At 40.0% G+C, this 72,089-nt stretch overlaps 1 protein-coding gene and 2 pseudogenes across 1 annotated transcript; 2 read left to right on the forward strand and 1 right to left on the reverse strand.

The window, feature by feature from the left end:
• Positions 1–584: 584 nt before the first annotated feature.
• On the reverse strand, positions 585–49,326 carry LOC102139727 (uncharacterized). Its single transcript, XM_074026578.1, is given in 8 exon segments — positions 585–5,675; positions 5,677–7,018; positions 23,894–23,992; positions 24,800–24,926; positions 47,251–47,295; positions 47,297–47,343; positions 49,121–49,142; positions 49,144–49,326. Coding segments are annotated over 8 exon segments (2,043 nt in total). The 5' UTR covers positions 49,315–49,326; the 3' UTR covers positions 585–5,485.
• Positions 30,658–31,961, forward strand: LOC102124561 (cyclin-Y-like protein 1 pseudogene; annotated as a pseudogene).
• Positions 49,327–69,663: 20,337 nt separating the features above from the next.
• On the forward strand, positions 69,664–70,118 carry LOC102138965 (non-histone chromosomal protein HMG-17 pseudogene; annotated as a pseudogene).
• Positions 70,119–72,089: the final 1,971 nt, after the last annotated feature.

The raw sequence follows: 72,089 nt of genomic DNA on the forward strand, positions 1-72,089 counted from the left end.
AAAATTATGTAAATGAACTATACTCTCATAGATAATACTATAATCTACCCAAGATATGTAGTTTGGTAGAACTTATTTACATATAGCACATATATATTTGTGTGCAAAAATTGAATTAGGATTTAAACTGTTTTCAGTAGGAAAATAGGAATTAGAGTTTGAGTTCAACCAAGGTAGTTCTTCCTAAAAAAAAAAACAAGTCTTAAAAGAAATACAATCAAATTTCAAGTTTCTGAAAGTATCATTTACAGTTTGTTACACAATACAAAAATTTTTGAGATGTGTATGAATGATGAAAATGTAATTCATATATTTTTAGAAATGTTGCAAAAAGAAAAATTAAAAAAAAACAAAAATGTAATTCACACACAACATATAATGTAAGCAGTAGAAGCTATCCCGCAGATGTTCAAGGTATTCCTATTAGCAAATGAAGATTTAAAAGTATCTATTATAAACATACAAAGAGGGTAAAAATATATTCTCATAGTTGAAGGGGTGGCCTGCTCCTCCACACCTGTGGGTGTTTCTCGTTAGGTGGAACGAGAGACTTGAGAAAAGAAATAAGACACAGAGACAAAGTATAGAGAAAGAAAAGCAGGGGCCCAGGGGACCGGCGCTCACCTTACAGAGGACCCACGCTGGCACCGGTTCCCTTAGTATTTATTGATAATTATCTTTACCATCTTAAAGATAAGGGAGTGGCAGGACAATAGGATCATTGTAGGGAGGAAATCGGCAGTAAGACATATGAACAAAAACCTCTGTGACATGAATAAGTTTAAAGGAAAATGCTGTGCCTTGAGATGCATATGCAAACATCTCCATAAACCTTTTAGCATTATTTCAGCCTATCACATGGGGAGAAACCTTGGACAATACCTAGCTTTCCTAGGCAGAGGTCCCTGCGACCTTTGGCCGTGTACGTGTCCCTGGGTAGTTGAAATTAAGAGAATGGTGATGACTTTTAACCAGCAAGCTGCCTTCAGGCACTTGTTTAACAAAGACACATCCTGCACAGCCCAAAATCCATTAAACCTTGAGTCACCGCAGCACATGTCTCTTGCAAGGACAAGGTTGGGGGTAGGGTCACAGATTAACAGCATCTCAAATACAGAACAAAATGGAGTCTCTTATGTCTACTTCTTTCTATATAGACACAGTAACAGGCTGATCTCTGTTTCTTTTCCCCACACATAGTGAATAAACAAATGTGGAACCTCAGCAGAGAAATAAAAATTATAGAAAAGAACCAAGTAAATGATGAACTCTAAAAAAATTACTGGCCAGGCGCGGTGGCTCGCTCTTGTAATCCCAGCACTTTGGGAGGTCGAGGCGGGTGAATCACGAGGTCAGGAGATCGAGACCATCCTGGCTAACACGGTGAAACCCCGTCTCTACTAAAAAATACAAAAAATTAGCCAGGCATGGTGGCAGGTATCTGCAGTCCCAGCTACTCAGGAGGCTGAGGCAGGAGAATGGCGTGAACCCAGGAGGTGGAGCTGGCAGTGAGCCAAGATCATGCCACTGCACTCCAGCCTGGGTGACAGAGTGAGACTCCATCTCAAAAAAAAAAAAAAAAAAAAAAAAAAAAAAATTACTATTGCCAGGCGTGGTGGCTCACACCTGTAATCCCAGCACTTTGGGAGGCCGTGGTGGGTGGATCACCTGAGGTCAGGAGTTCGAGACTAGCCTGGCCAACATGATGAAACCCTGTCTCTCCTAAAATTACAAAAAATTAGCTGGGTATGGTGGTGGGTGCCTGTAATCGCAGCTACTGGGGAAGCTGAGGCACGATAATCGCTTGAACCCAGGAGGTGGAGGTTGCAGTGAGCTGAGATCACTCCACTGCACTCCAGCCTGGGCAGTAAGAGTGAAATTATGTCTCAGGGGAAAAAAAAAAATTACTATCGAGCGTATCAGCAGATTAAAAAAAAAGAAACTTGAAAATAGAGCCATAGAAATTGTCCAACATGAAGAGTAGAAAGTTTAAAGAAGCATGAAAAGTCTTAAAAACCTGCGAGATAGGCCTGGTGTGGTGGCTCAAGCCTGTTATCCCAGCACTTTGGGAGGCCAAGGCGGACAGATCACCTGAGGTCAGGAGTTCGAGACTAGCCTGGCCAACATGGCGAAACCCCATCTCTACTAAAATTACAAAAATTAGCCCGGCATGGTGGTGGGTGCCTGTAATCCCAGCTACTCAGGAGGCTGAGGCAGGATAAGTGCTTTCACCTGGAAGGCAGAGGTTGCAGTGAGCCCACGTTGCACCACTGCACTCCAGCCTGGGCAAAAGGGCGAGACTCCATCTCAAAAAAAAAAAACAAAAAAACAAAAAACGAACGTTCTCATCAAAATTTACATGGCATCATGTGAAATGAAATGGCATTAAGACAACAGTGAGAAAACTGAAGCCATAACACAGAAAAAGGAGAAGGGCTGTGCTGCATACATAGGTGGGATACACATAATACAGACAAATCTGAAGATAATTAAGAAATAAAAGATGCAGAACTTCTCTTTAAATTCAGCAGGATTCAGCATTGTGGCCTGGAAAATATGTCCTCTCCACATGAAGAATCAATTTTATTTCTTCACAACTGATATTTTTCATCTCTGAATTGAAGTTACAAACTAACTTTAGCAGGAACACTTACAGCTTATTATGGAACATCTGTTAGTAAGAACTGTTATGTACGTTTGCTACATTTAAATATAAAAACATCCTCACGACTTATCAAGCTTCCCTAGTACTTATCTGAACAAATTGACTCAATAAATTTACTTATGTGAATTATAAAAAGTGAAAAGAAAAAATAACAAAAGAGTGATAGAGTTCTCCAACTAAAAACAAAATGAAGTGTTCTAACTAAATAAAATGTAACTTAATACACTAATTGTGGAATTACATTTAAAAATTTTGTATGCATTACTAAATTTTATAACAATTATTCTTATAATCACAGACCAGCTCACATAATGAATACTTTGTAATCTGTAAAATATTTATATAAAAAGATACAAAATAATTAGGGGTCTATCATGAGTACCAGGCAAGTATAAACAGAATTTTCATGGGGAGATTCAGAACTATTAGCCATAGATTGTACAGTAATAAATTCAATACAAAGCAGAGAATACATTTGCTTTCAGCATTTTTGAGGTTTTTAGTTTTCTAGTAGTCATCTTGTTAAAATGATTTGTTTTGTTCAATATTGCTTTTGTCTTCTGAAAACAGGTATAAATTCATACACACAAACTCACTCTATAATTTTCTTACACCTAAGGTTTATCTTTAGACTAACATATATTTAACTCTACGTAAATGAAAACTAAAAGTCTGCATGTGTTTGCAGGCAGACAGGAAACATGCTCAAAAAATAAATATTAGAAAACTTTAAAAATATTTATTCAGGACCCAGAAATGCATGGATTTTATTTATACTTCTACATAATTTATTATGACCATAAAAATAACACTGTAATCAATAACAATTGTACATGTTAAAATAACTAAAAGTATAAAAGTGGATTGTTTGTAATACAAAAGAAAAACACTAGAGGTGATGGATACCTCATTTACCCTGATGTGATTATTATATACTATATTCTTCTATCAAAATATGCTATATATTGCATGAATATATTATATACCCCAAATAAGAAAAATAAAATAAACATTTGGCTGGGCACAGTGGCTCATGCCTGTAATCCCAGAACTTTGGGAAGCCGAGGTGGGGGGATCATTTGAGGTCAGAAGTTCGAGACCAGCTTGACTTACATTATGAAACCCCGTCTCTACTAAAATACAAAAATTAGCTGGGCATGGTGGTGGGCACCTGTAATCCCAGCTACTGGGAGGCTGAGGTAGAATTGCTTGAACCCAGGAGGCAGAGGTTGCAGTGAGCCAAGATCACGCCACTGCACTCCAGCCTGGACGACAGAGCAAGACTCCCTCTCAAAAAACATAAATAAATAAAATAAAAACAAAATTTTAACCTACAGAAGTAATATTCTTTAACTTATTTGCAGTCAAAGCCACTGGCAAAAGAGATTACTAGAGATGTTAATCCATTATGTTACCAAACAGTATATATATTGTTACCATGTTTTATGTGCACCCTTGAGTAAGGAGGAATAGGTTAAGGTTTGTGACATAATAACACTTCATTGAATGCACAATAGTATTTAACATGTTAAAAAGGTTGAATATATTAACATCACATATAATCTGAAATTTTAAAAAATACACTGCATTTTATATAAAAGTATAATTAGTACAATATACTAAATTTTAATTTACTTATAAATGAAATTTAAAATGTTTTCTTCTCATAATGCAGAACATTACTCTGAACACCTAACACACACATTACTCAATATGATAAGTTAACCACAAAAGTCTCTTCACTTTTGTACGATTTTCATCATACATCTTACATTTTAATGTCCTTACTTTTTCATAACAAAGTTTATAAATAATGCTCACCTAATAAGAAAGAATCTCTCATATCTTTGATGCAGCAACAATTGATCACATGCTTTCACATGTAAATAGGAATGAAGAAACAGCAGGAAATAATTTGAGAGCTGAATTACATCATTATTCACTTTTCAAAATATTTTTTCAAAAAGTTAAGCATACTTTGAATGTAATATCTGCAAAAAAACTTCTACTTTTCAAGTTATATACAAATCATTTTTTAACAAATTTTAGTTTTTCTTTACTCAGCACTCTGATTTAGTACAATATCTGAAGTGTCAGTGCCTTATATATTTCTACTGTAAATTCTGATATTTACATAGATTTAATTTTTGATTAAAAATTAAAAAAATTTTTACTGTATCTGCAAAAATATGTTTTAGTATGAACTCTCTCGTGTTTTCTAAGCTGTAGTTTTTGAAAAAGTATTTTTCCAAATGTATTACATTTGCAAGGTTTTTTTTTCAATATAAATTCCCTGATACTGAACAAAGTTTGAGCAATTGCTTCAGAGGTTTCCTCTAATACAAAATGTGTACAGTAAGATCTGTGATACAAGTAAACATATTACAATCCTACTACAATGTTCTTCTTCAAAATACTCTTCACCTTAAAGGCTTATATTTTCTTAAAGATATTTTGACAGTAGTTGGCCTTATAATGTTTTTATTAAGTAGGAACTCTCTGATGTTGAGTAAGATGTGAGCATGTATTAATGGCTTTTTCACAGTCTTTATATTTGTACAATCTTTCTCAAGTATAAATGCTTTCCTATGCAGTAAGGTGTGAGCATTGGTTAAAAGTTTTGCCACATTGTTCACACATGTAGAAGTTTTCTCCAGTATAAATTATCTTACCTACAATCAAGTGTGACAACCATTTAAAAGCTTTATCAAATTCTTCACATTTCTAGGATTTCTCACCACTGTGATTTCCTTTATGTTTAGAAAAGTTTGAGGTGTTTTCAAAGTACTATCACATCTTTCTGGTTTGTAGAATTTCTCTCTAGTATGAATTATCTCTAGTATGAATTATCTTAAGTCTGTTAGGAATTGAGAACTTATTAAAGGCTTTGCCATGTTCTTCACACTCCAGTATGAATTTTTTTATGTTTAGTAAGAGTTTAGGACTAAAGCCTTTGCCACATTCTTCACATTTGTAGGGTTTCTCTCCAGTATGAGTTATTTTGTTTAATAAGGCTCAGGGACTGGTTAAAGGCTTTACCACATTCTTCCCATCTGTAAGATCTCTCTCCAGTATGAGTTATCTTATGTTTACTAAGGTTTGAGGATCGGTTAAAAGCTTTGCCACATTCCTCACATGTGTAGGGCTTCTCTCCAGTATGAATCATCTTATGTGCAGTTAGTTGTGAGCACCGGTTAAAGGCTTTGCCACATTCTTCACATTTGTAAGGTTTCTCTCCAGTGTGAATCATCTTATGTACAGTTAGTTGTGAGGACCGGTTAAAAGCTTTGCCACATTCTTCACATTTGTAGGGTTTCTCTCCAGTATGAATCATCTTATGCGTAGTAAGGTTTGAGGACTCATTAAAGGCTTTGCCACATTCTTCACATTTATAGGGTTTCTCTCCAGTATGAATTCTCTTATGTTTAGTGAGGGCTGAGGACCAGTTAAAGCCTTTGCCACATTCTTCACATTTGTAGAATTTCTCTCCAGTATGACTTATCTTATGTGTAGTAAGGTATGAGAATCGGTAAAAAGCTTTGCCACATTCTTCACATTTGTAGGGTTTCTCTCCAGCATGAGTTATCTTATGTGTAGTTAGGGTTGAGGATTGGTTAAAAGCTTTGCCACATTCTTCACATTTGTAGGGTTTCTCTCCAGTATGAATTATCCTGTGTGTAGTAAGGTGTGAGGACCGGTTAAAAGCTTTGCCACATTCTGTACATTTGTAGGGTTTCACTCCAGTATGAATTCTTTTATGTGTAGTGAGGTGTGAAGACCGGTTAAAGGCTTTGCCACATTCTTCACATCTGTATGGTTTCTCTCCAGTATGAATTATCTTATGTGTAGTAAGGTGTGAGGACCGGTTAAATGCTTTCCCACATTCTTCACATTTGTAGGGTTTCTCTCCGGTATGAATTCTCCTGTGTGTAGTAAGGGTTGAGAACCAGTTGAAGGCTTTGCCACAATCTTTACATTGGTAGGAATTCTCTGTAATATGAAATCTTTTATGTTGACTTAGGTGTAAGAGCATGCAAAATGATTTCTCACATTTTTTACATTTGAAAGGTTTCTTTCCAGGTTGTCTTGTCTTATGTCTGTTTGAATTTGAAAATGTATGAAAGACTTCTGCATATGGGTCACATTGAAATATGTTTCTCTGGGTAGTTATCAAACACTGGTTTAATTTGTTATCTTCTTTGTGCACCTCACACTCATCCACACTTTTACAGCCTTTTTGTAACTGTAAATTGTCATGTTCATAATTTCTATATTTTTTCAGTATCGATTCTTGAAAAGAATCTTTAATGTCCCGCTCTGGCCAAAGGTCTTGGGCAAAATGAGAACATATAACTGAAAGAGATAAAAATAACAAATTACCTACTAGACACAGATAAATACAGTTTACAAGTCTAACCTATAATACTATACAAACTATATAAATAAGATGGCATAGGAAAATACCAAAGGCCCTCATTCCTTTATAGACATATAAATGTAAAAAAAAAAAAAAAACCCAACAAAAAAACATACCAACCAAATTACATCTGAAAAAAATTTATAAATGAGTTAAGTGTGTGAAGTGCCCTGGTGAGAACAATGCAAAGAGCCACTTAGAAGTCAAAATCTGTTACATTTACCCAACACAGCTCTTCCTGCTCCCCAATATAACATAGTGTCTTTAGAAGCAAATTGCCAACTTTTTAATGACAAGTAAAACACTGGCACATTTATCTTTATTACTTGCTTCTAGGAGCCTTTCCGGACACTGGTGTGTATCTCTCACGAAATATAGTGCTGAAAGAAATGGTGGTATGCTTTGGAGTGACAGTTTAAGTTTGCTGAGACCAAAGGTAAATGTTTCAGCAACAGAGAGACTGCTGTACCACAGAGAGAAAACAGGCATAGCACGTGATTACTATTAAGAAGAAACATGAATAAACTCCTTTAACTAAAAAATAAGACAAAATTTCAGACAAGACACATTCTAAGAACATGTTTGAGAGACTCCCAGAATCTCTAACCAAGACAATTGTTCAGACCATGCCAGGACAAAGCTACATTATGAAGATTGTAACAGGTAGCCTTTTTTAATTTCCAAATTTCAATCAAAGATTACAATGTATACAAAATAAGGCAATATGGTTCCATAAAAATATAATTTTCAAAAAGAAACCATAAAAAAAGTATATGCATTGATTTTAAAAATTGAAAATAAATTGAATAATACTCAATAAGTGAAATAGGAAGACAGAGAACTATAGAAAATCAGAAAAATGAAGAACATAAATATTTAGAATATCAAAAAAACAGAAATTGTGGAGGTAATAAATATAAAAAAGAATAGCTGAAAAATCTCAAAAGAAACAATGATGTACAAATGAAGAAGCTCAACAAACAAACTAGGAAACACACAAAGATATTTATAACAAACACACATATAAGCACAATTTCAAAAGTCACAGACCAGAAGAGAACCTTGGGAGCTGCAAGACAAAAGTGATGCATCATTTGCAAGCAGTCTTATGAGACAGCCAGTGAATTGTCAACAAAAATTTTGCAGGCCAGAAGGGAAGTGTGTGATAAAGTCAAACTCTTGAAAAATACAGTGATCAAGTAAGCATAATACCATCAGCAAATCTGTCCTGCCAAATAAAAAGAAAAAACTTTCAAAAATAACAAAATTCTGAAAAGTATATTGGAACTCCATAAACCTTACATATAAAAAGTATTGAAAGCAGTTGCTTCTATTGAAAATAACATGATTCAACAAAAACAACACATAGTCAAATAAAAATACATTACTTTTGGGAGTGGGGAGGGATAGCATTAGTAGAAATACCTAATATAAATGATGAGTTAATGGGTGCAGCACACTAACAAGGCACATGTATACATATGTAACAAACCTGCACATTGTGCATATGTACCTTAGAACTTAAAAATATAATAATAAAAGAAAAAATGAAATAAAAACAAAACAAACACAAAAAACCCCACAATAACAAAAAATTACATTATTTTCTGGAAAGATTATATGCACATATATACTTTTACTTCTAAGTATATGCACATACACCAAAATGGAATTTCTTAGCATTATCATAATGGTGCAGAAAACATTTTTAATTATTCCCTAAAATTTGAAAGAGAAAATCACAGAAATCATTATAAACATCTGTTAATAAATACACCACATAAAAAGATACAATTAGCAAAATCAATGACAAATTTGAGGGGAGATGTAATGAGAAAAAAATTGTGCATGCAACTGAAGTTCCTTTTTACCAGATTGAAATATACTGTTGTATCTTTTGGAGGTTTATATAATCCCCAAGGTCCCAAGAAGAACATATGCGTATAGATAAATGAAACAAAATAAGAAAGAAGTAAAAGTATATCAATATAAAAATAAAAAGACACAAAGACAGAGAGAAAATGAGTGACCAAGATATAAGAATCAAATAAAGCAATGAATAAAATAATATTACTATGTCTTTCTGCTTCAGAAGATTATTTAAATATATATCTTTAACTTTTCAATCAACAGACATACTCTCAATAGAGATTTATTTAAATATTTTAAAAACCGATATCCAACTTGCCTTTCTATGAGAGTAAGCTGAGATCTATTGATTAAAAAAAAAAACAAAGTGGCAAGATGGATATAGATATTGCATAAAAATATTAACCAAATGAGAGAAGAGGTTAAAATAATATTACATAAGGTACATCTTAAGTGAAAAACTTTCATATTTATAAAATGTACTACAAATCAAAACTGCAAAGAGACAAAGAAGGACATTAAACAATAATAGATTCATTTACTGATAACGTAACTCAAGTGTGTGTGTGTGTGTGTGTGTGTATCTCACATTAAGGTTCCAAATACATAAAGCAAATATTGACAGAATGGAAGAATCACCTAGAAAGCAATATTATAGTAGAACATTTCAATAACTTACTTTCCATAATAAAAATAAAACAAAACAGAATATTTGTAAGTGAAGAGAGGACTTGAAGGCAGTATAAAACTATTATTTCTAACAGAGGTATAGAGAAGTCTCCTCAACAATATCGGGATACACATGCTTCTTAATTGCTCATAGAACATTCTGCTTAATAGACCACATGGTAGGCCAAAAAAGAAGTCTTAACACATTTGTTAAGACTGAAATTGTGTGGATTATATTATATGAACAAAATGGAATGAGAGTATAAAACAATAATAGAAAAAGATTAAAAATTTACAAATACATGGAAATTAAACGACACACTCTTGAGCATGCTCCTGTTCAAAGGTAGAAATCATTGATATTTTGAAAACGTCCATACTTCTCAAAGTAATCTACAGATTTAATGCAATGTTGTTAAAAAATTCTCATTGCGGCCGGGCGCGGTGGCTCAAGCCTGTAATCCTAGCACTTTTGGGAGGCCGAGACGGGCGGATCACGAGGTCAGGAGATCGAGACCATCCCAACATGGGCTAACATGGTGAAACCCCGTCTCCACTAAAAAATACAAAAAACTAGCCGGGCGAGGTGGCGGGCGCCTGTAGTCCCAGCTACTCGGGAGGCTGAGGCAGGAGAATGTGAACCCGGGAGGCGGAGCTTGCAGTGAGCTGAGATCCGGCCACTGCACTCCAGCCTGGGCGACAGAGCGAGACTCAGTCTCAAAAAAAAAACAAAAAACAAAAAACAAAACCAAAAATTCTCTTTGCATTTTTGAGGAAACAGAAACAACAACCCCAAAAGTATATAAAATGTCAAGAGACAATAAAGTACCCAAGAGTCTTCAAAAAAAGAAAATGTTGAAGGCATTATAGTTCCTGATTTCAAAACACATTACAAAGCTACAGAATTAAAGTAATTTGGTATAAGTATAAAAGTAGACTAATAAAATAGAATGCTGCAGCTATAGAAACTTTCACATATATGGTTATATGAAGAGTTATTTTCATATCCATAATTATTGCAGCATTTTTACTGAAAGGCAATAGGTAAAAGCAATGCAAATTTCTTTTTTTTTTTTTTTTTAAAGATGGAGTCTTGCACTGTTGCCCAGACTGGAGCGCAGTGGCACGATCTCAGCTTACTGCAACCTCAGCCTCCTGAGTAGCTGGGACTACGGGTGTGTGCCACCATGCCCGGCTATTTTTTGTATTTTTAGTAGAGACAGGATTTCACCATGTTGGCCAGGATGGTCTTGATCTCTTGACCTTGTTATCTGCCTGCCTCAGCCTCTCAAAGTACTGGGATTACAGCAATGAGCCACTGCACCCGGCAGAAATGGAAATTTCTGTCACCAAATTATCCAATAGATATAATTTGCAATATAAAAATACTGGAATATCACCCAGGATTTAAAAAGCAGGAAATATTCTAACAACTCTAAAAATAAAGCTTGATGATATTATGTAAAATAAAATGAGCTAGCCACAATAAGACAGAGATTGTATGAGACATATGGGGCAGTCACATTCTTAGAAATAGAAAACAAAGTGGTTTTTGCAAAGTGCCAGAAAATCAGAAAAACTGGTTGTTGTTGTACATTGAGATTGAGCTTTGCAAGATAAAACATTCTAGGGGTATGCTGCATGACATTATAAATATAATTAATAGGACTAAACAGAATATTAAAAAATATTTGATAATGAGCCAGGTGCAGTAATTCACATCTGTAATCTCAGGACTTTGGGAGGCCAAGGTGGGCGGATCACGAGGTCAGGACTTTGAGACCAGCCTGGCCAACACAGTGAGGCAAAAGAATCGGTTGAAGCCAGGAGGCGGAGGTTGCAGTGAGCCAAGATCCCACCACTTCACCTCAGCCTGGGCGACAGAGTGAGACTCTGTCTCAACAACAACAACAAAAAAATTGATAATATTTTGTGTGTTTCTGACAAGTAAAAATGAACAATACCTAAAAAGATCCAATTATAATAGTTTCAATATTATCTTCAAACTCCAAAGTGTTTCTCCCACACAGAAGTGATGTAGATTCACAACAGATATTGGAATTAGGAGAATTTTTATAACTGGTCACCTAGCCAAGACTGAACCACCATTTACAACAAACCTACACAACAAATATACAAGTCATAAAATAAACAGATATTTATAGAGGCAAACAAACACAGAGGTAATTATATTGGCAGTAGACATATGGCTGATTCATATTTGATTTTGCTAGACACTGCCTTAAATTGTACAGAGTTAAACACTGTCATACACAATTATAATATAAAATAAAACACCAAAACACAAGCAACTGGTGTTACGTGTCATACTTTAAAATACATAACACAATATAAAATATAAAATAAATATAAAAACATATATATAACATAAAATATATAACACAAAATTAAAATATGGAATGTAAAACATATTGGACACCATCAAGTAGATCAATATTTTCATGAAATGAATCTTGGGAGAATATAGGGCAAAAGTAATACAGAGGTTACTTAAAGAAAAAAAGGCTGAGAACTTCCCAAATTTTGATGTAATAAATTTCTAACCAATACTTAATTCAAAATTATTTTACTTTGAAAACAAGATAAAAACAAAGACTTTCCAAAATAAAAGTTCAGGGCATTTATTACAATTACCACAGTCCTACATAAAATGTTAAATGGTGGCCAGGCACAGTGGCTAGGCCTATAATTTTACAGCGTTAGGAAGTCAAGGCAGATAGATCACTTGAGACTAGTAGTTCAAGATCAGCCAGAGAAACATAGTGAGACTCTGCATATAAACAAAAAGAAATCCTAAAATGAGTCCATTATGTTGAAAAACAAAATGATGCTAGAAGTATCAAAAAACTGTATATAAATACAAAGCTCTCCATTAAATGTAAATAACAGACGCATACAGAATTTTTTACTATCATAATGATGGGCATAAAACCCTTACAGTTCTTGTTTAGATATAACAAACAAGATACAAATCTGCATAAATCTGTTAGTAGATACACAATGTAAGATAATATGGCTTTTAATATTAATAACAAATTGGAAAATATAACAGTATAACTTTAAGATGTTTTATGTAATCTGTTTTTCAATATGGCTACATTATATTTCAAGATGATTACATTATACTTATGGAAAGTATGCAAAACAAAATAAAAAATAATCAAAGTACATGTCACAACAAAATTAAAACAAACAAAAATTAAGGGAGTAACACAGGAAATGAGAAAAGACATATCTACAAGAAACACGTAAAATAGTAACAATGAGGTGGTTTCTGCAGATCAGCAGACTTAGTCTTTCCCCCTGCTGGCTCTGAGGAATCTGGACAGTCCAGAAGTATGGAATTTCCCCCACTGAAGCACACCCCCTTCACCAAGCAGCAGCCAGAGTGCTTTGTTAAGTGGTTCCTGAATCTTGTGCATCCTGACTGGGTGAGACCCCCCAACAGGCATTGTAAGACAACTTATAAAGAAGTATTCCCACTGTCATCAGTTCAGTGCCCATCTGGGATAAAGCTTACAGATGAAGGAGCAGGCAGTTCTCTCTGCTGTTCTACAGACTCCACTGGTGACACCTCCAGGTGTGGGAGAAACCCAGGCAAATAGGATCTGAAGTAGATCCCAAGCAAATCACAGCGGCCCTACTGAAGAGGGGCCTGACTGTTAAAGGAAAAACAGAAAGCAACAACAGCAGCACCAACAAAGATGTCGCCACAAAAACCCCATCCAAAGGTCAGCAGCCTCAAAGACCAAAGCTAGATAAACTCATGACAATGAGAAGAATCAATAAAAAAATGCTGTAAACTCAAAAAGCCAGAGTGTCTCTACCCCTCCAAATAATCACAACATATCTCCAACAAGAGCACAGAACTGGAGAAGGCTGAGATGGATAAATTGAGAGAAGTAGGCTACAGAAGGTGGGCAATAATGAACTTCAGTGAGCTAATGAAGCATGTTCTAATCCAATGCAAAGAAGCTAAGAGCCATGAAAAACATTACAGGAGCTGTTAACCCAAATAATCAGTTCAGAGATGAACATGACCGACCTGATGCAACTGAAAAACACAACATGAGAACTTCACAATGCAACCACAAGTATCAATAACTGAGTAGACCAAGCAGGGAAAAGAATTTCAGAGCTTGAAGAGTATATTGCTGAAATAAGGCAGATAAGATTGAAAAAATAAAAATAAAAAGGAATGAAAAAAATCTTCGAGAACTATTGGATTATGTAAAAAGACCAAACTTACAAGTGATTGCAGTACCCTGAAGAGATGGAAAGAATGGAACCAAGTTGGAAAACATACTTCAGGATATCATCCAGAAGAACTTTTCCAAGACAGGCCATCAATCAAATTCAGAAAATCCAGAGAACTCCAGTAAGATATTCCATGAAAAGATCAACCTCAAGACACATAATTATCAGATTCTTCAATGTTAAACTTCAGGAAAAAATGATAAGAGCAGCCAAAGGGAAGGCCAGGTAGCCTACTAAAAATTGGACCTCTAAAAAGACACCCTACAAGCCAGAAGACATTGGGGGCCAATATTCAGCATTCTTAAAAAAATGAATTTCTAACCCAGAATATCCAGCAAAACTAAGCTTCGTAAGTGAAGGAGAAATGAAATTGTTTTCAGACAAACAAATGCTAAGGGAATTCATCACCACTAGGCCTGCCTTGCAAGAGCTCCTGAAAGAAGCACTAAATATGAAAAGAAGAAACCACTACCAGCAAATGAAAAACACACTGAAGTACAAAGACCAGTGACACTATGAAACAACTACATCAACAGGTCTGCAAAATAACCAGCTAGCACCACAAGAACAGGATCAAATTCACATATAACAATATTAACCTTAAATTTAAATGGACTAAATGCCCCAATTAATCCCAGCACTTTTGGAGGCCGAGGCGGGTGGATCATGAGGTCAAGAGATCAAGACCATACTAGCTAACACAGTGAAACCTCGTCTCTACTAAAAATACAAAAAATTAGCCGGGCATGGCGGCAGGTGCCTGTAATCCCACCTATTCGGGAGGCTGAGGCAGGAGAATGGTGTGAACCTGGGAGGCTGAGCTGGCAGTGAGCTGAGATCATGCCACTGCACTCAAGACTCCAGCCTGGGCGACAGTGTGAGACTCTGTCTAAAAAAAAAAAAAAAAAGAAAAGAAAAAGACAGAATGGCAAGCTGGTTAAAGAGTCAAGACTTGGCCGGGCGCGGTGGCTCACATCTGTAATCCCAGCACTTTGGGAGGCCGAGGCGGGTGGATCATGAGGTCAGGAGTTCGAGACCATCCTGGCTAACATGGTGAAACCCCGTCTCTACTAAAATTACAAAAAATTAGCCGGGCGTGGTGGCGTGCGCCTGTAGTCCCAGCTACTTGGGAAGCTGAGGCAGGAGAATGGCGTGAACCCGGGAGGCGGAGCGGAGCTTGCAGTGAGCCGAGATTGTGCCACTGCACTCCAGCCTGGGCGACAGAGCGAGACTCCGTCTCAAAAAAAAAAAAAAGACTCACTGGTGTGCTGTATTCAAGAGACCCATCTCACATGCAAAGACACACATAGCCTGAAAATAAAGGGAGAAAAATTTACCAAGCAAATAAAATCAGAAAATAAGGAGGGGTGGCAATTGTAGTTTATGATAAAACAGACTTTAAACCAACAAAGATAAAAAAAGACAAGGAAGGACACTACATAATGGTAAAGGGTCAATTCAATGAACACCCAGATTTGTTTTTATTGATTGATTGATTTTCTTTGAGAACAAGTCTCGCTCTGTCACCCAGGCTGGAGTGCAGTGGCATGATCTTGGCTCACTACAAGCTCCACCTCTCGGGTTCACGCCATTCTCCTGCCTCAGCCTCCTGAGTAGCTGGGACTACAGGCGCTCGCCACCATGCTCGGCTAATATTTTGTATTTTTAGTAGAGACGGGGTTTCACCTTGTTAGCCAGGATGGTCTTGATCTCCTTACCTCATGATCGGCCAGCCTCAGCCTCCAAAAGTGCTGGCATTACAGGCATGAGCCACCATGACTGGCCTTATTGATCTATTTTTTGAGATAGAATCTCACTCTGTTGCCCAGGCTAGAATGCAATGGCACAATCTTGGCTCACTGCAACCTTCACTTCCCAGTTTCAAGTGATTCTCCTGCCTCAGCTTCCTGAGTAGGTGAGATTACAGGCACCAACCACTATTCCCAGCTAATTTGTATGTTTAATAGAGACAGGGTTTCACTATGTTGGCTAGGCTGGTCTCAAACTCCTGAACTCAGGGTATCTGCCTGCCTTGGCCTCCCAAAGTGCTGGCATTACAGGCATGAGCCACATGTCCAGTCAGCACTCAGATTTATAAAACATACTTAGATACCTACAAAGAGCCTTAGACTCCCAAAAAATGACAGTGGGAGACTTTAACACCCTACTGCCAATACTAGACAGATCTTTGGGAAAGAAAAGTAACAAGGATATTCAGGACTTGAACTCAGCTGTAGGTCAAGTGGACCTGATAGATATTTACAGAACTCACCAACCAAAAACAACACAACACATTCTTCTAATTGCCACATGGCACTTACTTAAAATTGATTATATAATTGGAAGTAAAACATTCCTCAGCAAATTCAAAAGAACTGAAATCATAACAGTTTCTCAGACCACAGTGCAATCAAATTAGAACTCAAGAGTAAGAAACTCACTCAAAACCACACAACTACATGGAAATTTAGCAACATACTCCTGAATGACTTCTGAGTAAATAATAAAATTAAGTCAGAAATCAAAAAATTACTTGAAACCAATAAGAACAAAGAGGCAATATACCAGAATCTCTGGAATGCAGCTAACGTAGTGCTAAGGGGGAAAAAATAGCACTAAGTACCCACATAAAAAAGCTAGAAAGATCTCAAATTGACTCCCTAACATCACTACTAAAAGAAAAAGAGAACCAAGAGCAAACAAACCCCAAAGCCAGCAGAAGACAAAAAATAACCAGGATCAGAGTGGAACCATAGGAGACAAAAGACACAAAAAAACCCTTCAAAAAAAAAATCAATAAATCTAGGAGCTGTTTTTTAAAAAAATAAGAGATAGACCACTAGCTAGATTAATAAAGAAAAGAGGGAAGAATGAAATAGACACAATAAAAAATGATAAAGCAGATATCAGCAGTGACCCTACATTAATACAATCATCAGGGCTGGGCGTGGTGGATCATGCCTGTAATCCCAGCACTTTGGGAGGCCAAAGTGGGTGGATCACCTGAGGTCAGGAGTTACAGAGCGGCCTGGCCAACAAAGTGAAACCCTGTCTCTACTAAAAATAAAATAAAATAAAATTAGACAGGCATGGTGTCTGGCGCTTATAATCCCAGCTACTCAGGGGGCCGAGGCAGGAGAAACACTTGAACCCAGGAGGCGGAGGTTGCAGTGAGCCGAGATCGCACCATCATACTCCAGGTTGGGGGACAAGAGCAAGACTTCATCTCAAAAAAAAAAAAAAAAGGCCGGGCGCGGTGGCTCAAGCCTGTAATCCCAGCACTTTGGGAGGCCGAGACGGGCGGATCACGAGGTCAGGAGATCGAGACCATCCTGGCTAACATGGTGAAACCCCGTCTCCACTAAAAACACAAAAAAATTAGCCGGGCGTGGTGGCGGCGCCTGTAGTCCCAGCTACTCGGGAGGCTGAGGCAGGAGAATGGCGGGAACCCGGGAGGCGGAGCTTGCAGTGAGCCGAGATCGCGTCACTGCACTCCAGCCTGGGCGACAGAGCGAGACTCCGCCTCAAAAAAAAAAAAAAAAAAAAAAAAAAAGAAGAAGAAGAAAAAAGAAATACAGTCATCAGAAAATACTATCAACACCTCTATGTATATAAACTGGAAAATCTAGAAGAAATGGATAAATTACTGGACACATACACCCTCCCAAGACTGAACCAGAAAGAAGTTGAATCACTGAATAGACCAACAACAAGTTCTGAAATTGAGATAGTAATAAATAGGCTACCAACCAAAAAAAGCCCAGGACCAGATGGATTTACAGCTGGATTCTACCAGAGGTACAAAGAAGAGCTGGTACCATCTCTTCTGAAACCATTTTAAATGAAAGAAAAGGAGGAACTCCTCCCTAACTCATTTTATAAGATCAGCATCATTCTGATACCCAACTTGGCAGAGATATAAAAACAACAACAACAACAAAAAAAACTTAAAACCTATATCCCTGATAAACATTGATGCAGGCCGGGCATGGTGGCTCTCACCTGTAATCCCAGCACTTTGAGAGGCTGAGGTGGGCAGATCAGTTGAGGTTAGGAGTTCAAGACCAGCCTGGCCAGCATGGTGAAACCCCATCTCTACTAAAAATACAAAAATTAGCTGGGTGTGGTGGTGCATGACTGTGATCCCAGCTACTCAGGAAACTGAGTCAGGAGAACTGCTTGAACCCAGGAGGTGGAGGTTGCAATGAGCCGAGATTGCGCCACTGCACTCCAGCCTGGGCGTCAGAGTGACACTCTGTCAAATAATAATAATAATAATAATTGATGGAGAATGAGAAAACTATTTTAAAATTAATATGGAACCCAAAAAGGCCCCATATAGCCAAAACAATCTTAAGCAAAAAGAACAAAGCTGGATTCATCATGCTATCCAACTTCAAACTATGCTACAAGGTTGTAGTTACCAAAACAGCCTGGCACTGGCATAAAAACAGACACATAGACCTATGAAACAGAATAAAGAACTCCGAAATAAGACTGTATATCTACAACCACCTGATCTTTGAAAAATCTGACAAAAACAAGCCATAAGGAAAGAACTCCCTATTTAATAAATGGTTCTGGGAGAACTGACTAGCCATATGCAAAGAATGGAAACTGGATGTGGTAAGAAAAAGAGCAAGTGTGAGGTGAAAAAGCCAGGTTCAGGCCAGGCACAGAGACTCACACCTGTAATCCAAGCACTTTGGGAGGTCAATGAGGTCAGGAGTTCGAGACCAGCCTGACCAACATGGTGAAATCCCATCTCTACTAAAAAACTACAAAAATTAGCTGGGCATGGTGGTGGGTGCCTGTAATCCCAGCTATTTGGGAGGCTGAGGCAAGGGAATCCCTTGAACCAGGGAGGTGGAGGTTGCAGTGAGCCATGATGGTTCCATTGCACTCCAGCCTAGACTACAGAGTGAAACTCCATCTCGAAAAAATAAAAAAAGCCAGCTTCTTTTAATGAACTGCTCTCATTTGAATTAATGAAGTGTAAACTTTCTGATTATCAAAAGGCTGGTGCCAAGGCATTTATGAGAAATTTGCCCCCATGACTAAAAAACCTCCCTACCTAGCTCCACATCCAACATGGAGGATTACATTGCAGCATGAGGTTTGCAGAACATGGACATCCAAACCATACCACAGACAAACTAGGCTTAACACACATGTACAAAACTTTTCAGTTAAAAGCAAAATAATAAACAATATTCTTATTTATACCTGATGTATTCTGTTAGAACACACAACAAGTCTTATTAAAGAATACCAGCTGGGTGTAGTGGCTGATATGTATAATTTCAACAATTTGGAAGACGGAAGTGAGAGGATCCCTTGGGACCACAAGTATAAGACAAGTGTCAGTAACATAGTGAGACCCCGTCCCTACAAATAATCAAAAAATTGGCCAGGCATGGTAGTGCATGCCCATAGTCTCAGCTAATCAGGAGGCTGAGGTGTAAAGATCACTTGAGTCAAGGAGGCTGAGGTTACAGTGAGCCAAAATTATGACACTCTACTCCAGCCTGGGTGACAGAGTATGATCCTGTCTGAAAACGACAACAAACAAATTTAAGAAGACTAAAATCATGCACTGCATGGTAACTGACCAGAACGGAATAAAACTAGGAATTAAAAGCAAAAGTAAAATTGGCAAATCCAACAATATCTAAATATAAAACAGATGAGCTGAGTGCAATGGCTCACACCTGTAATACTACCATTTTGGGAGGCTGAGGCAAGAGAACTGCTTGAGCCCATGAGTTAGAAACTATCCTAGGCAACATAGGAAGACTCTGTCTCTAATAAATAAAATAAAATTAAATTAAAATACATTCTTCAACATATTCCTGCTAAGGGTCAAACATTTTAATTTTGTTGAGATACCAATATAACCTACAGAGGTGAACAAATTCAGTACAATCTCTATAAAAATCTCAATAGCACAGTTATTACAGAAATATTCTTTAAAATATTTGTGAACTATAACTAACCAAACACCCATGAAAAGAACAGAGGCATTATACTTCCTGATTTTAAAACATTAAAAGCTACACTAACAATAACAGTATGGTACTAATACAAAGACAGATAAACAGATGAAAGAGCAGAATAGAGTTCAGAAATGAACCCTTGAGTATATGATTAGATGAACTTCCACAAAGCTGCCATGAACATACAATAGAGAAAAGATAATTTTTTCAAAAAATAATGTTAAGAGCTAAATATCAACATTGATAAAGTTGGATCATTTCCTTGAACCGTATATAAAAAAAGTTTTCAATAAAATACTTACATAAAAGAAAACAAATCTCTTAGAACAAAATAGAAAAAAGTCATGACATGGGTCTTGGCATCATTTTTTTAGCTACAACATTAAATGCATGAACAATAACAAAAAAACAGAAAAATTTAACTACACTCTACTTCAAAATTTCTCCACATTAGAAAAAAAAACATTCAATTATGTGAAAATGCCTCATAAGAAATGGGTGAAAATGTTTGCAAGTCACATGTGATAAGAGTTAATATTCAGGCCAGGCGCAGTGGTTCACACCTGTAATCCCAGCACTTTGGAGGCCGAGGTGGGTGGATCACCTGAGGTTACAAGTTCAAGACCAGCCTGACCAAATTACAAATTAATAATTTGTAGAGAAACGCATAAAAATAAAAATGAAAAACGAAATCACCTCACATCCATTACAATGGCCACTATAAATTATTTAAAGACGCCCAATCTGTTGATGATGCAATGAAAATGAAACCTCTGTTGATGCTGGTAGAAAACAAAGATGTAGACATCATTTTAAAATGTTATGTTTCTCAAATAATTAAAAATGGAATTATTATCAAATACAGCAACTCCATTAATGAATCTATATTCAAAATATGCAACAAAAGACCTAGAAGACATATTTGAACATCTATGATTATTGTACCAGTACTCACAAAAGTCAAAAAGCTGAGGCAACCCGGGTGTCTCTTGATTTATGAACACATCAAAAATGTAACATATACATAAAATGGAATATTATTCAGACTTAAAGAAGAAAATCTTGTCACATTTTAAGATAAATTTTGAGAATATTACGTCACCTGAAATAAGCCAGAAACAAAATGATGGACACTGTATTATTCCACTTACATGAGATATCTTAAATAGTCACACTCATAAAAACAGAAAGTGGAAGGGTGCTTGTCAAGGGCTAGGTAGAGGGCAAAATGGGTTGTTGTTACTTATTGGGTATTTTTAGTTTCATAAGATGTAAAATTTCTATAAGTCTTTGGCATACCAATGTGAATCTACTTAACATGGTTAAAATGTAATTATTATTATTATTTTTGAGATGATATTTCACTCTTGTTGCCCAGGCTGAAGGGCAATGGGGCAATCTTGGCTACTGCAACCTCTGGCTCCCGGGTTCAAGCAATTCTCCTGCCTCAGCCTCTCGAGTAGCTGGGATTACAGGCACCTGTCACAAGGCCCTGCTAATTTTTGTATTTTTAGTAGAGATGGGGTTTCACTATGCTGGTCAGGCTGGTCTTGAACTCCTGACCTCCGGTAGTCTGCCGGCCTCAGCCTCCCAAAGTGCTGGGATTACAGGCATGAGCCACCACGCCTGGCCTGTAAAACTTTCTTTTGTTTATGAGACAGTCTCACTCTGTCACCCAAGCTGGAGTGCAGTGGCACAACTACCTTCAGCCTCAAACTTCCAGGCTCAAGTAATTCTCTTCTCTCAATTTCCCAAGCAGCTGAAACCACAGGTGCACACCACCATGCCTGGCAATTTTTAAAATAATTTTGTGGAGAAGGAATCTCCCCGTGTTGATCTGGCTGGTCACAAACTTTTGGGCTCAAGTGATCCTCCTTTCTTGACCTCCCGAAATCCTGGGATTACAGTTGTGAGCCACCACCAGGTCTGGCCCTGAAACGTACACTTAAAGAAATTTTTGGTAGGCTGGGTGCAGTGGTTCATGCCTGTAATCCCAGCACTTTGAAAGGCTGAGGCGGAGGGATCACTTGAGGCCAGGAATTCAAGACTAGCCTGGCGAACATGGTGAAACCCTGTCTCTACTAACAATCGAAAAAATTACCCAGGCGTGGTGGCGGGCACCTATAATCCCAGCTACCCAGGAGGCTGAGGCAGGAGAACTGCTTGAACCCAGAAGTTGGAGGATGCAGTGAGCCGAGATCACGCTATTGCACTCCAGCCTGGGCGACAGAGCGAGACTCTGTCTCAAAAAAAAAAAAAAAAAAAAAAAAAAGATTTAAGATGGTAAATTTTATGTTACGTGTTTTTGAAACCATTAATTTTTCTTTTTCTTCTTCTTTTTTTTTTTTTTTTTGAGACAGAGAATTGCTTGAATCCCGGAGGCGGAGGTTGCAGTCAGCCAGAGATCGCGCCACTGCACTCCTGCCTGGGCAACAGTAGCCAAACGCCGTCTCAAAAAAAAAAAAACACACAAAAACAAACAAACAAAAAGGTGAAGAGGTGTCTGCTCTATCAAATTCACAGACACCAATGCAAAACTGTATTGTGCTGTCAATGCTTCTATTTTAACGTAGGACTGGAAGTAAGTGGCAGAATGATGAGTCAAAAACATTTTTAAAAAGCCACTGAAAATGAAGATAAGTAAGTAAAAGTTACTAGTTGTGCATCATATGATCTTATATATATAAAAAATAAACACTACATTGAAATTTGTCTAAAGCAATAAATACACTCGGTACATTAGCAAAATATAAAATTAACCTACAAGTATAAATTATTGTTCCATAAATTTAAACCATCTGATACAATTAAGAAAACAATCTTATTTACAATAGCATTAAAATAATAAATTTCTGAGAGCAAATTTAACCAAGAAGGTAAAAAAAATCTTTACATTAAAAGATATAAGATAGACCGGCACAGTGGCTCACGCCTGTAATCCCAACACTTTGGGAGGCCGAGGCAGGCAGATCACGAGGTCAAGAGATCCATACAATCTGACCAACATGGTGAAACCCTGTCTCTACCAAAAATACAAAAAATTAGCTGGGTGTGGTGGCATGCGCCTGTAGTCCCAGCTATGCAGGAGTCTGAGGCAGGAAGATTGCTTGAACCCAGGAGGCGGAAGTTGCAGTGAGTCAAGATCACGCCACTGCACTCCAACCTGGCAAAAGCGAGACTCCTTCTCAAAAAACAAAACAAAACAAAAAAGATGTAAGATACCAATGAAATAAATTATTGAAGACACAAATTTTAAAATACTTCATGTCCATGGATTGAAAGAATAAATATTGTTAAAGTGTCATATTATCTAGTCTATATAAACTTCCTATTAAAATTCCAGTGACATTTTTTTCACAGTAATAAAAAATACAATTCTAAAATTTACAAGAAACTGCAATAAGCTTCGAAAAGCCAAAGCAATCTTGAGGCAAAAGAACAAAGCAGAGGGGTATTATACTTTATAATTTCTAACTGTATTTCAAGAATATAGTAGTAAAAACAGGACGGAATGTGCAGAAAGATTAACAAACAAATCAATGGAACAGAAATCACTACTTTCACACATTTCAGACAGGATGAAAAAAGAGAACTAAAAAATAGTTTAACATAGAGTTTCCCAAAATCATGCAGATATCTGTGTGTACCCCAAAATAATGGAAAAGCAGGCAGATTGTACAGTCTTTTATACACCATTAAAAGGACTCTGGCTTTCACTGTAAACTTGAAGGAAGATCACCAAAAGGAAAGTAGAATATTTAAAGAATTTAAAAAGCATAAGACAGAAGATGCCCCTACATGACAGCAAAAAGAATAAAAATAAAAATAAAAAATAAAGTAAATAAAAAATTTTAAAAACCCAAAAAACAAAAACACTCAGGTGTCCCAGAAACTATTTCCTTTGGAACACAGCTTCCCAAATCACATTTTAATGATCGGTTTTCTCTTTGACCTTTGGACCTCTCATCTGTGTCATCTGTTGTGTTCACTCTCACCTACCTGAGGGTTTGGCTACCATCTCATGTCTCTTTATATTCCAGGGCTCCTTTTGTTGCTCCAGACAGGTGATCAGGTCTGGCTTAGTGACAGCAATACCTGCTTTATCAGAAATAAATAACATGAATCTTTCTCATATTCTCCAATTAGCATCCTAGTCGTATGCTTAGTAAAGAGGAGGTGATAGAATATTCTAGAATAATCCCAAAATACTAATTAATGAGAGAAATTTCTAAATATTTAGAAAATATTTAAAACTTGTAGGTCCTTAATTTCACTATCCAGTACTCATGAATCAAAAAATTGGTGGTGACGAATAGATTTTAAAATATGGGCAAATATACATACACATTTATTTATTTTTGAGATGGAGTCTCGCTCTGTTGCCAAGGCTGGAGTGCAGTGGCATGATCTTGGCTCACTACAACCCCTGTTCTCCTGGGTTCAAGCGACTCTCCTGCCTCAGCTTCCTGAGTAGTTGGGACTACAGGCACGTGCCACCATGCCCGGCTAATTTTTGTATTTTCACTTTGTTGGCCAGGCTGGTCTCAAACTCCTTGGCCTCGTGACCCACCTGCCTCAGCCTCCCAAAGTGCTGAGATTACAGGAGTGAGCCACCATGTCCGGCCTAAAATCATGGGCAACAATATTTTATGCCACTAAATTTCTGGAATTACCACTGATCTAGAGTGAAGGATACAGATCAGCTTTGGAACGTGGGAAGTTCAGGTCAAGATGAAACATCTTGAAGACATTCTTTTCCACACAGACAAAGTCTCAAGATTTTCTTGAAAAAACGGATCAGAAACTCATTTATGCAAAGCATAAATTACCAAAAATCATTCCACAAAAAAAGAGAAAGGAAATCTTTAGGGTATATTAGAAATTGTGTATTAAAGGTATTCTTACCCAAGAAGACCAGGTTTCTGTAGTTCTCTAACATCACTTTCCTATACAAACCCTGCTGAGCAGTGTCCAGGCATTGCCACTCCTCCAGAGAGAATTCTATGGCCACATCCCTAAATGTCAATGGCCCCTGAAAAACATAAGCACACAGACACACATATATTTACCAAATGGCCATGAGCAGAAGTTATCATTTTAATTATAATGAAACAACAGAGTAAAGAGAATTGGTTCTGATTAATAGAAATAACTGAAAATTTGCAGTAATTTTTAACCCAGAAATATTCTCTAAAATATCCTCTAACTCTGAGAGAAGAGAATGGCATAAGATCCACAACACCAGTGTATATATGATACTTTTTAGATAATAAAGTATAAAATTAAGAGCATAAACACAAACATATACATTTTTTAGTGCAATATTTACATCATAAAGAATGAGCTGTGTATATTTTTCAGACAAAAAAGAGATGTTCAGTTAGAAGGCACCTCTTGAATTTTAATGTGTACAATAAACAGACTTTTTTTCAGAAGATCTGGAATGAAGTCTGAGTTTCTGAATTTCTAATGAGCTCACTAGTAATGCCAATGTTTTTAGTCCCAAAAGAAAATTCTGTGAAACATCCAGTAGCTGGAAGAGCCTGTGTTTTGCCTCATTTTTCTGGCCTGTAAGCAAAGAGACTTCATTTTCCAAAGACAGCTATATGCAAAGAAAACCTAAGAAAAAAGGGCACCTGCCCCATTAAATGTGATGGCTTATGCACATTGTCTGCATAAAGATACCTAATAATGACAAGAAAAATAGTTAACTCTGTAGTGAAAGAAATATCAGAGCGGTTTTTAACCAAGTAAATTATTAATATTAACCACATTAGGACAAACTTTTATGGTGTGCTGATGCACATAGAAGAACACAGCATCATCGCCTAGATATGGCCCCTCAAAAAGTAAATTATAGTCTGAATTCAATCATACAGAAATATCAGTTTTATGCAAAGTTCAAGATACAGGTATCTCCAATGTTCTGTAATTCTCAATAATGATTTTATTTATTTATTTATTTATTTATTTATTATTTTTTTTGAGACAGAGTCTCGCTCTGTCCCCTAAGCTGGAGTGCAGTGGCACGATCTCGGCTCACTGCAAGCTCCGCCTCCCGGGTTCACACCATTCTCCTGTCTCAGCCTCCCGAGTAGCTGGGACTACAGGCACCTGCCACAACACCCGGCTGATTTTTTGTATTTTTAGTAGAGATGGGGTTTCGCTGCGTTAGCCAGGATGGTCTCGATCTCCTGACCTTGTGATCCGCCCCGCCCGCCTCGGCCTCCCAAAGTGCTGGGATTACAGGCATGAGCCACCGCGCCCGGCTCCAATAATGATTTTAAGTAGTTTTTCTTTAGCACCCTACAGAGCAGGTATCTCTCAGTTTTTTTTCCTGAACTTTCTGGGTAATAAATGCCACATATTTAAATAAGTATTTTCTTAATCCTATTCTGCATAGAGCTAATGGAGAACACAGATGGAACCTCAACATTACATATCCTCCATGTAAACCCCAGCTTTTCCCAATAGGAATCTTGAGTATCCACATCCTTCCATGTTCAACAGCCATAATGGGAACATTTTTAATAGTGCAGATCATAAATTCATGGCAGGAATTCTGCATGGCATATAAGAAGCTATGATATTGAGAATGTAGAGAAGGCTCTAGTACATAGGAAAGAAATATTCTGCATAGACCTTTGACTACCATTAGAATTTTAAAAAGTAGTTAAACTCATTAGTAAGGAAAAACACAAGTAGAGAAGTAAAGGTTTGCAAATACTAAATGCGTGAGACTCCAGAAGAATGGACAAATCTCTTGATCTGAGACATGCTTAGCTGGAAAAAAAAAAAAAATTCCTCTTTCTCCTCTTTCTCTTGGAATCCTTTTCAGATGAAATTCTCTAAACAAGTTAACACTTGCATCTTGAGAAAACTGCCTTAAACACGTCAGCACCATCTTCTTACCTGCTAGCATCAGACCCACAGACAGAAGGACCAAGACCAAAAAGTTCACCCATTTCTCTCCTTTATAACAGAAGAGATTCAAGAACAACGTGCTGCTCCACGGATGTAAAAATATGTTTCTCCTTTCCTGTCCTCAGGTGCCCTCCCCTGCCACAAACACCAGCAATTTCTGCTACAGTAATGAAAATATGGGCCACACTGTCCTGTCCCTACCAAACCCAAACAGAACAGGTCCTGTAACCACCCTTTAGTGCAAAGGTGGCACTTAACTCTCATGAATGTATCTTGAAGCCCTCATACTTGATTCTGGCCTCACCTTAGAGTCACATGAGGCCCTTCATTAAAACAACATGGATGCTTCCATCCACAACAATAAACAGGAGCTGTGGGGAGGAAACAAGAGGTTTCTGCCAATTGGCTATGTGATACTAATGAGAAGCCTGGGCTGATAACCACTAAGCTAAGCATTGCCTCTCAAGCTTTAATGAACTTAAAAATCACTTGGTAATGTTGGTCCCACTCTACCTAATGTGATTCTGCAGGTTTGGAAAGGGTCCATGGATGGGTGTTCCAAACAAGTCCCCTGTCAATGCTGATGTTGCCCCCCCTGGGCTCATCATTAGCATTAGTTAGAGAAGCAGGCACAGCACAGAGTCCCTTACACTCAGCACTCTTGTCACAACACAAATACTTCTGGTACAAATGAAGACAACTACACTTCATCTTGAAGTTTTATATTATTTGCTGGCTCTTTAAAGTTTACAGAGGAAACAGAAGGCAGCAATGTTGGAATAAGTCTGCATTTGGAAAACAACATGTACATATGTAGTAATGCAATAATTATTAAGCAGGTACTATGTGCTCAAGAGTATAATACAGAGCACTGTGCTGGGCATAACACATTGGAAGTTGATACTAAGTGTTCAATAAGTCTCAGGATTTAGATAAAGGGCCCAGCATTCTTACTTCTTCCTCTTGTTTCTCTGTCGTTGATTTTTTTAAAAAATGTAGAGAATAAAGCTAAATATAGACAGAGGAGTGGGGCATAGAAAGAGTTTAAGAAATTTTTTTCTATTTATATTTACTTGTCTGTGATTTGTGGAGCAACTACTGGAACTGCAGGAATAGAAAACACGTTGCTAAATGGAATGTTTCTGTAAGCACCGGTTTGAATACAAAATTTTAAGAAATAAGATGTTAAAATGTATAGTTTATTTTTCTTATTTATCTGCTTTTGGGTTGCAGGAAATTGTTAGCACCCGCTATAGAAAGGCAGAAGGATTTACTGGCCAAAACTCTGACCTTTATAAAACAGTTCTGAAAGGCAAGACTCCAGAGTGGGCCAGACCTAAAGAAGGCCTTCAAAAAGGGTGAAACTGAACAGAAATGGGGCAGGGAAAGGACCCTACGTAGAATTCTGTTCTCTATGCCACTGGGGTATTTCCAGTTCTGTTTTTCCTAAGCTTACCTAAGAAAAACTTAAATCCCAGACTTTATGTAACTTTTATCTATTTTTGCCACTGCTCTGTCAATTTTATAACTATACTATCAAGCAATTTAAATGACTTTTTTAAAGTTTTCTGGAATAATTTTATTAGAAGATAAATATGTATTCTCAATAAAGTAAAAGATACACAAATAATAACACCTCTTCAGTCCATAAATATCCCTTCAGGTGATAACCTCAGAAGACACAACAATGTAAAAAGAAGTGGCCCAAGTTTTTTGTTTTTTGAGATGGAGTTTCGTTCTTGTTGCCTAGGCTGGAGTGCAATGGCACGATCTTGGCTCACTGCAACTTCTGCCTCCTGGGTTCAAGCGATTCTCCTCCTCAGTCTCCCGAGTAGCTGGAATTACAGGCATGTATCACCATGCCTAGCTAATTTTTTTTAGCGGAGATGGGGTTTCTCCATGTTGTTCAGGCTGATCTCGAACTCGCGACCTCAGGTGATCCACCCGCCTCAGCCTCCTAAAGTGCTGGGATTATAGGCATGAGCCACAGTGCCCGGCTGAAGAGGCCAAAGTTTTATTTTGCTCTGCACACATCCATTCACCGTACCAACCATATGTTGTTTAATTCAACCATGTATCCAGTTGCTAGTCTAGACCAAAAGTTTCCGGATGGTAGGGACCATGACTGCTTCATCTATTTTTTTAATGACCTTACAAAATGGAAGCAATTAGTTTATCTTTTGAGTCACCAGACCTCCTCTTTGTCTTTCACCAAAGTAACAGGAAACTGGAGAAACTCTCATCTGGGTACAAACCAAAGTTATCTCTTATATGAGGGGAGAAAAAAAACACAGAATGACCCATTTCTCTTACACTGAGACACAAGCAGAATCAACCCCTCTTGTCAGCCTGACACAATTCTGCCCTGGACATCCTCAAATGTCTCAAAGACATCTAGGTGATTGTGAGAAGGTTCTTAGTGACCCTGGGCTGATGGCCCGATGATAAGCCAGGCTGAGAGAAATTCATGCTGATTCTAAATAGAAGATGGAACTGCCTTGGTGGAGCTCTAGAACCTGGATCACCTATCCTGATTTGCTAGGTTTTGGGTAAGAGCAACAACAATACTCTACGCCAGTATCATATTTTACAGGTAGGTATAGTTGTGGTCATGGCTCTGGATACTTTGTGGCCTTGATCTCTCACTAAGATGCTTGTTTACACTTACAGATTCTGTCATCAGATTCTATTTACACCTGGAGTCTCTCACATAACTGTAGCAGGTCACTGAACAAGATCTGAAAAGCTTAAAGAGCCACACTCTCAAATGGGAGCTTTAAGATTTCTACGCTGACATCTTGCAATATAGAAAATGCCTTCTGTTGGTTTTCAGTACATTCTCAATTCAAAGTCTTCTGGCCCTGTCTTGTAAATCCCAGGCAGACGCCAGACCTTATGTGCAGATTCTAGGTGGGATCAACTTGGCTCTGCATCCTTGGGTGTTACAGCAAACAGAGTAAATCAAAGGACAGCTACCCTATAGAGGCTGCTCTGGCACATTCTAAATAATATGTCTAACTAAAAGAAAAAACTGAGGCAACATGAACATAAGTAGAGAGTTCATCTGGGTCAAGCTTGAGGACTATAAGCTTGGAGCGAAAATACATCTTTCAAAGATTGAACAAATAAGAAGTTGAATCTCTCAACAGACCAATAACAAGTGCCAAAATTGAATTGGTTTTAAATGGCCAACCACAAATAAAAAAGAACCAGACAAATTTGCAGATGAATTCTACCAGATGTACAAAGAAGAGCTGGTACCACTTCTAATATTATTTCAAAATATTGAGAAAAAGGGACTTATTTTTCAACTCATTATATAAAAACAGCATCATTGTGATACCAAAACTGTTAAGAGACACCAAAACAAACAAACAAACAAACAAAAAAAAAAAAACAAAACTTCAGGCCAATATCCCTGAGGAGCACTGATGTGAAAAACTTCAAAAAAAATACTGGAGAACCGAATCCAGCAGCACATCAAAAAACGTATCCACCACTATCAAGTTGGCTTCATCCCTGGGAAGCAAGGCTGGTTCAACATATGCAAATCAATAAATGTAATCCATCACATAAAGAGAACAAAAGACAAAAACACATAATTATCTGGAGAGGAGTCAGCTTGGGGAGGCCGCGGCAACGGCGCTAGGGTGCGAGGAGGCCCAAGGCCTGCCCGGGGCGGGTCGCGGGGTGGGTGGGCGAACTGAAGAAAGGAGGCATCTGCTTGCGCGGTGCAGCCCCTACAGCGCCATTGTTGGGGGACGGGGTGCTGCGCAGGGCCTTGGAGTAGGGCGGCTAGCGAAGGCGCCGGAGGCAGCGGAGAGAAGCGAAGGCGCCCCATGGGAAACACGCTGACCTATTGCGTGTCCCCCAGTACCAGCCTCAAGCTGGGTAAGTGCGCAGGGTCTGAGGTGTACTGCGCATCCAACGTCTATGAGGCGGCATCCGGGTAGGGGATGCGGTGGCGGTAGCTCCGGCTGCTGTGGAGCTTGCCAAGTTGGATTTAGGAGCGGGCCAGGGCCACCACCTGCAGCACGTCAGCAACCGCGAGATGCCCGAAGATTTAGCCTTGGAGTCAAACCCTTCTGACCATCCAAGGGCAAGCACAATTTTCCTGAGCAAATCTCAAACCGATGTGCGAGAAAAGAGGAAAAGAAACCACTTAAATCATGTATCTCCAGGACAGCTTATTAAAAAGTATAGCTCATGCTCAACAATATTTCTAGATGACAGAACAGTCAACCAGCCTAATCTTAGAACCACAGTAAAATGTGTGACCTCAGAAATATATTACCACATAAAGAACAGAGATGCAAATAGATCCCTGGATATTTCTGATGAGAGATCACATCCACTTACACGAGAAAAAGTTCCACAGGAATACTTTAAGCATGATCCTGAGCACAAGTTTATTTACAGATTTGTTCGTACTCTTTTTAGTGCTGCGCAGCTAACAGCTGAATGTACAACAGTAACTTTGGTTTACTGAAAAAAGTTTTTAACTTATGCTGAAATCAACATTTGTCCCACTAACTGGAAAAGGATTGTTCTGGGAGCCATTCTTCTTGCCTCCAAGGTTTCGGATGATCAGGCTGTATGGACTGTGGACTACTGCCAGATCCTCAAGGACATGACAGTTGAGGACATGAATGAAATGGAAAGGCATTTTTCGGAGCTTCTTCAGTTTAATATTAATGCTCCTGCTAGGTTTGTGCAAAACACTACTTTGACCTTCTCTCCTACGCAGATGACAACAACCTGAATTTTCTATTTTCTCCTCTTAGCAAAGAAAGAGCACAGAACCTAGAGGCTATTTCTAGATTATGTGAAGACAAAGACTGGTGTGGAGCAGGTACACGAAGGTCTTTCAGCACTGATAACTTCATTGGTATTCAGCACTCTAAAGCCATCCTCTTTTTTTTTTTTTTTTTTTTTTTGAGACGGAGTCTCGCTCTGTAGCCCAGGCTGGAATGCAGTGGCCGTATCTCAGCTCACTGCAACCTCCGCCTCCCGGGTTCAGGCCATTCTCCTGCCTCAGCCTCCCAAGTAGCTGGGACTACAGGCGCCGCCACCTCGCCCGGCTAGTTTTTTTTGTATTTTTAGTAGAGACGGGGTTTCACTGTGTTAGCCAGGATGGTCTCGATCTCCTGACCTCGTGATCCGCCCGTCTCGGCCTTCCAAAGTGCTGGGATTACAGGCTTGAGCCACCGCGCCCGGCAAGCCATCCTCTCTTAAAGGGAGAAATGAGGGGTTATAATGTCATGCGACCTTCATCTATCATTTGTAGATGATATTTGTCCATCTACAAACATTGGACAAATATCACCTTTCCTGCTCAAAACCCAGCAAAATTAGTGTTTTCATCAAAAGGAAAGAGCTCAAATTCAAGAGACTCATGGACAACAAGGATCATACTCCATAGAAAAGAATGGGACCTTGTCAATGCAACAAAACACTCTTCTGTCATTTTTAATGTAAACAGAGTTACAAAAACCACTCCAAAATGAAGGCTCCCATCCCACACACAGATATTTACTTATGGTGTGGGCCGATAGCTGTGAACTATGTTAGGTTTTTTAAAACAATAGTTTAAATTTTTAGACTTTAAAGACACTAACCATATAACTTTTATGTTTCTTCCAGTTTTTCTCCCCCTGCGCATTTTGCTGCCTATGCCTTTAGAATCAATGCAGTATTACCATTAAAACAAGGGACTCTAACTAAAGCCACTTAGGAGCTGACTGCAGCATCATTAGGGACTCAAGGGTTCTTCCTCCCTACTGTTACCCTTGAAGCTGCTAGTCATTGGCAATCATTTTATACCAAAAAGCTGATGGATAACATTTGTCATTCATATTCTTTGCAAGCATTACTTTAGCATTTTAGCATGTTTGAGGTCATAAACAGAGGAAGTATTGGTTATTAATATCTAATTCTATTGGAGTCCATGTTGCATTTCTTGTGAACTATAAATGGTGCTTCTCATTTTCTGATAATTTTTATCTTGTTAAATAAATGTATTAAAATATATTTTCATAATGCCAACCAACATGGTGGTTCAGTGACAGTGAAGAAAAAGTATAGCACTTTTAAGCTTTAATATAGTTTGGGCCCTCCAAGGCACTGCAGCATGAGTATAAATGCTATAAACCTTTGAAAAACATCATTTGAGAGTTTTGTTTTTTTTCTTTAGGAGATGGGAGTCTTGCTATGTCGTCCAGGCTGGAGTGCAGTGGCTGTTCACGGGTGCAGTCATGGTGCACTGCAGCCTAGAACTTCCTGGCTTTGGGCCATCTTCTAGCCTTGGCCACACGAGTGGCTGAGACTACAGGTGCACCTGGCATTTGTCTCCTGAATGTTAGGCATTTGATTTTTTGTTTCAGTCACTCCTGAAGATGGCAGACATTGACTGAAGCAAAAAATTAAAAGCTTTATACTCAAAATTCTCAAAATGAACCTGGGTGTGGTGGTGCATGCCTGAGGTTCCAGCTACTTGGGGGCTGGGGCTGGAGGATTGCTTGGGGTCAGGTATTGGAGGCTGCAGTGTACCGTGATGGTGTCTATAGAAATAGCTACTGCACTTCAACCTGGACAACATATCGGGATCCCATCTCTTAGAAAAATGCAAAATTAAATGCAAAAGAAATGCGCTGGGCATAGTGATTCATGCCTATTATCTCAGTACTTTGGGAGGCTGAGGTGGGAGGATTACTTGAGCGCAGCAGTTCAAGACCAGTCTACTCAACACAGTGAAACCCTGTCTGTAAAATAATAATAAGAAGAAGAAATAAAAATAATTAGTTGGATATGGTGGCATGTGTCTGTAGTCCCAGCTACTCAGGAGACTGAGGTGGGAGGATCACTTGGGCCTCAGGGGTCAAGGCTGCAGTGGGCCGTGATCATGCCACTGCACTCCAGCCTGGGTGACATCCAGATCCCCTTTCAAAAGAAGGAAAAGAAAAACATTCAGGCAAGGTTTTGTGAAAGTTTGTAGCATTTATACTTCTACAAGTATCAAAGCTTACAATTACATTAAACATTTGGAATATCTTGTATCTCCATAAAATGCCCTTCTCTTTTTAAAAGGAGTTACTTGTAGAGCTGTGCTCTATATGCATTGATCATCGAAGTTTCTTTAATGTAAAGGAAGATTTTGAAGAGCAGTGTTAATTAACATGTAATAAAAATAATTGGACCCTAATGATAGAAGGTGATATGAACAGCTGTTTTATCATCCTACATGCTACCAAGCTGTAGGTGTCCCATTAAATCCTGCTATTTAAGAAATAACTCACCTAACCCTTAGGAACACTTATTTCAGGCTTTAAAAGGAAAGGAAAAAATAATTTTAGGAGACTGATAATGTCATCTAAATTTGAAAAACTAAAAGGAGATTAGTGTTCTCAACTATGTGAAATCTATTTCTCCTACTTTCTCAAATCTAATCCTAGGAACCTTGCTCATAAACAAAGCATTTCTGGGCCAGGAATACTTCCTCCACTATAGCAATGCTTCACATCATATTGTGCTGCAATTTCCATCATTTTTAAAGGACATATAAATACATAAATACATGTTAAATAATGATATAAAAATATTACAATCTACCACCTCAAAAAAAAAAATAAAACATTGTTTATGGAGTTCAGAGCTTGGAGATTCAAGTATTTTTTTTTTTTTTTTTTTTTGAGATGGAGTCTTGCTGTGTCGCCCAGGCTGGAGTGCAGTGGCCGGATCTCAGCTCACTGCAAGCTCTGCCTCCCGGGTTTTTATGCCATTCTCCTGCCTCAGCCTCCCGAGTAGCCGGGACTACAGGCGCCCGCCACCTCGCCCGGCTAGTTTTTTGTATTTTTAGTAGAGACGGGGTTTCACCGTGTTAGCCAGGATGGTCTCGAACTCCTGACCTCGTGATCCGCCCGTCTCAGCCTCCCAAAGTGCTGGGATTACAGGCTTGAGCCACCGCGCCCGGCCGGAGATTCAAGTATTAATAGCCATTTTATTTTAAAAAGAATGTTACAATTTATGTGGTTTTTATTTCTCATTCTTATATTAAAAGCTAATAAACTTTTAATTTTAAAAAACCAAACATAATTATCACAATAGAAAAAAACCTTTGATAAAATTCAGCATCCCTTCATGTTAAAAACCAATGGAACAGAACAGAGACCTCAGAAATTAACACCACACATTTACAACCATCTGACCTTTGACAAACCTGACAAAAGCAATGGGGAAAGGATCTTCTATTAAGTAAATGGTGCTGGGGAAACTGGCTAGCCATATGCAGAAAACTGAAACTGGACCCCTTCCTTACAAAATTATACAAAAGTTAACTTACACAAAAATTAACTGAAGATGGGTTAAACACTTAAATGTTTAACCATAAAAACCCTAAATGAAAACCTAGGCAATACCATTCAGGACAAAAGCACAGGAAAGACTTCATGAGAAAAACACCAAAAGCAATTGCAACAAAAGCCAAAATTTGACAAACGGGATCTAATTAAACTAAAGAGCTTCTGCACAGCAAAAGAAACTATCATCAGAGTGAATAGGCAACCGAGAGAACAGGAGAAATTTTTTGCAATCTACCCATCTGACAAAGTCTAATATCCAGAAAAGAACTTACACAAATTTAAAAGAAAAAATAACCCCATCACAAAGTGGGCAAAACATGAAAAGACACTTCTCAAAAGAAGATGTTTATCTGGCCAACAAATATATGAAAAAACACTCAGCTGGGCATGGTGGCTAATGCCCGTAATCTCAGCACTTTGGTAAGCTGAGGCGGCTGGATCACCTGAGGTCAGGAGTTCGAGACCAGTTTGGCCAACATGGAGAAACCTGTCTCTACTAAAAATACAAAATTAGCCAGGCGTGGTGGCGCATGCCTGTAATCCCAGCTACTCGGGAGGCTGAGGCAGGAGATTCACTTGAACCCAGGAGGTGGAGGTTGCAGTGAGCCAAGATCACACTATTGCACTCCAGCCTGGGCAATAAGAGCGAAACTCCAACTCAAAAAAAAAAAAAAAAAAGAAAGAAAGAAAGAAAGAAAAAAAAAATCTCAACATCACTGATCATCAGGGAAATGCAAATCAAAACCACAATGAGATACATCTCACACCAGTCAGAATGGTAAATAATAAAAAGTCGAGAAGCAGATGCTGGTGAGGCTGTGGAGAAATAGAACACTTTTACACTGTTGGTGGGAAGGCAAATTAACCATTGTGGAAGACAGTATGGTCATTCCTCAAGGATCTAGACCAGAAATACCATTTGATCCAGCAATCCCATTACTGGGTATATACCCAAAGGAATATAAACCATTCTACTATAAAGACACATGCACGCGCATGTTTACCGCAGCACTAGTTACAATAACAAAGACATGGAACCAACCCAAATGCCCATCAATGATACAGTGGATAAAGAAAATGTGGTACATATATGCCATGGAATACTATGCAGCCATCAAAAGGAATGAGATCATGTCCTCTGCAGGAACATGAATGAAGCTAAAAGCCAGCATCCTCAGCAAACTAACACAGGAACAGAAAACCAAACATTGCATGCTCTCATTCATAAGTGGGAGCTGAAAAATAAGAACACATGGACACAAGAGTGAAACTACACCCACGAGGACCTGTTGAGGGGTGAATGGTGAGGAGACAGAATTTAGAGGATGGGTGAATAGGCGCACCAAACCACCATGGCACATATACCTATGTAACAAACCTGCATATTCTGCACGTGTATCCCCCTGCTTTTTTAGAAGAAATTTTTAAAAAGAGTAAAAAAATGTTACTCATCACATAAACCAAAACAAAAGACAAAAACCACAGGATTATTTCAATAGATTCTAGAAAGTTTTCAATATAATTTACTATCCTTCATGTTTAAAACCCTCAACAAGCTAGGCACTGAAGGCACATACTTCAAAATAATGAGTCATCTTTGACAAACTTACAGCCAACATACTAAATGGACACAAGTGGGAAGCATTCCTCCTTGAAAACTGGCACAAGACAAGGATGCCTTCCCTCAAAACTCCTATTCGACATAGAATTGGTGCAGTCTCAGCAGAAAACCTCTCTAAACTGAGAAGCAACTTCAGCAAAGTTTCAGGATACTAAATCAGTAGCATCCCTGTACATCAACATCCAAGCCAAAAGTCAAATAAAAAACATAATGCCATTCACAATTGCCACATACACACACATAAATATCTAGGAATACAGCTAACTAGGAATGTGAAAGATCTCTATGACAAGATGACCAACCACTGCTTAAAGAAAGGAGAGATGACACAAACAAATGAAAAACCATTTTATGCTCATGGATAGAAAAGACTAATATCATTAAAATGTCAAAACTACCCAAAGAAATTTACTGACTTAATGCTATTCCTAACAAACTACCAAAAACATTATAAACAGAACTAAAAATTAACTATTTTAAAATTTATATGGAACTAAAATGAGCCTGAATAGCCAAGGCAATTTTAAGCAAAAAGAACAAAGCTGGAAGCATTACATTACCCCTCTTCAAACTACATTAAAGGGCTACAGTAATCAAAGCAGCATAATACTGATACAAAAAGAGATGCATACAAAAATGCAACAGAATAGAGAGCCCAGAAATAATGCCACACACCTCCAACTATCTGATCTTTGACAAAGCTGACAAGAGGAATGTGGGAAGAATTTCCTATTTAATAAATGGTGCTGGAATAAGCTGGGAGCAGTCGCTCACATCTGTAATCCCAGCATTTTGGGAGGCTGAGGCAGGTGAATCACTTGAGGTAAGAAGGTCGATACCAGCCTGGCCAAAGTGGTGAAACCCTGCCTCTACTAAAAATACAAAAATTAGCTGGGTGTGGTGTCACATGCCTGTAATTCTAGCACTTTGGGAGTCCAAGGCAGGTGGATCACTTGAGGTCAGGAGTTCCAGACCAGCCTGGCCAATATAGGAAAACTTCATCTCTACTGAAAATACAAGAATTAGCAGGGCGTGGTGGTGCATGTCTGTAGTTCCAGCTGCTCAAGAGGCTGAGGCATGAGAATTGCTTGAACCCATGAGGCAGAGGTTGCAGTGAGTCAAGATCATGCCACTGAACTCCAGCCTGGGTCACAGAGTGAGACTCTGTCTCAAAAGAAAAAAATAGTCACTAACAGATACTGGCAAGGTTGCAGACAAAAGGGAATGCTTATACACTGCTGGTGGGAGTGTAAATTAGTTCAACCATTGTGAAAAGCAGTGTGGCGATTCCTCACAGAACTAAAAACAGAATTACCATTGGACCCAGCAACCTCTTAATTGGGTGTATATTCAAAGAAATATAAATTATTCTACTATAAAGTCACATGCACATGCATGTTCATTTCAGTACTGTTCACAATAACAAAGACATGGAATAAACCTCAATGCCTATCAATGGTAGCCTAGATTGGAAAAAATATGGTATGGTCAGACAACAAAGCTCATTCTTATAATCCCAGCACTTTGGGAGGCTGAGGCAGGTGGATTACCTTAGCTCAAGAGTTCAAGACGAGCCTGGGCAGCATGGCAAAACCTCATCTCTACAAAATATGAAAAAAATTAGTCAGACGTGGTAGTGTGTGCCTGTAGTCCCAGTTACTTAATGGGCTGAGGTAGGAGGACCCCTTGAGCCTTGGAGGTTGAGGCTGAAGTGAGCCACAACTGTACCACTGCACTTCAGCCTATGTGACACAGTGAGACACTGTCTTCAAAAAAAATAAAGAATAAAAACAAAATATGGTACACAAACATCATGGAAGATTATGTGGCCATAAAACAACACCAAGATTAAGATCTCTGCAGCAACAGGGATGGCGCTGGAGACCATTAGCCTTAGAAAACTAATGCAGAAACACAAAACCAAATCCATGTTATCATTTATAAGTAAAAGCTAAATAACAAGAACACATGGACACAAAGGAGAAACAGTCACAGGGGCCTAGTTGAGAATGGAGGATGAAAAGACAAAGAGGATCAGAAAAAAATAACTCTTTGCTGCTATGCTTAGTACCTCAGTGACAAAATCACCTACACCAAACCCCCATGACACAATTTTACCCATAAACAACCCTGCACACATACACATGTAGAAAAAGAAAACCCATGGGTGGGGAAGAATGCAATGTAACTGGATTGTTTGTTCTGCAGATAGTGGCCCAGGTGGGGCTGTACTCTGATTTACTTCTGGGTCCATGCAGGCAAATGAGATTATGAACAAGTGGTCTCCACCTAGGTAGGTGGTGAAAACAGGTTGCTGCTGCAGATTCACTGTCTGGGGGTTGGGATATGCCAGGAGACTTGTAGACACTTTTGTGGGTTTTAGGCAAGAAATACTAGGATCCACAATGCTGTGGTGAAATTCCCAAGGGTGATGACTAGTCCTGGGAGGGATGTGGACATGTCAATGTCTAGTGGGTATGTCTGTGAGTGGGTCAGAATCCTTTGGTGACAGCTGTGGGAAAAGGGGGTCTGTCATCAGAGTCCCTTTCCTCTAAGTTTTCATCCTCTCTTACCCTAGGAGGAGACCTGGAATCACACGACAATGAAAGGCTCTGTCTTCCTTTACACAGAGAACAGAGCCTCCCATTGCAAGACACCAAGAGTTCCATTCCAGGCCAGGTCTCCGTGATATCTTTCTACTAGCACCAAATCTGTAGAGTTTGCTGAACACCAAGCAATTCTCTAGCACCAATTCAATGTCTAACATTTGAATTCTGACACCATGCAGAGTCAGCAAAGACCCTGATTCAGGGCTTAGTCTCATAACATTGCCCTCATTGCAGTTGCCAGTCACAAACCCCATAGGCCCATCTACACTTCTGAGCTACTGTTTAAAAACTGAGGACTCCTGCGACCTTCCTCAAGTTCAATAATTTGATGGAGCTACTCACAGAACTCAGCAAAACACTGGAGTTATGTTTACCGATTATAAAAGATACAACTCAGGAAAAATCAAACAGAAGAAATGTATGGAACAAAAAGAAGAGGTGGGGAAAGATGAAACATATCGATAACCCTGGTAAATAGCTGTGATTAATAAAATTTTTCATCCTTTGTGTTCTCCAGGAACAGCTTATGGAAAGAAACACTCTTCCATTATATATTACATGGTGCTCTCTTTTCTTTTTTATCACATAGCCAGATACAGACTCTGTCAATGATATATTGAACTAGAGCAACTCGATTTTGAATAGGGGCTGAGTAAAATATGGCTGCGACCCACTGGGCTGCATTCCCAGATGGTTAGGCATTCTAAGTCACAAGATGAGATATGAGGTCAGCACAAGATATAGGTCACAAACAGCTAGCTGATAAAACAGTTTGCAGTAAAGAAGTGGGATAAAAGTCACCAAAACCAAGATGTTGACGAGAGTGTCCTCTGGTCATCCTCACCGCTACACTCCCACCAGTGCCACAACAGTTTACAAACGCCATGGCAACATCAGGAAGTTACAACATAATGGTCTAAACAGGAGAGGCATAAATATTCCACCCCTTGCTTACCATAAAACTAAGAAATAACCATAAAAATGGGCAACCAGCCTATGGAGAAAGCCATTCTCTTATTTCTTCACTTTCTTAATAAATTTACAGGCCGGGTGCAGTGGCTCACGCCTGTAATCCCAGCACTTTGGGAGGCCGAGACAGGTGGATCACCTAAGGTCGGGAGTTTGAGACCAGCCTGACCAACATGGAGAAACCCGGTCTCTACTAAAAATACAAAATTAGCTGGGCGTGGTGGCCCATGCCTGTAATCCCAGCTGCTAGGGAGGCTGAGGCAGGAGAATCACTTGAACTCGGGAGGCAGAGGTTGCAGTGAGCCGAGATTGCGCCATTGCACTCCGGCCTAGGCAACAAGAGCGAAACTCCGTCTCAAAAAATAAATAAATAAATAAATTTGCTTTCACTTTACTCTATAGACTCACCCTGAATTCTTTCTTAAGATCCAGGAACCCTCTCTTGGGGTATGGGTCAGGACTTCTTTCCAGTAACATTTTTCTGGCAACCACAAAGGGACTATATTGAAGAGACCTCTGACCCAAAGGAAAACCATCTGTGCCCACTAACGGCTGACACTGAGTGAGTAGGGTGCATATACCTAGGTAAAGCATGGGATTGGGTTAGGGGCCCAACTTAGGGTAATTATAGTCTCTCCTAAAGCAGAGTGGGTTAAAGGCTCCTCTTAATAAAAGGCAAGGATGATTGACTGAACTTGGATTCGAGGCCCAGCTTAGGAAGGTTATAGTCCTTGTTAAGATTTAGAAGGTTAGACATCCCTCTCAGTAAAGTCCCTCTCAGCTAAGAACTGGTTTGGTACTATGGGATGTTAATTGCTATTCTTTCTTGATTAAGCTGTCTTGCACTCTTTGCTGGTAGATATGAGTGACAGAATGAGGCATCTCCAGGACCACGGAACATGGGGAGCTTTTTCCTCTCCAAAAGGGAGAATTTGAGAGCTGACGGGACTGCTGGAAAGATCCTTTTCCTACCGACAAGCAGCCACCTGAGCTTTTCATTGTCGCTGCAGTTGGTGGGTCTTTCTCCGGCCTCCCTGAGCTCTTTGCCTTCCCTACCCCGCCACAGGCAATGCTTTTTTCTCTCCTTTCCCTTTATTATCTTTTCCATTACTCAGGGTGACCGTCTTGCCCAGAGGCCACAAGTTGAAACTCCTGATTGGAGGTTGAATTAATGATAATAGGGCCCAACTAGGGGCAAGTTTGAGGCTTGTCAGTTTGATATTGATTGCCAAGTAGAGAGGCAATCAATATCAAAAACATATTTTGCTCTGGCCAAAATGAAAGAAGATAATTTTCCTCTGTGTTGCGGCTTGGCCCCCAGTGCTGTGGGGCAGCCAGCCATGTCACTAGGACCACTCAGGGAAAAGGAACCCAGAAGCTTGGCATGCTGGCAGAAGGGTACAAATTTCTTACCAAACAGAATTTTGGCCTCTCTATATATATGCAAACTCATTGAATGAATGGCAAAAATCACTGTTTATCTCCTCTGTAAAGTTTTAATTGGAAAATGCATTTGTGATACTAGTCTTAAGACATAACAAATCTGTTGTACTTTGTGCTATAAATGTCTTTCTGTATTGTTCTGTAATTAAGAGGGGGTACCTCAGGATAGAATGCTGGCCTAGGACCTCAAAGGTTCAAGATGGCCCAGTAAGCTGGTCAGTCATGTCCTTGGAAGACTGACCTTGTAACCATGTGACAGTACTTTCTCTTGGTCTCCACCATCACAATGGTGGCCCAGGTTCAGGGTTCAATTTCCAGCTTAGGGAATTAGTACTTTCTTGTTTGATACTTCGGTGACCTTTAATCATTTTTTGATTCTCTTCCCCTCTAGGAACCGTGTTAAGTTTTCCTTTCTCAGAATACCTGTGAGGCTGCTTTTGGTAAAGTTCAAAAGCCAGAGATATTGGCCGCTTGACCTGACTAAAGTCTGGTAATAAGAAATTTAAAAGAGCACTATGCTTAAAAGTCAGCCTTAATTTAAAACAGATATTCAAGCTCTAATAGCCTGTATGTGGGGGGAGCGTGGCAAGATGGGATGGCTGAGGGGGTTGTGGGGAGTGTTGGAACTGTTGAGCTTCCTGATTATATTGTGGGTTACACAAACCTAGAGATATGTTAGAATTCATAGAACTGTACACCCCCCAAAAGTCCTTTTCACTGCATAATTTTATTATTCAGTAAAATGTCAAACAGATTGAGTATCTTCCATTTTATTGTGTTTGACCTAACACTCCTTGGGAAAAACAGAGGAGGTACCACAGACCCTGTTTGGGAAACACTCTTTTCTCCTCAGAAAACCCCATGAATTGCAAGTGGATAAGTCTCTCTCAAAATCTGAGGTTCTGTTCTGTGTTGCATTCATTATATGACATTTTTTTACTTTTGGGGTTATCAGAAATTATTTCACATATGAAAGAATTTTGATATGTAATAATTGGGTAAGATATATACTTTTGAGGATGGCTAATAGCAGTTATGGGGAAATAGCTCTTCACATTTGAATCAGAGAAACATACCCTTGACCACATAAAAAGTATGGGGATGTCCCCACACCCAACTGAGAAATAAGATTTCCATGGGAATAAAGTGATTGTTTTTTGGATCCATTTAAAAATGGATCTGATTTTAAAATGGAACCCTTAGTTTTGGAGGATCTGTTTTGCCTTCCAGCTGCCTTACTTTTTAGGCTGTAAGAACTACATGTTTTCCTGGTCCTGGGATCCACCCTGAAGCTAGTAATTCAATTAAGAAACTGACAAAGGAAAAACCTTACAACTACTGAATCTTTTGTCTGTATATTTCTGTGTTGTGTGTGTGATATAAAAGAGCTCTGATTAATTGGTTTAAAAACAATAAGAGCTTAAATCAAATATTTTGTCAGAAAAGTAAAAACTGTAATGCCTTTTAGTAGATGTGACAAGTAATCTTTTGGGAATTAAACAGTTTTAAAGATTATTGGAAAGATAAAATGTCTTCAAAATATAAACATTTGATCAAAATTATACAGGTCACATATTAGGTTTACCAACTACTTGAAGGTCACAAACTGCTTCTTTGACTTTTAAAAATTGTTCAATTTTCCTATCTTGAAGCCATTAGCTTCTAAATAAGGCCTGGGGACATATGGAATTAGTCATGCCCCCTTACTATACAAAGAAGGTTATAAAGAAAAAAAGCTTTATATTAAAAAAAAATCTTGTATAGCAAATTCTTTTCCTAAAATAAAATGACTGGTTATTTAAAAAGAGGGATGTTTACGATAAATCAGAAAGTCCAAACATATTGTAGATAGTCTGTATAAGAAATCAAAGCATTCATGAAAGGGATTTTATACAAGAAATGTTATACAATTTAAAGGTGATTAGACCTTCTGAATACTTCATAAAATGCCATTAAGGCTCTTACTGTACAATTTCCCAGCTTTAGAGCTAGGTAGGGCCTGGGGCACATGGAATCAGCTACACCCTCTAACTATTAACACACTGGAAAGAGTCAGACCTTATCTACACTTGTGCCTGGGTCCTAGACTCCACATCTAGTACATAACTAAAATCCCACTTACCACTGTTTTCACCATGGGTAAAAGTTACTAAGAATTAACATTGTGGCCGGGCGCGGTGGCTCAAGCCTGTAATCCCAGCACTTTGGGAGGCCGAGACGGGCGGATCACAAGGTCAGGAGATCGAGACCATCCTGGCTAACACGGCGAAACCCCGTCTCTACTAAAAACACAAAAAATTAGCCAGGCGAGGTGGCGGCGCCTGTGGTCCCAGCTACTCGGGAGGCTGAGGCAGGAGAATGGTGGGAACCCGGGAGGCAGAGCTTGCAGTGAGCTGAGATCCGGCCACTGCACTCCAGCCTGGGCGACAGAGCGAGACTCCGTCTCAAAAAAAAAAAAAAAAAAAAAAAAAAAAAAAAAAGAATTAACATTGTAACATGGAATTTTCACTACTATAAAACAGTTTTACATGCAAGGTATGCAAAGAAAATGAAATGTGTTTTTGATAAAAGTTTATAAAAAATAGAAATGTAGATTTGTCTAGATTAAAAGATTGTTTTAAATTAGATAGAATAAAACTGAAAGTTTTAACCAATTGTGGATAATTTTTGAACATTTAATTGTAAAAGAGATTCTGTGAGCACATTAACTAAAGTTACAGGGGTATTATCCAGTTGTAATATATATTGAACACTGTGATAAAAATGAAAAGCTTCTCTTAAAGCTTTGATCAACTCTTTAATAACAAAAAATGTGTAGTTATAAAAGTTTTGAGAATAATACCTTATGGTCAAACATTAAAACTGGATAAATTTGTCTAAAGATTCATTAAGGCCGGGCGCAGTGGCTCACATCTGTAATCCCAGCACTTTGGGAAGCTGAGGCAGGTGGATCATGAAGTCAGGAGTTCAAGACCAGCCTGGCCAAGATGGTGAAACTCCGTTTCTACTAAAAATACAAAAATTAGCCAGGCACAGTGGCAGGCACCTGTAATCCCAGGTACTCAGGAGGCTGAGGCAGGAAAATCACTTGAACCTGGGTGGCAGAGGTCCAGTGAGCCGAGATCAAGCCATTGGGTTTGACATCACTAATACACAAACATAATGGTGAAATTTGGATCATTTAGTAAAAAATCATACAGGAAACATTGTCAAATATGAAATGTTTTACTCTTTTTGGACTATATTTGTATAAATATGCTATTGGTATGTGTTTCAAAATTATAGGGCTGGGCAACATGGCTGACGTCTCTAATCCCAGCACTTTAGGATGCCAAGATGAGCAGATAGCTTGAGGTCAAGAGTTCAAGACCAGCCTGGTCAACATGGTGAAACCCCCGTCTCTACTAAAACTACAAAAATTACCAGGCATAGTAGCATGCACCTATAGTCTCAGTTGCTCAGGAGGCTGAGGCAGGACAATCGCTGGAACCCAGGAGGCAGAGGTTGCAGTGAGCCAAGATCGCACCACCACACTCCAGCCTGAGCAAAAGAGTGAGACTCCGTCTCAAAAAAAAAAAAAAAAAGGGAAATCGCTATAATTCTAATATGACTAAGTGTATGTTATTAATAATTACACTTTGGGAGGCTGAGGCGAGCGGGTCACCTGAGGTCAGGAGTTCAAGACCAGCCTGTCCAACATGGTGAAACCCGTCTCTATTAAAAATACAAAACTTAGCCGGGCTTGATAGCAGGTGCCTGTAATCTTAGCTAGTTGTGAGGCTGAGGCGGGAGAATCGCTTGAACCCGGGAGGTGGAGATTGCAGTGAGCCAAGATTGCCCCTAGGAGACAGAGCAAGACTCAATCTCGAAAAATACTACTACTAATAATAATAATTACAATTGTTACCTAAAATCATTGTATGCCACAGAGCTAACCAAATTTCCTTGTCAATCATGTTCTTTTTTTACTGTAACTGCCCTAAGACTCTGCCATCCAGACAATCATCTTGTGTCAATCCTCTTCAAAAGATGATTTGTAGTCAACTATAAGACACTGACAGAGCTTCTTAAATGCAAGTTTCTGATAACATTAGAAATTTGACATTAGAAGAGAGGAAGTTTTTTTTTTTTTTGAGATGGAGTCTCACTCTGTCACCCATATTAAAAGTACAAAAATTAGCCGAGCATAGTGGCACGCCTGTAATCCCAGCTACTCAGGAGGCTGAGGCAAGAGAATCACTTGAACCCGGGAGGCGGAGGCTGCAGTAAGCCAAGATGGTGCCATTGCACTCCAGCCTGGGTGACAGAACCAGACTCAGTGTCAAAAAAAAAAAAAGAAAAGAAAAGAAAGAAAGAAAAGCAAAAGTATCTATTTCTTTCTTCCAGACAATAAATATATTACTTTATTAATTCCATTTAAAATTATGTCATAAACAATTAGTCATATGGGAGCACTTCTAGACAGTACCAAGTTTCATCTCATAATATTCAGCATGAAACTCAAAAATCAATAGAACAGGATTTGAACACAGATATTCACTGTCACAAATTTACCCTGAAAAAAAAGAAACTGATGTTTTAATGAATCTATGTAACTCACCAATTATCCACCACATTTTCTTGTGGAAATGTATTCATTTTCTACAGCTAAAATGGAAGGGATTTTGCCTGGGAGTAGCATTCTAAAAGCTAAGCCTTGAAATTCTGTTTGAAATCACCCAGCCATAAAAAAAAAAAACAAAAAAAAAACACACCTGAGAAAATTCCTAAACTCACTCTAGGAAAGAAAAAGGTAAATGAGAATTTTAAACAAATTTTTAACAAACGAAATATATGATTAGATATTTTTTTCGGAAATCCACCTCTTTTATGACCTTTGTAAATATTTTTCTACCTTTCAAGCCCTACTAATATAACGCAATTTACAGCTAAAGAACTGAGGTCAAAATAAGTGACAAACCTCTTCGAGGTGACAAACCCAGGTAGTGGCAGTGCTGATTAAATAACAGATGTGTCTGACTCGTGTTTCAGGTCAGGTCATTCAATCACCGGAGAGATCCTTCCACCCACACCTGCTGACTTCTGTGCTCAAGAACCACCCATTCAGAAGACATCGCATTATGCCCCAGTGACTGCCCCAGGTGCATTTTACTTTGCAAGCTCTTACACCATCTCACTGGGGTCAGTTCTGTTGTTGTTGTTTGTCTTTTGGAATACTTTTCAGTAACAAAACTTTCACTTTTTTTTCCCCCAGTATTTTTCTTTAACTATATTTATTTCACTATTTTTCTGCCCCCTTAGATAATCCAGGGAGCAGAAATTATTTTTGTGTTTCCCCCTCAATACCAGCATCTGATTGGCTGACCAGCAATGTGTCTCCAAGAAATGAAAGCTGAGTTGGGTGAAGACAATTTTAATGTCTAAAGGAGTTACCTTTTCAAAATAAGAGTGCACCAGAAGATTCCTCTCAGCCCCAGGGCATCCACTTGCTCCCTTGAAAGGACACATGCCATACCTCAGGTCATCCTATGGGAGAAAATAAACCAGAAGCTGACATTCACTAGGCACTTTAGCTGACAGAACCATGGTGGATATCTTGGTTTATCCCCAGATAGTACTGAAACCCAGGACCAGGAAAAAAGTAAAGGGTAGCTGAGGACTCTTTTAAATCAGGTGAAGAAATCAGTACCTAGAGGGTGCCCACTGTTAGAAGCCAACTCGTAGTCAACCTGTCACTGAATCCTGGCCTCCTGTCTGCACTGGGACACATCACCCCATAGATTTTTCCAAACCAAAACCCTGACCCAAAAACATTCTGATAAGATCTCTGTGCCCAGAGAAGATAAAAGGAAAAGAGACACAGAGATTTTCTACAATACAGTGTCTGAGGATTAGTCTTTGTTTCCTTTTCATGGGAAATATTTACAAACGGATAACAAATCTTAGAAGCACCATTTAATGCTTTGTCAAAAACAATTAAAATGTGGCATAAACAAGTACACCAAAGGACAAATAGGTGATAATGTGAATTAGGGAGGAAAAGTTGGCATTTGGGAATGCCAGAAGAAATTGGAAATTTAATATCTTACTGCAAGCCAGCGTAAGGCTGGAGAAATGGGGGATAGGGGTTAGATTTAAGACCCTGCCTGGGACACAGGTGAAAAATGCAGCAGAGAATCAGTTCCCCGTGGAGTGTGAAAATAATTAAAATAATTAAGTGACAGGCAATTAGACTGAGGTGTCTCTAGTCCCTGGGTTCCTACTTAAAAAAAAAATCCAACTCAGGTGCATTTTTTTTAATTACTACATTCAGAGAAAATGTAGGCTTAAACAAATATAAACTGCTAATTAATCTCTGATTACACAACCAGGAAATCTTCACCGATATTGTACAAATTAAGAAACTACGTTACTATACCTAACCAATTATTAAATTTAGTTTTCTTCATAATGCATTTTATAAATGACTTTCCTTCAAGCCTCTCCCATAGACAACAAACTACAAACCATAGCTGGGAGCTCTACGATTCTTGAATCACTGTTTGATCAAATTATTTAAGCCAGGCGCGGTGGCTCACGCCTGTAATCCCACCACTTTAGGAGGCCAAGGCAGGCAGATCACGAGGTCAGGAGTTCAAGACCAGCCTGGCCAACGAGGTAAAACCCCGTCTCTACTAAAAATAGAAAAAAATTAGCCGGGCCCGGTGACAGGCGCCTGTAATCCCAGCTACTCGGGAGGCTGAGCCAGGAGAATCGCCAGAATCCGGAAGGCGGAGGCTGCAGTGAGCCCAGATCGCGCCACTGAACCCTAGCCTGGGCGACAGAGCCAGACTCTGTCTCAAAAAAAAAAAAAAAAAAAACAAAACAAAAAAACCTTTAATATTTTTGCAGTGACTCCCATACATTTTTAATACGAGAAAAGAGGAACTGGGAAAGCCACGGACCAAAGCTCTTCCCATTCATGAACCCGCACCCCGAGTCAGGATTCTCCCCTGATAACCCTCCTGTAGTCCCTGCGCAATCTGAGAGACGCGGCGCTGCGGGTGCAGAGCTGCCCAGAGAGGGCCCCCAGGCCAGAGCACAGTCACTAGCGAAGGGAAGAGACAAGATGCCTGGGGTCCCGGCTGTCAGCGCAGCCGCCATCTTATAGCTGAAGGGCACTGAGGCAAGCTGGGCAAGGAGAACTCGGCGCGCAGATCGTGGAGCTGACTGCCGAGAGGCCTGAGTCCCGTCACAACTACTTCCCACCAGTTCCAAACAGCCCCTTCCCCTTCTCTCGGGAAGTCGGACCGGGCACTCTCACCATTTCTAGGCTTCCAGGGGGTCCTGGCGTCTTAGCGGTGGATCTCCCAATATCTGCAGGTCACAGGGCCACAGAGGATGGGCCTCCAGGAGCAGAAGACACAGAGCAGCGAGGACGAAACCTGGAGCTCCGGCTACAGCAAGAGACAAAGGCCCCGCCAAACCCGGAAGCCGTCCCGTCCGCTCCAGCTGCATGCCTGATTGGACGATTTCCAGCGCAGCTTCCCTGGTTGGATAATGCTTAAATCCCCGCCCCGTCAGGCTTTGAGTGACAGAAGATGTGATCAGACGCTGTACTGAATGAAGAGTGACAGCCTAGGCTGGCCCCACTTCTGACAGGGCTTCCTCTCTGAGCTGAGCCAGGCCCATACCAGAGAGTATTTGCCTTTAAACTTGTGTATAAGGTCATATGAATAAATAAATAATACATTAGAAAGTTATACACAAATGAAAAGAATATAATGACAATTATTTTAAAATTTCAGCTTTTATGACCTTCCTGGCTTCTGGCCCGGCCCTTTGAGCAGGCAGCCTGCGATTGTAGAAAAGAGAAAATCATCTGAATTGAATGATTTTCATTTTAGAAAAATTTCATTTTAGAAAATGAAATTCTAAAATTTAGAAAAAATTTAGAAATTCTAAAATTTCATTTTACAAAATCCACAGCCACGTGTGGATTTTAAATTTTCTAGTAGCCAAATTTTAAAAAGAAACAAGTTGAACTGATTGTTAACAATGTAATTAACCCATTATATTCAAAATATTATCATTTTAATGTGTGAGAAATATGTAATTATTATTGTTATTATTTATTTTATTTTTTTTTTTTTTGAGACGGAGTCTCACTCTGCCACCCAGGCTGGAGTGCAGTGGCCGGATCTCAGCTCACTGCAAGCTCCGCCTCCCGGGTTCACGCCATTCTCCTGCCTCAGCCTCCCCAGTAGCTGGGACTACAGGCGCCCGCCACCTCGCCTGGCTAGTTTTTTGTATTTTTTAGTAGAGACGGGGTTTCACCGTGTCAGCCAGGATGGTCTCGATCTTCTGACCTCGTGATCCGCTCGCCTCGGCCTCCCAAAGTGCTGGGATTACAGGCTTGAGCCACCGCGCCCGGCCTGAAATATGTAATTATTGATGAAGTATATAAATATATGGAACTAAATCTTTGAAACTGACTTTGTATTTTACCTTTCTAGCATATCGCATTTCAGACCAGGCACATTATTGGAACCCAGTAGCCACACATGGACCATAGCTGTCACTTTGAAGTGCAGCTCTGATATCAGCGGTGTGAAGGGCCTGAACATCTCTTGTCTGCCAGAGTGAAAGAAGAGACTCTCCCTACAAACATCTCTCTTTGGTTCCGAGGGTGGACCAGATAGTGCCCATAGAAAGAGCTGAGGGCAGCAGGAATAAAATAGCCACAGGTAAGCGACTGCTGGCCACCTGTTGCCCGCCTTTCTTTTAGAGACCAGATAGTGAACAAAGGATGATGGGGCCACAGGAGAAAGAAAAACTACGTCTTCAGTTCTGTCCACACACTTGAACTCCAATATTTAGAGATGGAGAAAATAGATTAAAAGCAAACGTATTTTGCTATTTGGTCTTGGCTCTAATGGTCAGGCTGTGTTTATCTGTTTTCTCCTGTCGTGTGGGGGACTATGTGAGTCTAAGCACCAATCACATGCACACATGTCTACAAGTATTTCTGCATTACCCAAAATTCTCTTACAAAACATCCAACTTTAAATCAGGGGAAGAAATCAGTACCTAGAGGGTGCCCACTGTTAGAAGCCAACTCGTAGTCAACCTGTCACGGAATCCTGGCATCCTGTCTGCACTGGGTACATGTATTAGTTAGCTATTGCAGCATAACAAACCATCCAAAACTTATTAGTTTATAATTGAAACGGTCAGCCATTTAGGCCCAGCCGAGTGGGGCCATTCTTCTAGTCTCAGCTGAGCTCCTTCAGACATGCATCATCAGCTGCTCGTTGACTAGACAGCTGTGCTTCTGGGGGTGAGCTTCTGCTTCTGGGTCTGTCAACAGGGGCACCTTGCTTCTCCTCCCCATGGTATCTTATTTTCCAGCTGGCTAACATGGGCATTATACATGGAGATGGCAGCATTCTAAAAGAAAAACAGAAGCAGTCAATACAATTTGAGCCTAGGCCCCAAACTGGCCCACTGTCATGTTCACAGGTTTCTATTGGCCTGAGCAAATAAGGCCAGCCAGATATAGGGTTTTGAAAACAGATTCCAGATCTCGATGGGAACAACTATAAAAGCACCTGGCTATGGGTATAGATACAAGAGGGATGAAAAAATATCATTTTACTATCAGTATCATTCTACCTTTTTTGCATATGTGGTATATAGAACTCTTCCACATCAAGAAACTTGTGCAAAGACCTACAGCTACTAAGTGGCTGGGCTGAGACTCAGCATCAACTTTATCTGACTCCAAAGCCCATGCACCTCCACAGATCACACTACTCAAGTAGTTGCCCTTCCCTAGACCCTTGAAATCCTGGAGAGTGACACTTCCATAGAAGAAGTCAGATTCCTTTTAGATTTGTGCTCAGAGAGTACTTTTTTTATCATTGGGAATAGTCCTCACAAGAAATTGCAGAAGCACACGGTGGATCACACCTGTATTTTTAACACTTTGGGAGGCTGAGATGGGAGATTTATGTGAGCTCAGGAGTTCCAATGCAGCCTGAGCAACATAATAGGATTCTGTTTCCATGACAAAAATGAAGAAATTAGCCACCAATGGTGGTGCATGCCTATAGTCCCAGCCACTTAGGTGGCAGAGGCAGGAGGATTGCTTAAGCCTGGAATGCCAAGGTTGCAGTGAGCTGTAAGTAGTTACACCACTGCAATCAAGACTGGGTGACAGAGTGAGACCCAGTCTCAAAAAAAAAAAAAGAAAAGAAAAAAATTGGAGAAGCATTTTGAAAAGACATCAAATAATTTGGGGAAATAGCTGAGGGATGAGTTTAGAAAATCACAGCCCAACGGCACATTATTTACTTTTCATCATAGAAAACATTTGAAATCCATTAAAAGAAAAAATCTTTAGAGAAATTAATTTTTTTAATTTATTTTTTATTTTTGAGACGGAGTCTCGCTCTGTCACCCAGGCTGGAGTGCAGCAGTGCGATCTCGGCTCACTGCCACCTCCACCTCCCCAGTTCAAGCAATTCTCCTGCCTCAACCTCCTGAGTACCTGGATTACAGGCATGCGCCACCACAACCAGCTAATTTTTGTATTTTTAGTAGAGACGGGGTTTTACCATGTTGGTCAGGCTGCTCTCAAATTCCTGACCTCGTGATCCACCTGCTTCGTCCTCCCCAAGTGCTGGGATTACAGGCGTGAGCAACAGAATTCAATTGAGCGTGGGATGATTTGCAAACTGGGTAGCCTGTGGATCCAGGGTAGGCGCAGACAGACTCTAGCACAACCACCTGATGAAAACAGATTTATAGACAGCAAAAGCAAGGTGACATACAGAAAATGAAAGTGAGGTACAGAAACAGCCAGATTGATTACAGGTTGAGATTTACCTGATTTAATCACAATTTAAACACTTGATGTTCTTTTTTTGGCAAAAGCACAGTGTTTGGTACAATAATGGGTTACAGTCCATTTATATAGCCAGTTAGGTTTCAGTTTACTATGTACGAAAAACCTAGTGACCGGAGTTAAACAGGAAAGGGGGCAGCTTTAGAGATCACTAATTTAACAATTTCTCCCTTTTGGTCACGTTCTCAATTTTGAGAGATAGACCAAAACTTTAGACATTGATATTACTCTGTCACCATCAAAAGTGTACTTACTTAGTCTCAAATCCCATTGTGAAACAGCAGAACTGTGGGTTTCAAAAGTGGAAACAAGAACTTCACGTTATTTGTTTTTTAGGGTTACAGTAGAGGGGACCATCTTGTATTGAAATCTGCTGTTTCCAAAACAAAAATAAAACCTGGCCTGTTTTAAGATCTACCTATTTATTTAAATTTTTAATTTGATTATTTCATGTTTAACATGAGTGACTCCATTTACTTTGATTTGGTCTGTCTGGGTCTAGTGCACAAGGTCAGTCCAGAATAATGGCCTCCAATACTTTTGTTTAAAAATTTTCACCCTTATGGTTAAGTTCTCAAATAGGTCAGAGTGTGACTAAAACTCAGGGTCTTAGTGTCTCTCTCAGTTTCCATTATTTTTGGTTTTTGTTTTTATCAGGTCCTTCATCGGTTATGGTGTCGTCATGGTCACTTATGTATTTGACTTTTTGTGGTTCCAGTTAAAGAGAGTTCATTTGACATTCTAGAGATAACTGCATGCAAACTTCAATAACTTCTGAGAGAATACAGTGCAGTAGGGAGGTACTATTTTGACTATCCAGGGGATAATATCAAAAGTTTCAAGTATGCTTTTCAGCCAGGGTCCCATGAACCCACCAACTAAAGTTAAATAGATCAAATAATTAGCTACATAAATGGTCTCCTCATTTCAAACAAGCAGCCTATTCATTAATCTCCTACAACTGAATCTGTGTAATACCTAGTGAATTTCTCTATGTGCAACTATAAGTATTAGCAACTTCACAGATATGTCTGTTTATACAGTAAATAATCTAGAGAATTTCCCTTATTTAGCACAGCTTTAGTAAGAAAAATTAAAGTCTATTGTGTAACCATAGCCTTTACAATAGAATTTGCTGTAAAGTCCTATTATGGGGAATAAATTTCTTTTTTTCTTTCTTTCTTTCTTTCTTTTTTTTTCTGAGACAGAGTCTCATTCTGTTGCCCAGGCTGGAGTGCAGTGGCATGATCTCAGCTCACTGCAACCTCTGCCTCCCAAGTTCAAGTGATTCTTCTGCCTCCGCCTCCCCAGTAGCTGGCATTACAGGCACACGCCACCGCGCCCTACTAATTTTTGTATTTTTAGTAGAGATGGGGTTTCACCATGTTGGCCAGGCTGGTCTCGAACTCCTGACCTCGTGATCCACCTGCCTCAGTCTCCCAAAGTACTGGCATTACAGGCGTGAGACACCATGCCCAGCATAGGGAGTAAATTTTTAATCATTGCCTCATTTACTCTAAACCATGGGGAGAAAAAAGACCTAACAAATGATACACATTAAGAAGGGTAATGGCCTCCTGGCAACACTCTATAATCTATTCGGAATAAGTTCTCTTTAACCTATAAAGTAGGTTAAGAGCAGTGCACAAATATTCTGTTTTTGATATTATGAGGCAACAGATGTCCCATTAAAAATTCTCAGCCGGGCGCGGTGGCTCAAGCCTGTAATCCCAGCACTTTGGGAGGCTGAGACGGGCGGATCACAAGGTCAGGAGATTGAGACCATCCTGGCTAACACGGTGAAACCCCGTCTCTACTAAAAAATACAAAAAACTAGCCGGGCGAGGTGGCGGGCGCCTGTGGTCCCAGCTACTCCGGAGGCTGAGGCAGGAGAATGGCGTGAACCCAGGAGGCGGAGCTTGCAGTGAGCTGAGATCCGGCCACTGCACTCCAGCCTGGGCGACAGAGCCAGACTCAGTCTCAAAAAAAAAAAAAAAAAAAAATTCTCACCAGGCCAGATGCAGTGGCTCATGCCTGTAATCCCAGCACTTTGGGAGGCTGAGGCGGGCAGATCACGAGGTCAGGAGATCGAGACCATCCTGGCCAACATGGTGAAACCCTGTCTCTACTAAAAATACAAAACTTAGCTGGGCATGATGGCGTGTGCCTGTAATCCCAGCAATTTGGGTGGTTGAGGCAGGAGAATCATTTGAACCACGGAGTTGGAGGTTGCAGTGAGCTGAGATCGCACCACTGCACTCCAGCCTGGGCAACAGAGTGAGACTCCATCTCAAAAAAAAAAAAAAAAAAAAACAAAATCTCACCCACATTGGCCCTTTATCTTTTACCTATCAAGGGGTAAGTTTGTTTATATAGAAGGTTGGCTGCAAAATCATTTTCTTTTTTTTTTTTTTTTTTTTTTTTTTTTTTTTTTTTTTTGAGACGGAGTCTCACGCTGTTGCCCAGGCTGGAGTGCAGTGGCGCGATCTCGGCTCACTGCAAGCTCCGCCTCCCGGGTTCCCGCCATTCTCCTGCCTCAGCCTCCTGAGTAGCTGGGTCTACAGGCGCCCGCCACCGCGCCCGGCTAATTTTTTGTATTTTTAGTAGAGACGGGGTTTCACTGTGGTCTCGATCTCCTGACCTTGTGATCCGCCTGCCTCGGCCTCCCAAAGTGCTGGGATTACAGGCTTGAGCCACCGCGCCCGGCCAAAATCATTTTCATATAAAAGTGTAGCTCATGAATGCACACAAGAGACCCCTTTTTTGTTTCTGTCATTTGGCGAGCCATAAGAAAAAAACAGTATACTAAGAGTGTCATGATAGCAGAGATGTATTTCTTGATTTTTTTAATCTTGTTAAAAAAAAAAAATAAAGCTATCTATATCAATGCTACTGTCTGCTTTTGAGGAGAAGCTTCCCTGGTTAGCTTTTCCTTAAGATCTCCAATGGGTATACAATTTCAAATGTTTCCAGGGGCCCTTCTGAGTCATGAGATTATCAACCCAAGGTTCAAGGTCCTGAAGTCTTGCTGCAATGTAGATGGCAGGCAGACTCAATCTCCAGGTTCTAGATTATAAAGGGTTTAATAGTATTCTATCAGTAGCCCATTAAAAGCATTCTTTACCTAGTGAAAATATGCTTTGCCATGATGCATTAAAGTTTTGCTGCATTTAGTCATATTAGACTTCAGTAGCAGAAGATACATGAGGTTCTATTATCAGGTGTATAAGCCTTCCAATGACTATTTTATAATAGTCAACACATTTTTTCATTCTCAGTTAACCTGATCATCATCAATCTGCAATGACAAAAGCAATTCAGTCAATTTAGTTAGCTTTGTTCAATATTACTGTTTCTGTAATACCTTATTTAACAGTTCTATAACATGTCTAGTGAAATAAGTATCTTTATTATTGGAGAATTTTTCAGAAATGTTTCATGAGCAAAACATATTTCCTAATATTATTTTGGCTACTGTTACAACATCAGACTTTTTGCATGAGAAAAGTTTTTTTTTTTTTTTTTTTGAGATGGAGTTTCACTCTTGTTGCCCAGACTGGAGGGCAATGGCACGATCTTGGCTCACTGCAACCTCTGCCGCATGGGTTCAAGTGATTCTCCTGCCTCAGTCTCCCGAGTAGCTGGGATTACAGGCATGTGCCACCATCCCCAGCTAATTTTGTATTTTTAGTAGAGACAGGGTTTCTCCATGTTGGTTAGGCTGGTCTTGAACTCCCAACCTCGGCCTCCAAAGTACTGGGATTACAGGCGTAAGCCACCATGCCCGGTCTGAGAAAACTTTTTTTCTAGAGACAGCATGAATTAAAAATGACAATTAAATAAAAGTTCTTTCTTTCTTTCTTTCTTTCTTTTTTTATTTTAAGGCAGAGCCTTGCTCTGTTGCCCAGGCTTCAGGTCAGTGGCACAATTTCAGCTCACTGCAACCTCTGCCTCCTGGGTTCAAGCGATTCTCCTGCCTCAGCCTCCTGAGTAGCTGGGATTATAGGTGAGTGCCACCATGTCCGGCTATTTTGTATTTTTAGTAGAGACAGAGTTTCACCATGTTGGCCAGGCTGGTCTCAAACTCCTGACCTCAAGAGATCTACTCACCTCTGCCTCCCAAAGTGCTGCAATTATAGGTGTGAGCCACAGCACCTGGTCTAAAATGTCTTTACAAGTGTTTAAATAGCCCACCAGGTAGCAGAGATGTACATAAAGTTTTGATTGTCTTCTCAGGATTCTATGACAAAAAAAAAATTGTCCTAACCTATTTTAGTAATTAGAATAGTCACACCACACACACACACACACACACACACACATATATACACACACACAGACTCTTAATTTATAGTTAACTTAGTCTATTTTTATCTCTTCTGTGATGAGTAATTAAATGCAGTGATTTTGATAGAGGAAGCTTTAAGAACTCAGAAATGAACAAGTGGCTGTTGGCTGTCTAGGTTCTCCATGAGTCCACACATAACACTCAATTCATGTCCTCTTCAATATCTGGTTTGTTTTTTCAATTCAGGTGCATAACACTGATAACTGAGAAGTTATCACACATAATTTGACTTGGACCACAGAGTTTATTCATATGGCATAGCTACAACAATTTTAGTACTGGCTAATTCAGTATAAAAATGTGGTAGAGTATTTTCATGATGTTCAATTAATTTTTGTTTTGCCTGGATTCTTAGTTTTGTAAGAGTCATTCTCTTCATTAGAATTCTCACACTTCTCACCCAGTCTAAACAGTTTGATTCTAAAATTATCAGAAATTGTACTCAACTTGTCTGGGTCCTTTCCATCTTTACGTGAACTTCCTTAAAGACACAATACTCTAGGATTTTGCGCGTTTCTGAACCTTTTAAAACTATGCTAAAATTAATTCATTAACTGTGGAAATAACTTAAAATAGTTATAAACAAATGAAAACATTGATTATACCTGTGTCCTACAATAACCTATCATAATAACCATAATTATGACTAATAGTATATAGTCAGAAATTTCATACAATTTTCAAATAAATGCTAATAACCTTTATTAAAATATAAGTTGAAGAACGTCAGACATCATTTTTAATTTTATGATGACTTCCATGTAATTTAACATATCAAATAATCCTGACGATTCCTCTTCTGGGTGTTGCATTAGTCCTCTGCAGCATCGAAAAGTTAAGGGTCAAAGAAAAGACAATTATTAAACTGAAATTTCATTCTGGAAAGCCTGTTAAATATGTCAAAGGGTTAAAACACTTGACCAAAAGAGAATCACAGGTTCCCATAAGATAATAGTCATTTATTTAGCCAAAGTGATGATCAAAGTGATGATTAAAAGATTTTTAAAAAACACCAAAATCTTGGGCCGGGCATGGTGGTTCACACCTGTGATCCCAGCACTTTGGGAGGCCAACGCACATGGATCACAAGGTCAGGAGTTTGAGACTAGCCTGGCCAATATGGTGAAACTTCGTGTCTACTAAAAATACCAAAATTAGCCAGGCGTGGTGGTGGGTGCCTGTAATCCCAGACACTTGGGAGGCTGAGGCAGGACAATCGCTTGAACCCAGGAGGTGGAGGTTGCACCACTGCACTCCAGCCTGGGTGACAGAGTGAGACTCCTGCCTCAGAAAAAAATAAAATAAAATAATATTTTATTGTTTGAGACAGGAGACTCAGTTTTTCAATCAAAAGACCTGAAAAAGCCAGCATGAGAAAAGTCCTATGTTTTCTCTTTTTCCTTTTAAATTTATTCAAAAGGTGAACAAAAATATTTTACTGTGTCATATTAATAATACATACACTTTTTGTTCAAGATTCAATCAGCTTTTACACTTTTGGAGCCTCTGATGTTAAATCCTTGATGGCAAAATGAGATTGATCTGACTCAAACATGGACCTCTCTGATTCCTCTTTCTACAATAAACATGAGTCTCAAAAAGAGGTCACAAATAGGTCAAAGTCTCCTAAAACACAAACTTAAAACTTTTACAGTAACAATAACATCACTATTGAAACATGCAAACAACCACAAAAAGATACAAGTATAAGACATTTACAGGATATCCTCAAATATAGTATCTGAAAACATTACAGAAGGCATGGAAGTTTTAATTCAAAATAAAAATTCTTTATTTTAAAGTTCTAAAAATGTGAAATCTTATCATTATGAATAAGTCCACAGTCAGAAAGGTGGCATGAAGACCCCAGGGCACAGCTGCTATGTTTGGAGGTTTAGATCTGTGCCTTTGAAGACCTCCCAAAACCCTTGCCCAAAATTGCAGCCAAGGGCACCTTCCAGGCAGCACATAAGAACCCCCACAATCCCAGATGCTAGCTTGGAAACAGGACCCTGTTCCTGGAAAAAGAAGCCACCTGTAGGAACATGGGGAGCTGCTGAAATCCTGACCCATACACTTGTTCCTCTGCCTGACCTCATCTGCAGGTGGCCACGTTCCCTTGGCAGTGGCAGCAGCAGGCGTCAGGCTGGGCAAAGGGTGGGAGCAGGCAAAAGATGTGCATACAGCCCTCACGATGAGGGGGTGCTGTTAGTGGCATTTCTGGGGCAGAGCCTGCCCCCATGGGAAACTTCAAGAAATTCAAGGATCTGTGTCCTGCATAACCTGGTGTGTTCCCTTGTGGCTCCCCCCATATCAGGGACCAGCAGCAGCCATGGGCCTGCTGGCTGATGCCCTACTGGCTACCCCTTCGCTGTCTTCATTTGTTCCAGCCTCTTAGAGCTTCAGGGCTGAAGAAAGTGGATGTGGCAAATGCCACATGGTGCAGTATACATTATTTACTCTCTGCTTTCTTATAAAAAGTTTGCCAACACCTGTTCTTGAGAAGTCATTAAAAAGAAAACCTCTATATTCTTAGAGTTATATTTAATAAAATAAACTTTGAAAAAATGTTTTACTTCAAATAAACTTTTTTGGGTAAAGGTAAAACTATGTCCATTACTCTCAGTCATCTTGGTTAAAATAAACCCTGAGACAACAAGCATCCAATTATTAATGCCCTGGAAATGGGGATCCCCCTGCTGCCTTTTTTTTCTGTAACAAATATTAAATTAGTTCAACGAGGATATGGCACTCATTAAAATTAGCATCAAACTAGACCATCTGAGAGAGATTTTTCCTGCCTTAAAATGGGGTATCTTAAGCTATACGAATATAGACTTTGAATTTTGGTCTGCGGACATCCCCCGTGACTATGGCAGTGTTTCTGATCAAGGGAGACTCCACGGGCTTGCAACCCTGAATGGTTCTTTAACTTTTCCACAGCTGGTTATTTAGAATCCTCACATTTTGGGTAAATACTGTAACTTGAGGCTCATTGAAATTTAAACTCTTGAATCTTTTCAGTGCCAGACTTTTAATCTATAGTTTATGAACTTTAGCCCTTTTACTCTGGGCATTTACAAGAAGGCAAATTTTGTCAGAGAAAAAAACAGCCATATTTTAGCGAAATACACATTGTCAACATGACAGACATCAAAGGGCTTACTTTTAAGGTATTTTGGTGTGATTTCCTTAGTGAATCTAATAAAATAGAAGCCTATCTAAGTAATGAATTCAGAGGTAGTTCAACCAGAATATTTATATATGTGTACAAATGTTTCTGGTAAAGCAAAGATATTTTAGAGTAACTTACAGACATTTAAGAATATAGGGCTTGAAGCTGGTCATGGTGCTTCACGCCTGTAATCCCAGCACTTTGGGAGGCCGAGGCAGGTGGATCACCTAAGGTCGGAAGTTCGAGACCAGCCTGACCAACAACATGGTAAAACCCCATCTCTAGAAAAATACAAAAATTAGCCGGGCATGGTGGTGGGTGCCTGTAATCCCAGCTACTCTGGAGGCTGAGGCCTGAGAATCACTTGAACTCAGGAGAGGGAGGTTGTGGTGAGCCAAGATTGTGCCATTGCACTCCAGCCTGGGCAACAAGAGCAAAACTCCGTCTCAAAAAAAAAAAAAAAAAAAAAAAAAGAATATTAGGCTTGTATAATTTTTTTCTTACATTATTTTATCTTTAGATTTTTAGCAATTCGACTATGATATGCCTAAGACATGCTTTAACTTGTATTTTCCTTGTCAGGTTGTTAACCTTCTCAGATCAAAATAATAAGGTTTTACCAATTGCTAAAGTTTTCAGCTATTAGTTGTTGACTTTTCTACTCCATGTAATTTTTTTATCTCTCCATTCTCTTCTGGGACTCAGCTATTGCATAGGTTTTTTGTTTGTGGTTTGGTATATTTTTTTTTTTTTTTGTATTTTTGTTTGTTTGTTTGTGACAGTCTCCCTCTGTTGCCCAGGCTGGAGTGCTGTGGTGGGATCTTGCTCACTGCAACTTCTGCCTGCCAGGTTCAAGCGAGTCTCGTACCTCAGCCTCCCAAGTAGCTGGGATTACAGACGCCCGCCACCACCCCCGGCTAATTTTTGTATTTTTAGTAGAGATGGGGTTTCGCCATGTTGGCCAGGCTGGTCCTCGAACTCCTGACCTCAGCCGGTCCACCCACCTCAGCCTCCCAGAGTGCTGGGATTACAGGTGTGAGCCACCGCGCCTGGCCTATCTCACAGGTTTTTAAGATGTTCATGTTTCTTTAACATGTTTTACTCTTCATATTAGACAATTTATATGGCTCCATCTTCAAGTTTCTTTTTTTGCTTTTTTAAATCTGCTGATAAGCTCAATATCAATTTTTTTTTTTTCCCCTGAGATGGAGTTTCACTCTTATTGCCCAGGCTAGAGTGCAGTGGCACAATCTCGGCTCACTGCAACCTCCACCTCCTGGGTTCAAGTGATTCTCCTGCCTCAGCTTCCTGAGTAGCTGCGATTACAGGTGCCCACCACTATGCCCAGAAAATGTTTTCTAATTTTGGTAGACACAGGGTTTCATCATGTTGGCCAGGAGGGTCTTGAAATCCTGACCTCAGGTGATCCACACGCCTCGGCCTCCCTAAGTGTTAGGATTACAGGTGTGAGCCACCACGCCCAGCAATAGTGATTGTTTTGAAGTACATCATTTACTTGGTTCTTTTCTATAATTTTTATTTCTCTGCTGAGGTTCCATATTTGTTTATTCACTATGAGAATATTTTTTTACCCTGTTTGTATGTTCATAATAGATACTTTTAAATCTTCATCTGCTAACAGCAACACCTTGAACATCTGCGGGATAGCTTCTACTGCTTGCATTATATATTGTGTATGAATTACAATTTTCTTTTTTTTAATTTTTCTTTTTGCAACTCTTCTAAAAATATATGAATTACATTTTCATCATACATACACATTTCATAAATTTTTATGTTGTGTAACAGAGACTGTAAATGATACTTTCAGAAACTTGAAATTTGATTGTATTTTTTTTAAGAGTGTTGTTTTTTTGGCCGGGCGCGGTGGCTCAAGCCTGTAATCCCAGCACTTTGGGAGGCCGAGACGGGCAGATCACGAGGTCAGGAGATCGAGACCATCCTGGCTAACATGGTGAAACCCCGTCTCTACTAAAAAATACAAAAAAAACTAGCCGGGCGAGGTGGCGGGCGCCTGTAGTCCCAGCTACTCGGGAGGCTGAGGCAGGAGAATGGCGTAAACCCGGGAGGCGGAGCTTGCAGTGAGCTGAGATCCGGCCACTGCACTCCAGCCTGGGAGACAGAGCGAAACTCCGCCTCAAAAAAAAAAAAAAAAAGAGTGTTGTTTTTTTTTAGGCAGAGCTACCTTGGTTGACCTCTAATTCCTATTTTTCCTACAATAAAAACAGTTTAAATCCTCATTCAGTTTTTGCACACAAATATATATGTATTATATGTATATAAGTTCTATCAAACTACATATCTTATCTAGATTATAGTAATATCTATGAGAGTACAGTTCATTTACATAATTTTAAGGTGTATAATATTCAGTATGAGTAAAGATGACTGTTGCTTAACAATGTGATTTTACTTTGTGCCACTAAACGGTGTTCACTTAAGACTGGTTAAAATGGTAATTTGTACAGACAGTCATTATTTCTATTTACATAAAATATACCTTAAAATTAGAAAATTGTATTTGTCAGATGTGCCTTAACACATATAAAAACATTTTAAAAATCAGAGATTAACAAACATTGATTACAGTGTAATGAAACTGCAAACGTTGTGCACTGTGAGCAGGAGTGTCAAATGGTACAGACCACACGAAAAACAGCACAGTATTTCCTTCAAAGTAAACTAAAAGTTAAATTATCTTGACCAGGAGCCGTGGCTCACCCCTGTAATCCCAGCGCTTTGGGAGGCTGAGGCAGGCCGATCACCTGAGGTCAAGAGTTTGAGACCAGCCTGACCAACATGACAAAACCCTGTCTCTACTAAAATACAAAAATTAGCCAGGCATGGCTGCAGGCACATGTAATCCCAGCTACTTGGGAGGCTGAGGCAGGAGAATCGCTTGAACCCGGGAGGCAGAAGTTGCAGTGAGCCAAGATCGTGCCACTGCACTCCAGCCTGGGTGACAGAGCAACTCTGTCTCAATAAAAAAAGAAAAAGAAAATATTTAAAGTTAAATTGTCTTATAATCTAGCAGTGTCTCTTACAGATGAGTACCCTAAGTGATTGAATCGTGTGGTCTGGAAGAGATAATTAATACACCCATGTTATACTGATAACAGGATTATTTACATTACCCAAAGACAAAAGCAACCCATTTATCCACTGATGAATATAAAAGGATACACAAAATGTCAAAAATACATACAGTAAAATACAATTTATCCTCAAAAATATAAAAATTCTGGCAAATGCTTCAACATAGAGGAATCTTTTTTTAATTTTTTATTTATTTATTTTTGAGATGGAGTCTTCCTCTGTCACCAGGCTGGAGTGCAATGGCAAGATCTCGGGTCACTGCAACCTCTGCCTCCCGTGTTCAAGCGATCCTCCTGCCTCAGCCTCCCGAGTGGCTGGTGCTACAAGGCGTGTGCCACCACGTCCGGCTAATTTTTTGTATTTTAGTAGACATGGGGTTTTACCATGTTGACCCAGGATGGTCTCAATCTCCTGATCTCATGATCCACCCGCCTCAGCCTCCTAAAGTGCCGGGATTACAGGCGTGAGCCACCAAGCCCGGCCCATATTATTTCAAGTGAAATAAACCAGCACACACACAAAACACTCTCGGATTCCATTTATAGAGTAGTCAAATGCATAAAGAAAGCAGAATGGTGTTCACCAAGGACTGCGGAAAGGGGCAATGAGAAGCTTTTGATTAATAGCTTCCATTAATCAAAATTAATTAATAGTACAGCATTTTACTTTTGCAAGATAGGCAAGATCCTAGAGATAGATGGTGGTAATGGTTTTACAACATTAATATGATCAACGTCACTTAAAAATAAATAAAATGTGCATTTTGACACAATTTTAAAAAGTAAAACTGTCCATTTTAGGTATAGCAATAGACAAAAAATACAGGTCCAAAAATCAAAAGTGATAAAATATATCATGTTATAAAAATTGAATCAGTTAATAAATGCTGCCTTTAAAAATATATCTGTAATAAAAGAGTTATTTAAACAGCAAAAATGACCATATAAAAACACCAAAATAAAGCCTGAGAACTTTATGTAAATAATTGGGAAGACCTTGGTAAGTATAAAATAAATCCTAAGAGGCAATTAGGAATGTTACATTCAAATGTATTATTTATTTCAGAATGGTTAAAGAGTTTTGCTCTTGTTGTCCAGGCTGGAATGCAATGGCACAATCTTGGCTCATTGCAACTTCCAGCTTCTGGGTTCAAGCCATTATCCTGCCTCAGCCTCCCAAGTAGCTGTGATTACAGGCGTCCACCACCATGCCTGGCTAATTTTTTTTTTTTTTTTTTTGTGGAGATGGGATTTCACCATGTTGGTCAGGCTGGTCTCGAACTCCTGACCTCAGGTGATCCACCCACCTTGGCTTCCCAAAGTGCTGGGGTTACAGATGTGAGCCATCTTGCCTGGTCAAGTTTTATACTTTTGAGGGTGTTAATTTAAAAAGAACTTCAAAGCTGGCAATCATTAAAGAAGATTGAAGGAGGTCCCAAGTTATGTGGAGCCAACACTACTAATTAAATCTTTCTGGGAAATGGCAAAACCCTAGTGCCCTGAATGAGATTGTGATAATTACAGGAAGAAGATCCTGAGGAGGCTCACCTGAGAGTGAAGAACTGAGTCCAGAAACACAGGGCTTTCTAAGTAACAGGTTTTTGAGAATGCCTCGGTAAGGGCCACTAAATCTGATTTTTCTTGGTCCTCTTTGTTGTCTAAGAAGAAAGGCAAGGGTGCGGGTTTTCGAGAATGCCTCAGTAAGGGCCACTAAATCCGACCTTCCTCAGTCCTCTTTGTAGTCTAGGAGGAAAGCTAGTGTTTCTGCTGCTGCTTTGGTGGGGAGTGAAACTATTCCGAACAGCAGGGTCCAGGGACCGTTGTGGGTTCTTGGGCAGGAAAAACACACACACACACACACACACACACACACAAAAACGCGGGTGTTTTTTTGTTTTGGATGGGAAACACTCAGGCATCAACAGACTCACCATTGAAAAGCATCATAAGCCATTGGGACCAATTTGACCCGCAAACCCTGAAAAAGAGGTGGCTCATTTTTTTCTGCGTTACAGCTTGACCCCAATATTCTCTCTCTGATGGGGAAAAATGGCCACCTAAGGGAAGTATAAATTACAATACTATCCTGCAGCTTGACCTTTCCTGTAAGAGGGAAGCTTTCTTTTCATTGAAGGAGAATCCACAACTATGCAAAACTTGCAGTCTACATCCCACAGGAGAAGCTCTCAGCTTACCTCCATATCCTAACCTTCCTACAGCTCCCCTTCCTATTAATGATGAGCCTCCTCTAATCTCCCCAACCTAGATGGAAACAAGCAAAAGTCTCCAAGGGACCACAAAACCTGCCCCGGGCTATCAATTATGTCCCCTTCAAGCTGTAGGAGAAGGGGAATTTGGCCCAACCCAGGTAAATGTCCCCTTCTCCCTCTCTGATTTAAAGCAGATTAGGCTAGACCTGGGGAAGTTTTCAGATGTTCCTGATAGGAATATAGATGTCCTACAGGGTCTAAGGTAAACCTTCGACCTTACTTATAGCAATGTCATGCTATTGTTAGATCAAACTCTAGCCTTTAACAAAAAGAATGCAGCTTTAGCTGCAGCCCGAGAGTTTGGAGATGCCTGGTATCTTAGTCAAGTAAATGATAGAATGACAGCTGAAGAAAGGGACAAATTCCCTACCGGTCAGCAAGCCATCCTCAGTATGGCTCCCCACTGGGACCTTGACTCAGATCATGGGGACTGGAGTCATAAACATCTGTTGACCTGTGTTCTAGAAGGACTAAAGAGAATGAGGAAAAAGCCCATGAATTACTCAATGATGTCCACCATAACTCAGGGAAAGGAAGAAAATCCTTGTGCCTTCCTTGAGTGGCTGTGGGAGACCTTACAAAAATATAGTTCCCTGTCACTCAACTCCCTCGAGGGTCAATTGATCCTTAAAGACAAGTTTATTACCCAATCAGCCACAGATATCAGGAGAAAGCTCCAAAAGCCAGCCCTGGGCCCTGAACAATATTTGGAGGCATTATTAAACCTGGAAACCTTGATGTTCTATAATAGGGACCAAAAGGAACAGGCTGAAAGGAAAAGTGAGATAAGAGAAAGGCCACAGTCTTAGTCATGGCCCTCAGACAAACAAACTTTGGTGGTTCAGAGAGGACAGAAAATGGAGCAGGCCAATCATCTGGTAGGGCTTGATATCAGTGTGGTTTGCAAGGACACTTTAGAAAAGATTGTCCAGGCCGGGCGCGGTGGCTCACGCCTGTAATCCCAGCACTTTGGGAGGCCGAGGCGGGCGGATCACAAGGTCAGGAGATCGAGACCACGGTGAAACCCCGTCTCTACTAAAAATACAAAAAATTAGCCGGGCGCGGTTGTGGGCGCCTGTAGTCCCAGCTACTCGGGAGGCTGAGGCAGGAGAATGGCGTGAACCCGGGAGGTGGAGCTTGCAGTGAGCCGAGATCGCGCCACTGCACTCCAGCCTGGGCGACAGAGCGAGACTCCGTCTCAAAAAAAAAAAAAAAAAAAAATAGAAAAGATTGTCCAATGAGAAACAAGCCAGCCCCTCACCCATGTCCACTATGCCAAGGCAATCACTGGAAGGCACACTGCCCCAGAGGATGAAGGTTCTCTGGGTCAGAAGCCCCCACCAGATGATCCAGCAACAGGACTGAGGGTGCCTGGGGCAAGCGGCAGCTCATGTCATCACCCTCATTGAGCAGCGGGTAAGTTTAACCACTGGGGGCCAGGAAATTGACTTCCTCCTGAACACTGGTGCGGCCTTCTCAGTGTTAATCTCCTGCCCCGTATGGCTGTCCTCAAGGTTTGTTACCTTCCGAGGAATCCTGGGACAGCCTGTAACCAGGTATTTCTCCCACCTCCTCAGTTGTAATTGGGAAACTTTGCTCTTTTTACATGCCTTTCTTGTTATGCCTGAAAGTCCCACACCCTTATTAGGGAGGGATATATTAGCCAAAGCTGGAGCTATTATCTATATGAATATTGGGAACAAGTTACCCATTTGTTGTCCCCTACTTGAGGAGGGAATCAACCCTGAAGTCTGGGCACTGGAAGGACAATTCATAAGGGCAAAAAATGTCTGCCCGGTTCAAATCAGGATAAAAGACTCCACTACTTTTCTTTATCAAAGGCAATATCTCTTAAGGCCTGAAGCTCATAAAGGATTACACGATATTGTTAGACATTTAAAAGCTCAAGACTTACTAAGAAAATGCAGCAGTCCCTGCAACACCCCAATTCTAGGAGTACAAAAACTGAAAGGTCAGTGGAGACTAGTGCAAGATCTTAGACTCATCAATGAGGCAGTAATTCCTCTATATCCAGCTATAACTAACCCCTATACCCTGCTCTCTGAAATACCAGAGGAAGCAAAATGGTTCACTGTTCTGGACCTCAAGGGTGCCTTCTTCTGCATTTCCCTGCACTCTGACTCCCAGTTTCTCTTTGCCTTTGAGGATCCCACAGACCACATGTACCAACTTACATGGACAGTTTTGCCCCAAGGGTTTAGGGATAGCCCTCATCTGTTTGGTCAGGTACTGGTCCAAGATCTAGGCAACTTCTCAAGTCCAGACACTCTGGTCCTTCAGTATGTGGATAATTTACTTTTGGCTACCAGTTCAGAAGCCTTATGCCAGCAGGCTACTCTAGATCTCTTGAACTTTCTGGCTAATCAAGGGTACAAGGCGTCTAAATTGAAGACTCAGTTCTGCCTACAATAAGTCAAATATCTAGGCCTAATCTTAGCCAGAGAAACCAGGGCCCTCAGCAAGGAATGAATACAGCCTATACTGGCTTACCCTCACCCTAAGACATTAAAACAGGTGCGGGGGTTCCTTGGGATCACTGGCTTTCGTTGGCTATGGATCCCCAGATACAGTGAGATGGCCAGGCCACTCTATACTCTAATCAAGGAGATCCAGAGGGCAAATACTCATCTAGTATAATGGAATCCAGAGGCAGAAACAAACTTCGAAATCTTAAAGCAGGCCCTAGTACAAGCTCCAGGTTTAAGCCTTCCCACAGGACAAAACTTCTCTTTATATATCAAAGAGAGAGCAGGAATAGCTCTTGGAGTCCTTATTCAGACTTGTGGGAAAATCCCACAACCAGTGGCATACCTCAGTAAGAAAATTGATGTGGTAGCAAAAGACTGGCCTCACAGTTTATGGGTAGTTGCAGGGTGGCCATCTTAGTGTCAGAGGCTCTCAAAATAATACAAAGAAAGGATCTCACTGTCTGGACTACTTATGATGTAAATGGCATACTAGGTGCCAAAGGAAGTTTATGGCTATCAGACAACTGTCTGCTTAGATACTAGGTGCTACTCCTTGAGGGACTGGTGCTTCAGATACACACGTATATGGCCCTCAACCCTGCCACTTTTTTCCCAGATGATGGGGAACTAATCTAGCATGACTGCCAACAAATTGTAGCCCAGACTTATGCTGCCCGAGAGGATCTCTTAGAAGTTCCCTTAGCTAATCCTGCCCTTAACCTATATACTGATGGAAGTTCACTTGTGGAGAATGGGATACAAAGGGCAGGTTATGCCATAGTTAGTGATGTAACAGTACTTGAAAGTAAGCCTCTTCCCCCATGGACTAGTGCTCAGTTAGCAGAATTAGTGGTGCTTACCCAAGCCTTAGAACTGGGAAAGGAAAAAAGAATAAATGTGTATACATATAGAAACTATGCTTATCTAATCCTACATACCCATGCTGCAATATGGAAAGAAAGGGAGTTCCTAACCTCTGGGGGAACCCCCATTAAATACCACAAGGAAATCATGGAGTTATTGCACGCAGTGCAAAAACCCAAGGAGGTGGCAGTCTAACACTGCCGAAGCAATCAAAAGGTGAAGGAGAAAAGGCAGAAGGAAACCGTCGGACAGACCATGAGGCCAAAATTGCTGCCAGGTGGAACCTCCTATTAGCAATACCTATGGAAGGACCCCTGGTATGGAACAATCCTCTCCAAGAGATTAAGCTCCAGTATTCCCTACAGAAACAGAATGGGGACTTTCACGGGGGCATAGTTTTCTCCCCTGGGGGTGGTTAACGACAGAAGACAGAAAGGTACTCATATCCAAAGTCAGCCACTAGAAAATACGTAAGACCCTCCACCAAACTTTTCATACGGGTATTAAGAATACTCATCAAATGGCCAAATCCCTATTTACAGAGCCAGATCTCCTTCGGACCGTCCAACAAGTAGTTAAAGCCTATGCGGTGCGTCAAAGGAATAATCCCTTGGTCTATCGTAAGGCCCCTCTGGGGGAACAAATAATAGGGCACTATTCCAGAGAGGACTGGCAGTTAGAGTTCACCCATATGCCGGAAGAAGAAGAGGCGAGAACGACCCCCGGACCGACCAAAGCCCGCGCGGGCTGCATCCCGAGTCCAGCACCTACATCCCGCCGCCATCGCCACCATGCCCAAGAGAAAGGCTGAAGGGGATGCTAAAGGAGATAAAGCCAAGGTGAAGGACGAACCACAGAGAAGATCCGCGAGGTTGTCTGCTAAACCTGCTCCTCCAAAGCCAGAGCCCAAGCCTAAAAAGGCCCCTGCAAAGAAGGGAGAGAAGGTACCCAAAGGGAAAAAGGGAAAAGCTGATGCTGGCAAGGAGGGGAATAACCCTGCAGAAAACAGAGATGCCAAAACAGACCAGGCACAGAAAACTGAAGGTGCTGGAGATGCCAAGTGAAGTGTGTGCATTTTTGATAACTGTGTACTTCTGGTGACTGTACAGTTTGAAATACTATTTTTTATCAAGTTTTATAAAAATGCAGAATTTTGTTTTACTTTTTTTTTTTTTTTTTTTGAGACGGAGTCTCGCTCTGTCGCCCGGGCTGGAGTGCAGTGGCCGGATCTCAGCTCACTGCAAGCTCCGCCTCCCGGGTTCACGCCATTCTCCTGCCTCAGCCTCCCGAGTAGCTGGGACTACAGGCGCCCACCACCTCCCCCGGCTAGTTTTTTGTAGTTTTTAGTAGAGACGGGGTTTCACTGTGTTAGCCAGGATGGTCTCGATCTCCTGACCTCGTGATCCGCCCGTCTCAGCCTCCCAAAGTGCTGGGATTACAGGCTTGAGCCACCGCGCCCGGCCTTTTTTTTTTTTTTTTTTAAAGCTATGTTGTTAGCACACAGAACACTTCATTGTTGTTTTTGGGGGAAGGGGCATATGTCACTAATAGAATGTCTCCAAAGCTGGATTGATGTGGGGAAAACACCTTTCCCTTCTAGTTTTGAGAGACTTCCTCTTGGTTCCCAGGAGGAGGGATTCCCTGACTTTGACACACATGGCCACCTTGGCACAAAAGCCTTGTGGTATGGAAAAACAAATTTGTTTTTATGTCCTCTTCTCCCTTTCCATCTTTCAGCATAGACTTAACTCCCTTAAGCCCAGACATCTGTTGGGACCTGACCTGTAGTCATTGGTTACCAGTGTGTCAGGCAATCTGGACTTTCCAGTGATGCCACTGAGATGGCACCTGTCAAAACAGCATTGGTTCCATTTCTAGATTGCGGATCTTCAGATAAATTCTGCTATTTTCATTTCACTTCCTGAAAGTCAGGGTCGGCTTGTGAAAAGTTGTTAAACAACATGCTAAATGTGAAACGTCAACCCTCACTCTACACTTTCCCTGTTCAGAGCATCAGATGAAGACTTCATTGGGTTTTATAGTGGCTTTCTGATTTTTGGTAGTCCATTGAAGAAGGGAGTTTGAAAGTTGTTGTATACTGTTAACAACCGTCTGCCCATGTCCTGCCTGAAATACCATGATTGTTTATGGAAAGTATCTTTAATAAAGCTGGATACAGTTTGGCTTGGGAAAAAGAAAAAAAAAAAAAAAGAATTCACCCATATGCCTAAGTCAAGGGGATTTCAGTACTTGGTCTGTGTTGATACCTTTCGCAAATTGGATAGAAGCCTTCCCCTGCAAGACAGAGAAGGCTCAGGAAGTGGTTAAAGTCCTAATTCATGAAATAATTCCTAGATTTGGGCTTCCCTAAAACTAGCAAAGAGACAATGGTCCAGTTTTTAAAGCTACGATAATTCAGGGAATTTCCAGGGTGCAACGGATACAATATCACCTTCACTGTGCCTGGAGGCCACAATCCTCAGGGAAGGTTGAGAAGGCAAATGAAACACTCAAGAGGCACTTAAGGAAACTAACACAAGAAACTCACCTCCCATGGCCTACTTTCTTGCCCAGGGCCTTGTTGAGGATCTGAAATTCTCCTCACAAAATGGGTCACCTACTATCCCATCAGTGTGATTACACCCTACAGCTTCAAGCCCCAACTGATCATAGTAACTTCCTAGTCACCCAAACAGCTCCATTCAGATGGCTTGTCAGCTACTCAGGGACCCCCAAAATCATCAGCTCCTCCCTGCTTAACAAACAACTGTAGAGCAGACTCTAGGATAGGTGTCTACAGTCGGCTGCATACATAATGGTCCTTATATCAGGGTGTAAATGAGTATGGCTTTCACTGAGTACCAGAGAGGATTTTCACAGGTCACTGTGGGTTTCTATGTAGGAAAAACTGGTCATGAACTGTGGCTTATGGATTTGGAACTGAGTCATTGAACTATTTCAGGGGCCATAGTAAAGGCCAAGGTTTGCAGACCTGCCTGCATTTCTACAAATGGGTGTCTTCCTCTAGGTGTCTGGAAGGTCAGGACCTCTCCCAGACCGTGAATGGGAGGAGTTTGGGATGGTTACAGAGTAATTTCAGAATTCCCAGTGGGACCAAGTTG

Source organism: Macaca fascicularis, chromosome 19 (assembly GCF_037993035.2).
Source record: "Macaca fascicularis isolate 582-1 chromosome 19, T2T-MFA8v1.1".
Lineage (NCBI taxonomy): Eukaryota > Metazoa > Chordata > Mammalia > Primates > Cercopithecidae > Macaca > Macaca fascicularis.